Source organism: Lithobates pipiens, unplaced genomic scaffold (genome assembly GCF_037356315.1).
Source record: "Lithobates pipiens isolate NorthernLeopardFrog02 unplaced genomic scaffold, aLitPip1_a1.2 Scaffold_19, whole genome shotgun sequence".
Lineage (NCBI taxonomy): Eukaryota > Metazoa > Chordata > Amphibia > Anura > Ranidae > Lithobates > Lithobates pipiens.
Window position 1 is genome coordinate 5015432 of NW_027507764.1, and position 72089 is coordinate 5087520.

The following is a 72089-nucleotide window of genomic DNA, read 5'->3' on the forward strand; positions in this document are numbered from 1 at the left end:
TGCCATTTTGAACTTCCAGTGACCAGTATGAGAGAGTGAGAGCGATAACACCAAATTTAACACACCTGCTCCCCATTCACACCTGAGACCTTGTTACACTAATGAGTCACATGACACCGGGGAGGGAAAATGGCTAATTGGGCCCAATTTGGAGATTTTCACTTAGGGGTGTACTGACTTTTGTTGCCAGCGGTTTAGACATTAATGGCTGTGTGTTGAGTTATTTTGAGGGGACAGGAAATTTACACTGTTATACAAGCTGTACACTCACTACTTTACATTGTAGACAAGTGTCATTTCTTCAGTGTTGTCACATGAAAAGAGAGAAGAGAAGATTTACACAAATGTGACTGAGGGGTGTACTTACTTTTGTTAGATAATACATTTACAATTTACATACATCAATGTTTTTCTGTTTGTATCTTTATGGTAACATGAAGGTGGCTGTCAGTAGGATTCTGTCCATTTGATCATTTATTTTATTTTATTTGTATTTATGATCTAGGTAGTGGTATCAATCAGGATCATTCTCCAAAACAACCCTAAAAAAAAAATCATTCAGTCATGTGTTCATATTTGTCTAACTAGAGACCCTCATTCGCCCCCATGTATTCCCCCCATGTATCCCCCCCATGTATCCCCCCCCATGTATCCCCCCCATGTATCCCCCCATGTATCCCCCCATGTATTCCCCCCCCCATGTATCCCCCCATGTATTCCCCCCCATGTATCCCCCCCATGTATTTCCCCCCATGTATCCCCCCATGTATTCCCCCCCATGTATTCCCCCCATGTATTCCCCCCCATGTATCCCCCCATGTATCCCCCCCATGTATTCCCCCTCATGTATCCCCCCATGTATTCCCCCCCATGTATCCACCCCATGTATCCCCCCATGTATCCCCCCCATGTATCCCCCCATGTATCCCCCCATGTATTCCCCCCCATGTATCCCCCCATGTATTCCCCCCCATGTATTCCCCCATGTATCCCCCCCATGTATTCCCCCCCATGTATCCACCCCATGTATTCCCCCCCATGTATTCCACCCCATGTATTCCCCCCCATGTATTCCCCCCCCATGTATCCACCCCATGTATTCCCCCCCATGTATTCCACCCCATGTATTCCCCCCCATGTATTCCCCCCATGTATCCACCCCATGTATTCCCCCCCATGTATTCCCCCCCATGTATTCCCCCCCATGTATCCCCCCCATGTATTCCCCCCCATGTATCCCCCCCATGTATTCCCCCCATGTATCCCCCCCATGTATCCCCCCCATGTATTCCCCCCATGTATCCCCCCATGTATTCCCCCCCATGTATCCCCCCCCCATGTATTCCCCCCCATGTATCCCCCCATGTATTCCCCCCCCATGTATTCCCCCCATGTATCCCCCCCCCATGTATCCCCCCCCATGTATTCCCCCCATGTATCCCCCCATGTATTCCCCCCCATGTATCCCCCCATGTATTCCCCCCCATGTATCCCCCCATGTATTCCCCCCATGTATCCCCCCCCCATGTATCCCCCCCATGTATCCCCCCCATGTATTCCCCCCCATGTATCCCCCCATGTATTCCCCCCCATGTATTCCCCCCATGTATCCCCCCCCATGTATCCCCCCCATGTATTCCCCCATGTATCCCCCCCATGTATTCCCCCCCATGTATTCCCCCATGTATCCCCCCCCATGTATTCCCCCCCATGTATCCCCCCCCCATGTATTCCCCCCCATGTATTCCCCCTCTCCTCCTTGAACATTTAATACAGTATTTTAAAACATTTCAAGGATCCATACTAGAGATGTCTTCAGAAGAGTCATGTGACAAGTCAGGATCCTTCTTCATCAATGGTGGTGAGGATATATAGTGATGGGACCCGACACCACCTGATCATAGCAGAGGCAAACCTCCATCCCTAATATATGATAGACAACAAGAAAAGAGGAAGGACTTTGTATGAGGCATGTCACTGAATTAATACCTTGTTCATATTAATCACTGAATTATTTATTGATTACAAATCAATAGACATGTGCAATTCGTTTAGTTCCAAATTATTATTTTTTTATGAATTTTGATAAATTCGTTAATTTTAAAAATTTCCAAAATTACGTATTTCCGAATTTCTGAATTTTCTCATTTCCGAATTTCAAATTTCCAAATTTTAGAATTTCCGAATTTTTCAATTTCCGAAATTCCCAATTTCTGAATTTTAGAATTTCTGAAATACGAATTGCCAAATTTTCTAATTTTGCTCACAGACGGGGCTTGTATGGGCAAAAGATCCACATACGTTCGACTCGAACATTGGCTGTTCGTCCGTTCGGCGAAGTCCGAACATTTTGGTCCGTTCACGTCAAATTCGTGTGGCGCTCACGGCCCACAATGCACTGCGATGGCGCAGTGCATTGCTGGCTCATGATTGGCCAAGCATGCACTGTGACCCGCATGCTTGGCCAATCGCAGCGCCAGCAGCGAGGAGAGCCATGATTGGCCACAGGCAGGATCAAGCAGCCAATCATAGCTCAGGCTGTGTAGTGCACACCCCACACTATATAAGGCCGCCAGCGCGGCGGCCTTGTGTAGTGTGTTGGCGTCTGAAGCAGTGGGTGTTCTGTGTACCTTCAACACAGTACACACCGATCGTTTTCCGGACGATTTTCGATCTTGCTGTTGTGTAGTGGTTATTGTCTGTGTGCCCTGACCGCAGTATACACCGCTATATTCACCTCACCTATATAGCTAGTGATCTATCTTTTATAATAGAGCTTGCAGTCAGTAGTGTTAGGAGATAGTGCGTGCTGTCTGCGTGCTCTGTACCCAGTACATACCGCTATATCCACCTACATAGCTGTTCTCTATTTGAGCCCACTTGCCATCTGCAGGAGTTATTGGAAGTTGTGTGTGCCTCCAGCACAGCACAGTATACATCTGTATATACCCCTTTATCTCTGGTGTTCTATAATAAAGGCATCTGCAGGAGTTAGTGGGTGTTGTGTGCCTCCAGCACAATATACACTACCCAACTGCTTTTTACCCAACTCCCTTCAGGCCATTACCATGTCTGGAAGGCCAGCAAGGAGAGGCAGACAGGCGCAAGCCGATAAAAGAGGGCAAGCAGGCTCTGTGTCTAGAGACAACAGTGCTGGTCGTGGACGCGGTGCATTGTCATCAGCACGTGGCCATGGGACACGCTTGTCCTTCTTTTCGGCAGCTGGACATGTTGAACCGCAACATGCCAACGACTTGGTAGAGTGGATGACCAAGCCCTCTTCATCCTCCTCATCCTCCTCATCCTCTCTCACCCAGTCTCAGGGTAGTAGCAAAGCAGCTGCCAACGCATCGTCTTCCCTCCTCTCAATGTCATCATCAGTGACTCCTTCCCTAGACCCACCACGTCCTCCTGAGGAGTCTCCTGAACTCTTTGAGCACAGTGTTGGGTACATGCTCCAGGAGGATGCCCAGTGTTTTGTGGGCTCTGATGATGACACTCAGCTAGAGGAAGGCAGTAGTGTGAGCGCAGAGAGAGGGGATGCTCAAGAAGGATAACAATCTGGCAGTCATGTTCCACAAGCTGCAGCATACTGCCAGGTTTGCTACAGAGATGAAGAGGGAGGGGATGATGAAGGCACTGACTCCACGTGGGTGCCTGGAAGGAGAGAGGAGGAGCAGGAGGAGGAGGAGGAGGAGGCAAATGTCCAACGAGGCAGGATGCCCTCCGGGGGCCAGCTTAGGGGCAGCACACCGACTGAATCACACCGCAGAGCTCCACCTGTGCAGGGAGCTGCCTCTGTGCGTTATTCTAAAAGTTCTTTGGTGTGGGCCTTTTTTGAGACGAGTGCATCAGATTGCACCGCTGCTATTTGCAACATATGTCTCAAGCGTATCTCACGTGGCCAAAACATCAGCCGCTTGGGCACCACATGCTTGACCAGACATATGTTGACCTGCCATGCAGCTCGTTGGCAAGCGTACCTCAAAGACCCACACCAAAGAACAAAGTGGACCTCTCCTTGCTCCTCATCAGCTGGCATCTCCAACCCCACTAGACCTTCAGTCCTCTCTGAAACCTGCTCTGAGAGGAATGAAGGTGTAGAATTAGGTGTGTCACAGTCAAGTGCTTCCGGGAACTCTGCTAGCAGTACACCCACGTCCGATTATAGCAGGCAAATGTCCCTGCCCCAGCTGCTGGACCGGCGAAAGAAGTTCACTCCCAGCCATCCACATGCCCAGCGGTTGAATGCTAGCTTGGCTAAATTGCTAGCACTTCAACTGCTGCCTTTTCAGTTGGTAGACTCGGCCCCCTTCCGTGAGTTTGTACAATGTGCGGTTCCTCAGTGGCAGGTCCCCAAACGCCACTTTTTCTCACGGAAGGCGATTCCGGCTCTCTACCGGCATGTGGAAGGCAATGTCCTTGCCTCGCTGGACAGGGCGGTCAGCGGTAAGGTGCATATTACCGCTGACTCATGGTCCAGCAGGCATGGACAGGGACGTTACCTGTCTTTCACGGCCCATTGGGTCACTCTTCTGGCAGCTGGGAAGGATGCAGGACAAGGTGCAGTAGTGTTGAAGGTTGTTCCGCCACCACGCCTCCAAAATGCTACTATTGGTTGTGACACACCTCTCTCCTCGACCCCCTCCTCTTCTTCTTCCTCCATGGCCTCTTCCAGTGCTCTGTCCTCAGAACCAGCAGTGCTCCGTAGGCGTTCCAGGGGCTACGCAAGTACGCAGGCAAAACGATGCCATGCCGTGCTTGCGCTGGTTTGTTTGGGGGACAGGAGCCACACTGGGGCAGATGTTTTGTCAGCTCTGCAGGGGCAGGCCGAGAGGTGGTTGACGCCACGCCAGCTTAAGCCAGGAATGGTGGTTTGCGACAATGGCACCAACCTCCTCTCCGCCCTCCGACAGGGACAACTGACCCATGTGCCCTGTGTAGCTCACGTCCTTAACCTGGTGGTGCAGTGGTTCTTGGGCAGGTACCCCGGCTTACAGGATGTCCTGAAGCAGGCCAGGAAAGTCTGTGTGCATTTCCGCCGATCATTTAATGCCTGTGCCCGGCTGGCTGAGCTCCAAAAGGAGTTGAACCTGCCCAAGAACCGCCTTATATGTGACATGCCCACCAGATGGAACTCAACATTGGCCATGCTGCCATCAATGAGTACCTGTGCGACTACGGCACCAGGAGAGGGTCAGGGGAGCTCGGTTTTTTCTCACCACGCCAGTGGGGCATGATCAGGGATGCATGCACTGTCCTGTCACTGTTTGAGGAGGCCACAAGGATGGTGAGCAGTGACAGTGCATGCATCAGTGACACTGTACCTCTTGTCCACCTCTTGGAGCATACGCTGCGTGGAATAATGGACAGGGCACTTGAGGCAGAACAGAGGGAGGAAGAGGAGGACTTCCTTGCCTCTCAAGGCCCCCTTTATCCAGACAGTGTTCCTGCTGTGCCACCCATCACACAGGAAGAGGATGAGGAGGAGGAAGAGGAGGAGGAGGATGATTGTGTCAGCATGGAGGTGGAGGCTGGCACTCAGCATCAGCAGCAGCAGTCTTGTAGGGATGATTTACAGTCCCAAGAAACACGTGGACTTGTTTGTGGCTGGGAGGAGGTAGACCCAGAGGACTCCGGACCGAATGCCTCAGCTAACCTACGCTGCATGGCCTCCCTGATCCTGCAAAGCCTGCGGAAGGATCATCGTATTCTTCGGATCAAGGAGAGGGACCATTACTGGCTGGCCACTCTCCTTGATCCACGGTACAAGGGTAAGGTTGCCGACCTTATCTTGCCATCGCAGAGGGAGCAGAGGATGAGACATCTCCGGGAGGCCTTGCAGAAAGGTCTGTGCAACGCGTTCCCAGAGACTGGGAGGTCACAAACTCCTGGTCCTGGACAACGTGTTGCTGAGGCATCAGTCAGAAGGAGCGGTGGAGAAGGTGGCCGTCTGACTGATGCTTTCAGACAATTTTTTAGTCCGCAGCCCCAAGGTATGATTGGTTCCAGCACCCATCGCCAGCGTCCGATATACATGGTGCAAGAATACCTAGGGGCAAGGTCAGACTTGGACACCTTTCCCACCGAAAATCCTCTGGCTTACTGGGTCTTGAGGATGGATCACTGGCCAGAGCTTGCACAGTATGCAATTGAGCTACTGGCCTGTCCTGCATCCAGCGTTCTTTCGGAACGCACCTTCAGTGCTGCTGGTGGCTTTGTTACCGATCACAGGGTGCGCCTGTCCACCGAATCAGTTGATCGACTGACCTTCATCAAGATGAATCAGTCTTGGATCACCCACAGCTACCAAGCACCTGAAGCTGATGTAACCGAATAATTTTTTTTGAAATACCACATCCCTTCAAGACTGCCTATGCTGATGCTGAGTGACTGTCCTGTTATGTTGATTGTCTATCCTCTTCCTCCTTCGCTGATATGTTGGAAGAACATTTTTGGTTCTGGGTGATGCCAGCAGCCCAATTTTTCTGCCCCTGTTTAACAGGGGCGTTTAAGTACAATTTTTGATGCAATGCTTTGCAGCAGGGCTAATTCCTGCAATAAAACTAGAGTATATGGCAGAGGTTGCAGTGTGGTGGCACCAGCAGGAGTGCCTAAGGCCCAATTTTTCTGCCCCTGTTTAACAGGGACATGTAATTACAATTCTTGATATAATATTTCACAGGAGGGCCCCTTCCTGTGCCCACCCAGAGTAACGGTGAGGACTTATAGTGTTGTGGCACCAGCACCACAACCACCAAAGGTCAATTTTTCTACCACTGTTCAACAATGGCATGTAATTACAATTCTTGATATAATCGTTCACAGCAGGGGGCGCTCCAGCGCCCACCAAGAGTCACTTTGAGGGCTTACAATGTTGTGGCAAAACCAACACCTTGTTCCGCCATTTCTGCAGAGCATATAGGGCAGGCCCCTACTTTCAAACATCCAATTTACAAACATCTCCTACTTGCAAACGGAAGGAGACAGCAGCAAGTGAGATGAAAAAAGATGGACGACAAAACAAATTATACAGGGGTGATAACCCTTCCCCATGTTTTCCAAAAAGCTTAAAAATAGTTTTTTTGACTGGAGCTACACTTTAAAAATGTACCGGTTGAAAATTACAAACAGATTCAACTTAACACAACAAACCTACACAGTCCCTGTCTTGTTTGCACCGCCTGTATACTGCTGTTCTGAGTATATAGGGCCTGGGGGCCACACGCATTTCCTTTTTTTAATATGGGTGCGGGGTTCCCCTTAATATGCGTACAAGACCCAAATAGGCTGGTAATGGGCAGGGAGGGCTACCCATGCCATTTTTCTCAATGATTTTCAACCATATTGCAGGAACCAGATATAACATTAAAACCGCAAGCAGTTTTAAATGGTGTTATTTCCGTTTAATGTCATTTTGTGCAGGGACTGTTCTAAACACGGGAAACACGTGGCACTTCACAGGCATACTACAGACACCCCCCAGGCACCATATTTAAAGGAATATTTCACTTTTTTTTCACTTTAATCGTCATTAAAATCAGTGCTCCCGCCAAAACTGCCATTTTTAAAAACATTTTAGGCATTGACCCATGTCCCCTGGGGCAGGAGCCAGGTCCCCAAACCCTTTTTAGGACAGTATCTTGCATATTAGCCGTTAAAATTAGCACTTTTAATTTCGAACGTTCGGGTCCCATAGACTTCAATGGGGTTCTAAAGTTCGTACGAATTTGGGGTCCGTTCGAAAGTTCTGGTGCGAACCGAACCGGGGGGTGTTCGGCTCATCCCTACCCATCACCAGCCCCCGTACATCAGAGTGTCCCATCACCACCCCCTTACATCAGAGTGTCCCATCACCAGCCCCCTTACATCAGAGTGTCCCATCACCAGCCCCCTTACATCAGAGTGTCCCATCAGCCCCCTTGCATTAGAGTGTCCCATCACCAGCCCCCTTACATCAGAGTGTCCCATCACCAGCCCCCGTACATCAGAGTGTCCCATCACCACCCCCTTACATCAGAGTGTCCCATCACCAGCCCCCTTACATCAGAGTGTCCCATCAGCACCCCTTACATCAGAGTGTCCCATCACCAGCCCCCTTACATCAGAGTGTCCCATCACCAGCCCCTTACATCAGAGTGTCCCATCAGCCCCCTTGCATTAGAGTGTCCCATCAGAAGCCCCCTTACATCAGAGTGGCCCACTGAGCCATCGGCCCACCGGGAAACTCCCGGTAGTCCCAATGGCCAGTACATGCCTGGTGATCAGTGTGCATCCAAAGACTTTTGGGGGTCGCACACACATATTTCTAGCCTATAGCTACAAGGAAAATTCAGCAACCATTGGCCATCATGTAGGAGAAGGAGTACAAGGAGGGCGGCACCAACATCTACTGTATGTTCCCACGAGGGGTCACCATTCAGGCATCTCTGGTGGGAGGTCAATACTTGGCTACATCTCACTCACGCCTCGCTCTCCTCCAGGTGCCTTTTCCCTTTAAAGTATAAAGTAACTGTAAGGCCGCGTACACACGCGGGGACTGTTCGCCCAACTTTGTCCGTCAAACAGTTTCGGCAAACAGTCCGCTCAAACTTAGCATGGACGGACATGGCCACACACGACGGACGAACAGTTTGCTGAAACCGTGCGCGATGACGTGAACGGCACGTACGACGGGACGAAAAATACGACGTCCTATACACTGCATTATAGCTTTCGGCGTGAAAATCCTTTCTGAGCATGCGCGCAACTTTGTTTGACGAACAAGCCTACAAACGAGCGGACTGTTCGCTGAAACAAGGTTTCAGCGGACAGTTTTTCGGAAATTCCGAAAAACCTTGTCCGTCAAACTGTCCGCTGAAACTGTCCGCTGAAAGCCCACACACGAGCGGACTGTCCGCCGAAACACTGTTCAGCGGACAAAGTTGGGCGAACAGTCCGCCCGTGTGTACGCGGCCTCAAACTATTCATGTCCACCATGGAAAACGACACAACATTGTTTCCTCATAAAATACGCCTAAAAAAAAGCCACTTGCTCCTTATTCCCAGTGCGACTTCTCGGAACGTCCGGAGAGGAAGAGAAGACTAACTCTCCCACCAGCTTAGCCCTTCATGAGAGCCAAGGTCAGTGGTGCAGGGAAGGTAAGTACTCATTATTTTCTTTCCAGGGAGAAATTTTTAAAACATTTTTCTAATCCATTGACTGAGTCCCTTTAACCCTTCAATCCAAATGAACAAAAGGTTTTGGCTGAAGATTAAATTTACGTAAAGCCCCCCCCCCCCCCCCCCCCACACCCACCCCGCCATATCCTTCCGTAATAAAGGCACTTAGTGGCTCCATTATTTAGATGAAGCTTATCAAACTTCTACAAAAGCATTCGAAGGAAAAAAAAAGCCTCTCAATTGTGTTTTAGGCAGGAGGAGCCCGAGTACATCGCGCCGTAATATTCCCTGTGCCGCGCTCAGCGCATGCGACTCCCACAAGCGCGCGGTTCATTAACTGCGCATCATTATCTGTGCAGGTGGGAGAGATGTCTATCACCCGCATGTATGATGAGAAATCCATCCCAATATTTACTCTACACTTATATTTGATGTTCTTATTTACCCTAATGTTACCGCGCCCACTCTCATCACCGTGTAATGTGCACCGCCACTACAAGGTGACACACGTACAGGCTCTCGAAAGTCATACTTCCTCATAATAGAGGACTATCTGATATATTATTATTATTATTATTATTATCATCAATAATTTTAATAATAAGAATAAGAAGAATAAGAATAATGCAATGCTATTTGCATTATTATTAATAATAATTAGTATGATTATTATTATTATTATTATTATTAATATTATTATTAGTAGTAGTATTTATAAATTACTATTGTTTAATTATTATTATTATTATTATTTTTATTATTATTATTATTATTATCATTATGTAATTCCATGCCACATGTAAATCTGCTGTATTATTGCTAGTTACAAATTGGGCCATATAAGTCCTATTATTATTATTATTATTTTTATTATTATTTTTATTATTTATGAATTACTATTTATTATTATACTTATTGTTATTATTATTATTATTATTATTATTATTATTATTATGTAATTCCATGGCACATATAAATCTGCTGTATTATTGCTAGTTACAAATTGGGTCATATAAGTCCTATTATTATTATTATTATTATTATTGTTGTTATTATTTATGAATTACTATTTATTATTATAGTTATTGTTATTATTATTATTATTATTATTATTATTATTATTATTATTAGTGTTATTAATTATGAATTACTATTTATTAGTATAGTTATTATTATTATTATTATGTAATTCCATGGCACATGTAAATCTGCTGTATTATTGCTAGTTACAAATTGGGTCATATAAGTCCTATTATTATTATTATTATTGTTGTTGTTATTATTTATGAATTACTATTTATTATTATAGTTATTGTTATTATTATTATTATTATTGTTATTAATTATGAATTATTATTTATTATTATAATTATTATTATTATTATGTAATTCCATGCCACATGTAAATCTGCTGTATTATTGCTAGTTACAAATTGGGCCATATAAGTCCTATTATTATTATTATTTATGAATTATTATTTATTATTATAGTTATTGTTATTATTATTACTATTATTATTTTTATTATGTAATTCCATGCCACATGTAAATCTGCTGTATTATTGCTAGTTACAAATTGGGCCATATAAGTCCTATTATTATTTTTATAATTGTTATTATTTATGAATTACTATTTATTATTATACTTATTGTTATTATTATTATTATTATTATTATTATTATTATGTAATTCCATGCCACATGTAAATCTGCTGTATTATTGTTAGTTACAAATTGGGTCATATAAGTCCTATTATTATTATTATTATTGTTGTTATTATTTATGAATTACTATTTATTATTATAGTTATTGTTATTATAATAATAATAATAATAATAATTATTATTATTATTATTATTATTATTATTATTAATTATGAAATAATATTTATTATTATAGTTATTATTATTATTATTATTATTATGTAATTCCATGCCACATGTAAATATGCTGTATTATTGCTAGTTACAAATTGGGCCATATAAGTCATATTATTATTATTATTTTTATTATTATTGTTTTTATTATTTATGAATTACTATTTAATATTATTATTATTATTATTATTATTATTTTTTTTTTTTTATTTTTTTATATCATGAATATTACATAAGTTGGCCATAAAGGGACTTAACATTGCCAACATCCCTGAACATTCAATTCCATCTGCATTAGGATTTTATAGGCAAAAACCATGGTCAAATATCTTAGAATACATATAGTTACAGCTTTACATCATAAAAGAATTTACAGTTTAACACCACAAAGCGGCCCGACATCTTGTATTTCAAAACAACCTTCATTTTTTTGGGAAATCACACGGTGTGCCCAAGTTGTCCTGTAAAGTATCATTCATAAAATGCATTGTACTTGATGTTTCTGTACATATCCCAGAGTCGGGACAAGACTGACACGTTTCGACCTAATGTCTTCCTCAGGGTTTATGATATAGTTGTATAGTGATGTAAATATATATCAGCCAATTCTAAAACCAGAAGTTTTTTTATTCCACGTCTTATTATGATCTGTTATGTGACAACTTGGGTATACTGTATGATGTACAAAAAAAGTTAGGATGTACAAGTCAGCTGCTTTGTGGTTTTAAACTATGTTAATTCTTTTATGATGTAAAAATAGAAATATACATTTTATGAAATATTTGTTAATTGCATTTGCCTATAAATTCCCAATGGAGATAAAGTTTAATAATAATAATAATAATAATAATAATAAAAATAATAATACATTGCATATTATTATTATTATTATTATTGTATTATGTTTTTAAATTATTATTACTGTTATAAATAACAATATTGGTATTGTTATTAATAATAATATTTTATTATTATGTGATTCGCTGTCACATGCAATCTGCTGTATTAATGCTATTTACAGATTGCACCATATAAATCGTATTTTTATGATGATTATTATTATTATTATTTATGAAATTTATGTATGTCTTATTATTAATATTATTGTTATTAATATTATTGTTTTTATTATGTAATTCCATGCCACATGTATATCTGCTGTATTAATGCTAGTTACAAATATTATTATTATTTTTGAATTATTATAATTAATGAATTATTTGTAAATGACTAATTATTATAATTATTATTATTATTGAATTATAATTATTTGTAAATGACTAATTATTATCATTATTATTATTATTATTATTATTAAAATGTAACATGTAAATCTGCTGTAATAATTGGCAGTTACGGGTTGCATCATATAAGTATTATTATTATTATTATTATTATTATTATTATTATTCTGTAATTCCATTCCATTCTGTAATAATGCTAGTTACAAATTTCACCATGTAATCATTATTGTTATTGTTATTGTTGTTTGAGTTACTAATTAATATTATGTTTTATGAATTTGTATTTTTTTATTATTATTATTATTTAGAAATGAGTATTTCTGTATTATTATTATTATTATTTATGGATATGGATGGGTATTTTTTTTATTATTGTTATTATTATTATTTCTTTATTACATCTTTGCAGCGTTGGTACAGGGTTAATAATTACCATTTAACACTCTGTTTTGTAGGTGTTTGGCCTTAGTATTTTTATTATTATTATTATTATCATTATTTTTATTATTGTTTTTATTATTATTTTTATATATTATTTTATATATTATTATTGTTTTTATTATTATTTATGGATGAGTATTTTTTATTATTATTGTTATTATTATTATTTCTTTATTATATCTTTGCAGCGGAATTATTATTTTTATTATTATTATTATTGTTTTTATTATTATTTATGGATGAGTATTTTTAATTATTATTGTTATTATTATTATCTATTTATTAAATCTTTGCAGCATCGGTACAGGGTTAATAATTACCATTTAACACTCTGTTTTGTAAGTGTTTGGCCTTAGTATTTTTATTATTATTATTATTGTTTTTATTATTATTTTTATATATTATTTTATATATTATTATTGTTTTTATTATTATTTATGGATGAGTATTTTTTATTATTATTGTTATTATTATTATTTCTTTATTATATCTTTGCAGCGTAATTAGTATTTTTATTATTATTATTATTATTATTGTTTTTATTATTATTTATGGATGAGTATTTTTAATTATTATTGTTATTATTATTATTTCTTTATTATATCTTTGCAGCGTCAGTACAGGGTTAATAATTACCATTTAACACTCTGTTTTGTAGGTGTTTGGCCTTAGTATTTTTATTATTATTATTATTATTATTATTGTTTTTATTATTATTTTTATATATTATTTTATATATTATTATTGTTTTTATTATTATTTATGGATGAGTATTTTTAATTATTATTGTTATTATTATTATTATTTCTTTATTATATCTTTGCAGCGGAATTAGTATTTTTATTATTATTATTATTGTTATTATTATTATTTCTTTATTATATCTTTGCAGCGTTGGTACAGGGTTAATAATTACCATTTAACACTCTGTTTTGTAGGTGTTTGGCCTTAGTATTTTTATTATTATTATTATTATTATTGTTTTTATTATTATTTTTATATATTATTTTATATATTATTATTGTTTTTATTATTATTTATGGATGAGTATTTTTTATTATTATTGTTATTATTATTATTTCTTTATTATATCTTTGCAGCGGAATTAGTATTTTTATTATTATTATTATTATTGTTATTATTATTATTTCTTTATTATATCTTTGCAGCGTCGGTACGTGGTTAATAATTACCATTTAACACTCTGTTTTGTAGGTGTTTGGCCTTAGTATTTTTATTATTATTATTATTATTTTTATTATTGTTTTTATTATTATTTTTATATATTATTTTATATATTATTATTGTTTTTATTATTATTGTTATTATTAGTATTTCTTTATTATATCTTTGCAGCGGAATTAGTATTTTTATTATTATTATTGTTATTATTATTATTTCTTTATTATATCTTTGCAGCGTCAGTACAGGGTTAATAATTACCATTTAACACTCTGTTTTGTAAGTGTTTGGCCTTAGTATTTTTATTATTATTATTTTTATTATTGTTTTTATTATTATTTTTATATATTATTTTATATATTATTATTGTTTTTATTATTATTTATGGATGAGTATTTTTTATTATTATTGTTATTATTATTATTTGTTTATTATATCTTTGCAGCGGAATTAGTATTTTTATTATTATTATTATTGTTTTTATTATTATTTATGGATGAGTATTTTTAATTATTATTGTTATTATTATTATTTCTTTATTATATCTTTGCAGTGGAATTAGTATTTTTATTATTATTATTATTATTGTTTTTATTATTATTTATGGATGAGTATTTTTAATTATTATTGTTATTATTATTATTATTTCTTTATTATATCTTTGCAGCGGAATTAGTATTTTTATTATTATTATTATTGTTATTATTATTATTTCTTTATTATATCTTTGCAGCGTCAGTACAGGGTTAATAATTACCATTTAACACTCTGTTTTGTAAGTGTTTGGCCTTAGTATTTTTATTATTATTATTTTTATTATTGTTTTTATTATTATTTTTATATATTATTTTATATATTATTATTGTTTTTATTATTATTTATGGATGAGTATTTTTTATTATTATTGTTATTATTATTATTTGTTTATTATATCTTTGCAGCGGAATTAGTATTTTTATTATTATTATTATTGTTTTTATTATTATTTATGGATGAGTATTTTTAATTATTATTGTTATTATTATTATTTCTTTATTATATCTTTGCAGCGGAATTAGTATTTTTATTATTATTATTATTGTTTTTATTATTATTTATGGATGAGTATTTTTAATTATTATTGTTATTATTATTATTTCTTTATTATATCTTTGCAGTGGAATTAGTATTTTTATTATTATTATTATTATTGTTTTTATTATTATTTATGGATGAGTATTTTTAATTATTATTGTTATTATTATTATTATTTCTTTATTATATCTTTGCAGCGTCGGTACAGGGTTAATAATTACCATTTAACGCTCTGTTTTGTAGGTGTTTGGCCTCATATTATAAATAAAGGTGATATTTTTCTCCGCGTCTCTTCTTGTTAGGTCCGATGACTTGGATGGTGTTTGTTATACAACATCTTTTATGTAAGCACCGTCCTGTTCCCGAAAAGTGAGAAAGAGATTTAAAGTTAGAAAGCTAAAACTGCTTTGTTCAAGCAGCTGACACTCCGCATTATATTATTATGGGGGGGTTTTACCCCCCGTGGACGACCTTTAAATCACAGGATCAAATTCGGAGTTACATTTTTTATTTTATTTTTTTACGAGAAGGATTTCTAAATCCCCAGAAGAAAGATAAAAGAATATTCATTCAGGTAAGTCAACAAAATCTTCATAACGGGAATATAGACTGTTTTACTGGGAATGGGGCTCCAGCTCGCGGTGGCACTGGGTTTGCCGTGAACTCGCTGTTCATCATTGGCCAAGCTGGCAAACTGAAAGCTTTTCTTTTTTTTTTTTTTTTTTTTTTATTCTTTATTTCTTTACAGGAATATATTTGAGGTTGAAGTCAGGACTCTGTGCAGGCCAGTCAAGTTCCTCCAACCCAAACTCGCTCATAAATGTCTTTACGGACCTTGCTTTGGTTCATATCGTTGGGGGGGTTCCTGATGTCCCTGAAGGTGGGGAAAGGATCAGCCTAAATGGGCTTTCCACCCATCTGCCCGAACGGAACCTCTAGATTCTGGGAAGTAATTTTGTCCCATGGTGGCTTCAGTGGTGGGTCAAGTGTATAGTCCCAACATGCAAACCTTTTGTGAGCCTTCATGCACCTTCCCGGGAAAGCCCATGAACTCATACATGTTCAGCCATCAATGGTTAATGTATATGTGTCTCTGCTTGATGGTGGTCTACTTAACCTACACTATATTACCAAAAGTATTGGGACGCCTGCCTTTATACGCACATGAACTTTAATGGCATCCCAGTCTTAGTCCGGAGGGTTGAATATTGAGTTGGCCCTTTGCAGCTGTAACAGCTTCAACTCTTCTGGGAAGGCCGTCCACAAGGTTTAGGAGATGTGTCTATGGGAATGTTTGACCATTCTTCCAGAAGAGCATTTGTGAGGTCAGGCACTGATGTTGGACGAGAAGTCCTGGCTCGCAGTCTCCACTCTATTTCATCCCAAAGGTGTTCTATCGGGTTGAGGTCAGGACACTGAGCAGGCCAGTCAAGTTCCTCCAACCCAAATTCGCTCATAAATGTCTTTATGAACCTTGCTTTGTGCACTGGTCCAAATCATTTGGTGGAGGGGGGATTTTGGCAACATGACTGCCCACCAGTGCACAAAGCAAAGTCCATAAAGACACGGATGAGCGAGTTTGGGGTGGAGGAACTAAGGGACAGTGTTCAGAGGTGTATAGCAGGCAGAGATAAGGGGTGTTACTGGGGGGTGGGTAGGGGGTGGATCTAATGGACAGTGTTCAGAGGTGTGTAGCAGGCAGAGATAAGGGGTGTTACTGGGGGGTGGGTAGGGGGTGGATCTAAGGTACAGTGTTCAGAGGTGTGTAGCAGGTGGACATAAGGGGTGTTACTCGGGGTGGGTAGGGGGTGAAACTAAGGGTCATTGCTCAGAGGTGCGTAGCAGGCGGAGATAAGGGGTGATTCTGGGAGGGTGGGTGGTAGGGGGTGGAACTAAGGATCATTGCTCAGAGGTGTGTAGCAGGTGGAGATAAGGGGTGGTGCTCAGGGTTGGGTAGAGGGTGGAACCAAAGGTCATTGCTCAGAGGTGTGTAGCAGGTGGAGATAAGGGGTGGTACTGGGGGTTGGGTAGGGGGTGGAACCAAAGGGCATTGCTCAGAGGTGTGTAGCAGGTGTAGATAAGGGGTGGTTCTGGGGGTTGGGTAGGGGGTGGAACCAAAGGGCATTGCTCAGAGGTGTGTAGCAGGTGGAGATAAGGAGTGGTACTGGGGAGTTGGGTAGGGGGTGGAACTAAGGGTCATTGCTCAGAGGTGTGTAGCAGGTGGAGATAAGGGGTGATTCTGGGGGTTGGGTAGAGGGTGGAACCAAAGGTCATTGCTCAGAGGTGTGTAGCAGGTGGAGATAAGGGGTGGTACTGGGGGTTGGGTAGGGGGTGGAACCAAAGGGCATTGCTCAGAGGTGTGTAGCAGGTGGAGATAAGGGGTGGTTCTGGGGGTTGGGTAGGGGGTGGAACCAAAGGGCATTGCTCAGAGGTGTAGCAGGTGGAGATAAGGAGTGGTACTGGGGAGTTGGGTAGGGGGTGGAACTAAGGGTCATTGCTCAGAGGTGTGTAGCAGGTGGAGATAAGGGGTGGTTCTGGGGGTTGGGTAGGGGGTGGAACTAAGGGCCATAGCTCAGAGGTGTGTAGCAGGTGGAGATAAGGGGTGGTTCTGGGGGTTGGGTAGGGGGTGGAACCAAATGGCATTGCTCAGAGGTGTGTAGCAGGTGGAGATAAGGAGTGGAACTGGGGAGTTGGGTAGGGGGTGGAACTAAGGGCCATAGTTTAGAGGTGTGTAGCAAGTGGAGATAAGGGGAGATTCTGGGGGTTGGGTAGGGGGTGGAACTAAGGGTCATTGCTCAGAGGTGTGTAGCAAGTGGAGATAAGGGGTTTTACTGGGGGTAGGGTAGGGGGTGAAACTAAGGGTCATTGCTCAGAGGTGTGTAGCAGGTGGAGATAAGGAGTGGTACTGGGGAGTTGGGTAGGGGGTGAAACTAAGGGTCATTGCTCAGAGGTGTGTAGCAGGTGGAGATAAGGGGTGATTCTGTGGGTAGGGTAGGGGGTGGAACTAAGGGCCATAGCTCAGAGGTGTGTAGCAGGTGGAGATAAGGGTTGATTCTGGGGGTTGGGTAGGGGGTGGAACCAAAGGTCATTGCTCAGAGGTGTGTAGCAGGTGGAGATAAGGGTTGATTCTGGGGGTTGGGTAGGGGGTGGAACCAAAGGTCATTGCTCAGAGGTGTGTAGCAGGTGGAGATAAGGGGTGGTACTGGGGGTTGGGTAGGGGGTGGAACTAAGGGCCATAGCTCAGAGGTGTGTAGCAAGTGGAGATAAGAGGTGATTCTGGGGGTTGGGTAGGGGGTGGAACTAAGGGTCATTGCTCAGAGGTGTGTAGCAGGGGGAGATAAGGGGTGGTACTGGGGGTTGGGTAGGGGGTGGAACTAAGGGCCATAGCTCAGAGGTGTGTAGCAGGTGGAGATAAGGGGTGGTTCTGGGGGTTGGGTAGGGGGTGGAACCAAATGGCATTGCTCAGAGGTGTGTAGCAGGTGGAGATAAGGGGTGGTACTGGGGGTTGGGTAGGGGGTGGAACTAAGGGTCATAGCTCAGAGGTGTGTAGCAAGTGGAGATAAGGGGTGGTACTGGGGGTTGGGTAGGGGGTGGAACTAAGGGCCATAGCTCAGAGGTGTGTAGCAGCCGGTGGAGATAAGGGGTGGTACTGGGGGTTGGGTAGGGGGTGGAACTAAGGGTCATAGCTCAGAGGTGTGTAGCAAGTGGAGATAAGGGGTGGTACTGGGGGTTGGGTAGGGGGTGGAACTAAGGGCCATAGCTCAGAGGTGTGTAGCAGGTGGAGATAAGGGGTGGTTCTGGGGGTTGGGTAGGGGGTGGAACCAAATGGCATTGCTCAGAGGTGTGTAGCAAGTGGAGATAAGGGGTGGTACTGGGGGTTGGGTAGGGGGTGGAACTAAGGGCCATAGCTCAGAGGTGTGTAGCAAGTGGAGATAAGGGGTGGTACTGGGGGTTGGGTAGGGGGTGGAACTAAGGGTCATTGCTCAGAGGTGTGTAGCAAGTGGAGATAAGGGGTTTTACTGGGGGTAGGGTAGGGGGTGAAACTAAGGGTCATTGCTCAGAGGTGTGTAGCAAGTGGAGATAAGGGGTGGTACTGGGGGTTGGGTAGGGGGTGAAACTAAGGGTCATTGCTCAGAGGTGTGTAGCAGCCGGTGGAGATAAGGGGTGGTACTGGGGGTTGGGTAGGGGGTGGAACTAAGGGTCATAGCTCAGAGGTGTGTAGCAAGTGGAGATAAGGGGTGGTTCTGGGGGTTGGGTAGGGGGTGGAACCAAATGGCATTGCTCAGAGGTGTGTAGCAAGTGGAGATAAGGGGTGGTACTGGGGGTTGGGTAGGGGGTGGAACTAAGGGCCATAGCTCAGAGGTGTGTAGCAAGTGGAGATAAGGGGTGGTACTGGGGGTTGGGTAGGGGGTGGAACTAAGGGTCATTGCTCAGAGGTGTGTAGCAGCCGGTGGAGATAAGGGGTGGTACTGGGGGTTGGGTAGGGGGTGGAACTAAGGGTCATAGCTCAGAGGTGTGTAGCAAGTGGAGATAAGGGGTGGTACTGGGGGTTGGGTAGGGGGTGGAACTAAGGGCCATAGCTCAGAGGTGTGTAGCAGGTGGAGATAAGGGGTGGTTCTGGGGGTTGGGTAGGGGGTGGAACCAAATGGCATTGCTCAGAGGTGTGTAGCAAGTGGAGATAAGGGGTGGTACTGGGGGTTGGGTAGGGGGTGGAACTAAGGGCCATAGCTCAGAGGTGTGTAGCAAGTGGAGATAAGGGGTGGTACTGGGGGTTGGGTAGGGGGTGGAACTAAGGGTCATTGCTCAGAGGTGTGTAGCAAGTGGAGATAAGGGGTTTTACTGGGGGTAGGGTAGGGGGTGAAACTAAGGGTCATTGCTCAGAGGTGTGTAGCAGGTGGAGATAAGGAGTGGTACTGGGGAGTTGGGTAGGGGGTGGAACTAAGGGCCATAGCTCAGAGGTGTGTAGCAGGTGGAGATAAGGGTTGATTCTGGGGGTTGGGTAGGGGGTGGAACCAAAGGTCATTGCTCAGAGGTGTGTAGCAGGTGGAGATAAGGGTTGATTCTGGGGGTTGGGTAGGGGGTGGAACCAAAGGTCATTGCTCAGAGGTGTGTAGCAGGTGGAGATAAGGGGTGGTACTGGGGGTTGGGTAGGGGGTGGAACTAAGGGCCATAGCTCAGAGGTGTGTAGCAGGTGGAGATAAGGGGTGGTTCTGGGGGTTGGGTAGGGGGTGGAACCAAATGGCATTGCTCAGAGGTGTGTAGCAAGTGGAGATAAGGGGTGGTACTGGGGGTTGGGTAGGGGGTGGAACTAAGGGCCATAGCTCAGAGGTGTGTAGCAAGTGGAGATAAGGGGTGGTACTGGGGGTTGGGTAGGGGGTGGAACTAAGGGCCATAGCTCAGAGGTGTGTAGCAGGTGGAGATAAGGGGTGGTTCTGGGGGTTGGGTAGGGGGTGGAACCAAATGGCATTGCTCAGAGGTGTGTAGCAAGTGGAGATAAGGGGTGGTACTGGGGGTTGGGTAGGGGGTGGAACTAAGGGCCATAGCTCAGAGGTGTGTAGCAAGTGGAGATAAGGGGTGGTTCTGGGGGTTGGGTAGGGGGTGGAACCAAATGGCATTGCTCAGAGGTGTGTAGCAAGTGGAGATAAGGGGTGGTACTGGGGGTTGGGTAGGGGGTGGAACTAAGGGCCATAGCTCAGAGGTGTGTAGCAGGTGGAGATAAGGGGTGGTTCTGGGGGTTGGGTAGGGGGTGGAACCAAAGGTCATTGCTCAGAGGTGTGTAGCAGGTGGAGATAAGGGGTGGTACTGGGGGTTGGGTAGGGGGTGGAACTAAGGGCCATAGCTCAGAGGTGTGTAGCAGGTGGAGATAAGGGGTGGTTCTGGGGGTTGGGTAGGGGGTGGAACCAAATGCCATAGCTCAGAGGTGTGTAGCAAGTGGAGATAAGGGGTGGTACTGGGGGTTGGGTAGGGGGTGGAACTAAGGGTCATTGCTCAGAGGTGTGTAGCAGCCGGTGGAGATAAGGGGTGGTACTGGGGGTTGGGTAGGGGGTGGAACTAAGGGTCATAGCTCAGAGGTGTGTAGCAAGTGGAGATAAGGGGTGGTACTGGGGGTTGGGTAGGGGGTGGAACCAAATGGCATTGCTCAGAGGTGTGTAGCAAGTGGAGATAAGGGGTGGTACTGGGGGTTGGGTAGGGGGTGGAACTAAGGGCCATAGCTCAGAGGTGTGTAGCAAGTGGAGATAAGGGGTGGTACTGGGGGTTGGGTAGGGGGTGGAACTAAGGGCCATAGCTCAGAGGTGTGTAGCAAGTGGAGATAAGGGGTGGTACTGGGGGTTGGGTAGGGGGTGGAACTAAGGGTCATAGCTCAGAGGTGTGTAGCAAGTGGAGATAAGGGGTGGTACTGGGGGTTGGGTAGGGGGTGGAACTAAGGGCCATAGCTCAGAGGTGTGTAGCAGGTGGAGATAAGGGGTGGTTCTGGGGGTTGGGTAGGGGGTGGAACCAAATGGCATTGCTCAGAGGTGTGTAGCAAGTGGAGATAAGGGGTGGTACTGGGGGTTGGGTAGGGGGTGGAACTAAGGGCCATAGCTCAGAGGTGTGTAGCAAGTGGAGATAAGGGGTGGTACTGGGGGTTGGGTAGGGGGTGGAACTAAGGGTCATTGCTCAGAGGTGTGTAGCAGGGGGAGATAAGGGGTGGTTCTGGGGGTTGGGTAGGGGGTGGAACTAAGGGTCATTGCTCAGAGGTGTGTAGCAGGTGGAGATAAGGGGTGGGTTGGAAGTTGGGAGCACCTGTACCTACATCTACCATAGATATCAATGAACTCTCTTCACTTTGCTCGGCTCGGTTCCGGTAACTCATTTATCATCCCCACAATCTCTGACATTGGCGGAGAGCGAGAAGTCTAATTTCTGCCAATCAGCAGAGCCGGGCATTGGACGGTTCATTGTAATCAGGAAAATAGTTTGTGGCTTTCCCTTTCATTGGGCTGAGGCGGATATCGCTCCTTGTCCTGTTATTTGCTCGCAGCTTTTCAAAGGATTGATTTAAAAATCACATTTTGCTTTAAAGTCAAATTAATGATTTTTGACACCTCCAGGCTGTGTGAAAGCGAAGTGTCTCATACCCAATTTAATATATATTTTTTTTCAAAGCTGTTACATTCACGTGTAAATAGTCGTGTCACGTAGAGAGCGCAGAAGTTGTCTGCGGGGTTGGGTGTGGATTTTAAGAGAACCGGTCACCAGTGGTCTGACGCAGCAATACTGAATATTTGGTCTTAGGAGATACATTGTATAAACCCTTCTTTTGGTACATTATTATTATTATTATACAGGATTTTTATAGCGCCAAAAGTTTGTACAGCGCTTTACAACATGAGGGCATACACTAGAATTACAATACAATTCAATACAGGAGGAATCAGAGGGCTCTCTGCTCGTTGGAGCTTACAATCTAGAAGGGGAGGTTAAGTGATACAAAAGGTAATAACTGTGGGGGATGGGCTGATGGAGAAAATAAAAGTACAGATGTTAGGTGTAGGTGGGGTAGGCTTCTCTGAAGAGAAACGTATTCAGGGCTCGCCTAAGAAAGGACAGAGTAGGAGACAGTCAGACAGATTGGGGAAGGGAACTCCAGAGGATGGGAGAAGCTCTGGAGAAGTCTTGGGGGTGAGCGTGGGAGGAGGTGAGGAGGGAGCTAGAGAGCGGTAGGTCCTGGGAGGAACAGAGAGGATGATTAGGTTGGTATTTTGAGACTAGGTTGGTGATGTAGCTGGGGGGCAGAGCTGTAGATGGCTTTGTAAGTTATTGTTAGTATTTTGAATTTAATTCTTTGAGTGAATGGAGGCCAATGGAGGAATTGGCACAGAGGGATGGAGGACACTGACTGAAGACCAGGGAAGGGATTGTTAGCGAGGGGTGGAGGACACTCAGTGGAACCCAGTGGGGGAATTGACAGAGAGGGCTGGAGGACACTGAATGAAGACCAGTGGAGGGAATGGCAGTGAGGGGTGGAGGACATTGAATGGAGACCAGTGGAGGTATTAGCAGTGAGGGGTGGAGGACATTGAATGGAGACCAGTGGAGGGATTGGCAGTAAGGGGTGGAGGACACTGAATGGAGGTCAGTGGAGGGATTGGCAGAGAGGGGTGGAGGACACTGAATGAAGACCAGTGGAGGGATTGGCAGTGAGGGGTGGAGGACATTGAATCGAGACCAGCGGAGGGATTAGCAGTGAGGGGTGGAGGACATTGAATGGAGACCAGTGGAGGGATTGGCAGTAAGGGGTGGAGGACACTGAATGGAGGTCAGTGGAGGGATTGGCAGAGAGGGGTGGAGGACACTGAATGAAGACCAGTGGAGGGATTGGCAGTGAGGGGTGGAGGACATTGAATCGAGACCAGCGGAGGGATTAGCAGTGAGGGGTGGAGGACATTGAATGGAGACCAGTGGAAGGATTGGCAGAGAGGAGTAGCAAACGCTGAATGGAGACCAGTGAAGGGATTGGCAGTGAGGGGTGGAGGACACTGAATAGAGACCAGTGGAAGGATTGGCAGTGAGGGGTGACGGAAGCAGAATGGAAACCAGTGGAGGGATTGGCAGTGAGGGGTGACGGAAGCAGAATGGAAACCAGTGGAGGGATTGGCAGTGAGGGGTGGAGGACACTGAATAGAGACCAGTGGAAGGATTGGCAGTGAGGGGTGGAGGAAGCAGAATGGAAACCAGTGGAGGGATTGGCAGTGAGGAGTAGCAGACGCTGAGCGGTTGGTGGGGTGGATGAGTCTGGCGGCATTATTCGAAGGGGGGATAGCCTATGTAAAGGTAAGCCAGGGAGTTTCAGTAGTCAAGGTGAGAGATAACCAGGAAGTAAATTCAGAGCTTTGCTGTGTCATTGGTTAGGAAGATGGAGATGTTTGGAGATGTTGAGGAGGTTGAGGCAGCAAGTTTTGGAAAGTGATTGCATTTGGGGCTGAAAGGAGAGTTCAGGGTCCACCTTGGCATGTGGGGATGGGTTGATGGTTGCACCATTGATCTCGACATGTAAGCCTTCCTCTTGGGGGGGGGGGGCAGAATTCAATTGCACCCCTCATTGGGGAGAAAAATGGGGTATTACACCAAGGTTTGAGTTCTACAGTCATTGAGTACTGCAGCGCCCCTCCTGTAGCACCCAACAATGGGACAAACTATGTATGATTGAAAACAACCTTTCAGAACTGTACCGTATCTTTGGAGCCATACTATGTAAAAATCGGACTATTTTTGATGTATCATGCTAGTACACATTTAAAATCAGTGATACCTCCTTGGTGTGTGAGATGGGGGGTGACCAGCATGTACAGAACAAAATGGGACTGCTATGGGCCAGGCTAAGAAGACACAGAATGGCCAATACCTGAAAGCATGGGAATAGACCTCCACGGCAGGTGTCTGTGATGGTGGGCCCTTGTAGATCACCAACTCTGAGTTCTCCAGGGCGCGGAGTCTTATTCCCCGTACACCGTTTCTGATGTAAAATGTTCGATGAGAGCCTTTTGTTGGAAATTCCGACCGTGTGTAGGCTCCATCAGACATTTTCCATCGGAATTTCCGTCGCGGCAAAATTTGAGAGCTGGTTCTCAAATTTTCCGACAACAAAATCCGTTCGCATAAATTCCGATCGTGTGTACCAAGCCCAGTTGCAAGTGACCTGCTAGTTCCGCCACTTGCGTCAGTCGTTTTTTTGTTTTATTTTTTACCATTTTACCCTATTTTATATTTATTTTTTACAATTATATTTTTTATTTTAGGACCTTTTATGGGGTGGGGGGCTTTGGTGAAATATCAGGGGTCTAAACAGACCCCTGATGTCCCACTTTTGAGACAGAGAAAGGGACGGATCCGATCACTGACTATTTATTAAGAGAAAGAAGGAGCCAGTAAATGACCCCCTCTCCATCCTGACAGATCCCCCAAAGCAGCTGGCGGGAGGTGGGAGGGGAAAACCTGCCAGCGCTGCGGGGGGGGCGGGGCAGGAGAGCACACAGGAGCCCGGGGCAGCTGGACAGTGACAGAGGGATGGCAGGAGCAGCATGTGGAGGAACTGATGTCCTCCATTTCTTTCCTGCAGACCCGCTGAATGTCTGCGGGAGGGAGAGGAGGAGAAACGGGCATTCATCAGATGCATGGAGGGATCCGCTCCTGTACATGCCACCATCCCCGCCGCCCTCCTATCCAGGCATGCAAGGGGGCCTCACGGGCCTCCTGGACCATGGGGCCCCCTGTGAATACAATGGTCACCAGCACAGATAGAAAAAAATATACGCTTTAACATACAATGTTTAACCACTTACGGACCGCCCGCCCGCAATGTACTGCAGATGGGGGGGAGGGGCCCGCACCAGGACAAGCACAGCACAAGTGCTCTAGAATTTCCTGCTAGAGGGCTGCTCTGACTTTGGACTTGATAAAACACAGGAGGACCAACACCAGCAGATGACACGGTTCTCCAAATCATCACCGCTGTGGAAAATGTTGCATTTCATTTGGAAATCGCAGTCCCAGAGTCTGGAAAGGGAGGAAAGAGGCACAGAATACAAGTTGCGTGTGAAGTTTCCACAGTCGGTGATGATTTGGTGGAGCCGTGCCATATGCTGGTGTTTGTCCGTTGTGTTTTATCAAGTCCAAAGTCAGCGCAGACCTCTACCAGGAAATTCTAGAGGACTTTGTGCTTCCCTCTGCTGACCAGATTCATGGAGATGCTGATTTTCCAGCAGGACTTGGCACCTCCCACACTGCCAAAACTACCAATATCGGGTCACATGATCATGGTATCTCTGTGCTTGATTGGCCAGCAAACTCACCTGACCTAAACCCCATAGAGAATCTGTGGGGCATTGTCAAGAGGAAGATGAGATACACCAGACCCAACGATGCCGATGGCCTCAAGAACGCTATAAAAGCAACCTGGGCTTCCATAACACCTCAGCAGTGCCACAGGCTGAGCTCCTCCATGCCACGCTGCATTGATGCCGTAATTCGTGCAAAAGGAGCCCTGCCCAAGTATTGGGTTCATACTATACTGCACATGGACAGACTTTTCACTAATGCCGCGTACACACGATCAGACTATCCGGCGGACTTGGTCCGGCAGACCAGAGTCCGCCGGACAATCCGCCCGTGTGTGGGCTCCGGCTGACTTTTTTTCCCCAAAAGTCCAGCGGAATTAGAAAGAAGTTTTGACTCAAAAATTGTCGGACAATCCGGCCGTGTATGTGCTAGTCCGCCGGACTTTTGAAAATGAACAGATTTGCCCGCACACGGAGGAAAGTCTGTTCATTTTGAACGTGGCTCCAGGTAGCCGGGACTAGCGAAGGAAGTCAATGTCACCGCTTTTGACGGCGAGATTAGCACGTCGCTGGCCCAGTCACCTGGTATGGACTTAAAGCGGAAGCCCTACGCAGAAAAAACGGCATGGGGGTCCCCCCAAAGTCCATATCAGACCCTTATCCGAGCACACAGCCCGGCCGGTCAGGAAAGGGGGTGGGGACAAGCGAGAATCCCCCCTCCTGAGACGTACCAGGCCGCGTGCCCTCAACATGGGGGGTGTTTTGGGTAAGGGGGGGGCCGTGCGGCTCCCCACCCCAACGCACCTTGTCCCCATGTTGATGAGGACAAGGGCCTCTTCCCGACAACCCCGGCCGTTGGTTGTCGGGGTCTGCGGGCGGGGGGCTTATCGGAATCTGGAAGACCACTTTAATAAGGGGGCCCCCAGATACCGGCCCCTACCCTATGTGAATGAGTATGGGGTACAATCTACCCCTACCCATTCACCTGGTGAAAAAAAAATTAAATAAAACACAACACAAGGTTTTAAAATAAATTATTGCACAACTCCGGGGGTCTTCTTCCGTCTTGGGGGGTCTTCTCACCGGACTCCTCCGCTATCTTCTGCTAGCTCTTTTGTTAGCGGAGGAGCCCGGCTTTCTTCTTCATCGTCGCCTCCGTCCAGGGGTCTTCTTGTCCCCCTTAACATTCAAATTTTCTGAGATACTGAGTTTTAGGGTGTCACTCGCTGTGAGCCATAATTATCAAATTTAAAGCGAAAGAAATGCATCACTCTGTGTATAACGCATCTATATATATATATAAAATATATGAGTTTCACTTTTTGAATTGAATTATTGAAATAAATTAACTTTTTGATGATATTCAAATTTTATGAGAAGCACCTGTCTAATGTTTATTTATTTATTTATTTTTAATATTCTCACACTTCTCCCTTTAACTTACTTCTCTCTCATCCGATTGCTTAGCCTGAGCTTTCAATCAGGCAAAGGGAGCTGGAAAGCAAGCTTTATCTTGCTGAGTGGCATCTGGCTGAGTTGTATCTTTAGCTAACCCATAGTACTCTGGGAATCTTTTATCATGTGCATAATGTACAAGCAAAGATCCAATATATATATATATAAATATATATATATAAATATAAATATATATATATATATATATATATATATATATATATATATATATATATATAAATATATATATATATATATATATATATATATATATATATATATATATATATATATATATATATATAAATATATAAATATATATATATATATATAAATATATATATATATATATATATAAATATAAATATATATATATATATATATATATATATATATATATATATATATATATATATATATTTTATGTATATATATATATATATTGTATATATATATATATATATATATATATATATATATATATATATATATATATATATATATATATATATATATATATATATATATATATATATATATATATATATATATATATATATATATATATATATATATATATATATATATATATATATATATATTATGTATATATATATATATATATATATATATATATATATATATATATATATTATATATATATATATATATATATATATTTTATATATATATATATATATATATATATATATATATATATTTTTTTTTTTTTTATTTATTTTTATTTATTATAAATATAAAATATATAAAACCACATTTCAAAAGCATATCTACTTGAGAAGTAGGCAACAATTATAAGTTCCCTCTAAGCCTGGGCAATGGTAATCACTCTAATTCTTTCTGAAGAGTGGGAATAGAGAGGAGTCTTCTTATTAATAGACGTGTATAGGTATACATTAATAATGTCCTCGCTGTATGGATCGCACTCCCGCAGCAATGCATTATGGATACTCTTGTAATACAAGCATGGTTCCCGTGCTGAGCAATCCTCAGTAACGGCATAATATCCCAGAGCAAGATGGGATAGAATCTCATTATTTAATGTCAAGGTTTAATGCCGGCATCCATAGCATAAGCGTTTTCCTGAGGAATTACAAACGGTGTGTTTCGGAAAATACTGTAATTATGGAAATCTTTCATTACAGGGGACTTTACAGGCTAAATAAATTCCTTACGATTTCTTTTTTTTATTTATTTCTGACCGTGAGCACCAGTCAGGAGCAAATTGGAATATATAATAAGTCTATCGCGGGAACAAGTCATAAACTGGCCTCCTCTCCTGTATAATGCTACATTTTTCTGAAGTGCCCTCTACAAGAGGCAAGCAAAGATTGCAACTGGCCTGCATGGAAGCCGAGGGTATCAAGTTTGGGGGGGAAGACAGCCCTGGACTGGTGCCACTGGAAGATATAGAAGGTATGGATTCCGATGGGTTGTATCCCAATTGTAGGTGGTGGGTGATAGACTCCGTTGGGGTCTAGGGCTGCTACCTTTCTAATAACGACAATGGGGCCGCTACCCCTACCCTATACATAGGTGATTGGAGAGGAGCGCCCGGGGTCCAGAAAAACATCTCACTTGATGATTTTTATGGTCAATTATTGAAGTTTAAAGTATACAAGTGGAGTCACACGCGTTTCGGGGGAATTGCCCCTTCTTCAGGGCTGTAGTTCTTGAAGAATGGTTAAGCTCTAAGAGGATTAAATACAGGGCTGACACTGAGTCAAGAAATGAAATGCTGCCCCTCCCCCAAAAAAATCACGCCCATCAAAATGCCCCCACATCCATTATTTTATATCATGATAATCAAAACTAAAATTACATTTGTCAGGAAGTCAGATTTACATGCAATAGCATCTGTCTATATGAAAAATTATATGACATACCATTATGTTCATTTCCAAGGGGTGGGCTAGGGCAGTATATAGACAGGCTAGGTTAGTATATAGACAGGCTAGGGTAGTATATAGATAGGCTATGGTAGTATATGGACAGGCTAGGGTAGTCTATAGACAGGCTAGGGTAGTATACGGACAGGCTAGGGTAGTCTATAGACAGGCTAGGGTAGTCTATAGACAGGCTTGGGTAGTATATAGACAGGCTAGGGTAGTATATAGACAGGCTAGGGTAGTATACGGACAGGCTAGGGTAGTATATAGACAGGCTAGGGTAGTATACGGACAGGCTTGGGTAGTATATAGACAGGCTAGGGTAGTATATAGACAGGCTAGGGTAGTATATAGACAGGCTAGGGTAGTATACGGACAGGCTAGGGTAGTATACCCACAGGCTAGGGTAGTATATGGACAGGTTAGGGTAGTCTATAGACAGGCTAGGGTAGTATACGGACAGGCTTGGGTAGTATATAGACAGGCTAGGGTAGTATATAGACAGGCTAGGGTAGTATAGAGACATGCTAGGGTAGTATACGGACAGGCTAGGGTAGTATACCCACAGGCTAGGGTAGTATATGGACAGGTTAGGGTAGTCTATAGACAGGCTAGGGTAGTATACGGACAGGCTTGGGTAGTATATAGACAGGCTAGGGTAGTATATAGACAGGCTAGGGTAGTATACGGACAGGCTAGGGTAGTATACGGACAGGCTAGGGTAGTATACGGACAGGCTAGGGTTTTATATCGACAGGCCAGGGTAGTATATAGACAGGCTAGGGCAGTGTATAGACAGGCTAGGGTTGTATACGGACAGGCTAGGGTAGTATATAGACAGGCTAGGGTTTTATATAGACAGGCCAGAGTAGTATATAGACAGGCTAGGGCAGTGTATAGACAGGCTAGGGTAGTATATAGACAGGCTAGGGTAGTATATAGACAGGCTAGGGTAGTATATAGACAGGCTAGGGTAGTATATAGACAGGCTAGGGCAGTGTATAGACAGGCTAGGGTAGTATATAGACAGGCTAGGGTAGTATATAGACAGGCTAGGGTAGTATATAGACAGGCTAGGGTAGTATATAGACAGGCTAGGGTACTATTGATGTTTTTTATGGACACCGGATGCTCCTCACCCAAGTGGATATAAGCTGAAGAAGTTTTGAGGAATAAAAAGATTTTTCCATATAGATATAAAAAACACTTTGCATTTGGGGCGGGGTCTTTATCATTATATAAATCGAATGGAGCGTTCTTCTCCAGAAAACGACACTGTAAAGTGTGTAGTAAAGACGTTTTATCTTTTACCTCAGGCTAAGCCTATAATAAGGAAACTGTAAATATCTCCTCCTCGGGGTTCTGAAGGGACGGGGTACCTGCGCTGTTTTTTCAGCAGTCCGGGAAGGAAGATTTGGGTGAAGATGGAAGACTTGTCGCGGTGACATCACGCCGCTGGAGGGATTCATTTTTAGGTAAGTTTCACATAATGTGCTAGTATGGGGTGCACATCATAACACTGCCTTGCAGTTTATTACTACCACCACATACCGCAAAATCACCTGCCTCCATGTCATTGGCTTAGCGCAGTGTTTCTCAAATCCAGTCCTCAGGCCCCCCCAACAGGTCATGTTTTCAGGATTTCCCTCAGATGAAACGGCTGTGGTAATTGCTAAGGCAGTGAAAACTGATCAAATCACCTGTGAAAAATAATGGAAAACCTGAAAACATGACCTGTTGGGGGGGGGGCCTTGAGGACTGGATTTGAGAAACACTGGCTTAGCGGGATGATATGCAGCGGCAGGCATTAGACATGTGCACTGCCGAAAAAAACAAAATAGTTTTCGTTTTAATTTGTTTTTTTGTTTTTGTGTTTTTCAGGTTATTCATTATAATCGAAATCTGTGAATCCGAAAAATTTGTAAATTCATGGATTTTCGTAAATTAGTAACTTCGAAAATTCAAAAATTCGTAAATTTGTCAATTCAAAAGTTCGCAAATTCGTAAATGAAAACGTTTTTTCAAAAATTCTAAAATCCGAAAATAAGAAAGAAATTCCAAAAATTCAAAAGAACGAAAATCCAAAAACTCTAAATAATAACTAACTATTAAATGACAGGTATTGGAATTTCTTTTCAAATTTGGCGGTTGGTGAACGTAACGAATACGAATTTATCCGAAGTTACCAATTATCTGAAATAACGACTGCCGCGTCTGAACAAATGTAATGGAAACTAATTAATAACAAAAGTAATAATAACAATAATAATAATAGCAAATAGTTTATTATTATTGTTATTTATTATTATTAATTTGTTATGTTACATTCGTTTGGATACGACATTCGTTATTTCCAATAATTTGTAACTTCGGATAAATTTGTATTCGTTATGTTCTCTAACAGACAAATTTGAAAAGAAATTCCAATACTATATTCCAAACCTGTAATTTAATAGTTAGTAATAGTTAAGTTATTATTAGGACTCGGCGCTGACGCGATCGGCTGTGTCCAATCACAGCTGGTCACATGTAAACAAGGAAGTGCCGGTAATTGGCTCTCCTCGCTTCACATTGACAGAGTGTGTGGCGAGGAGAGCCGATCAGCGCCATTAGGAAAGGGTTAAGCTAGAGATTGTATACAGATAGAAGGCCATCCCTTTGATTGGTGGATGAATGAAACAGAGGGAATACAAAAGTAATGATGTCACTTTGTATCTCTCTACCGCCCCCCTCTGATCAACGTTTATAAACAATGTAACTTTGTATCTCTCTCTCTCTCTCCTGTCTGATCAATGTTTATAAACAATTTAACTTTGTATCTCTCTCTCTCTCTCCTGTCTGATCAACGTTTATAAACAATGTAACTTTGTATCTCTCTCTCTCTCTCTCCTGTCTGATCAATGTTTATAAACAATGTTACTTTGTATCTCTCTATCTCCCGTCTGATCAATGTTTGTAATAAAGTTACTTTGTATCTCTCTATCTCCCATCTGATAAATGTTAATAAACAATGTTACTTTGTATCTCTCTATATCTCCTGTCTGATAAATGTTAATAAACAATGTTACTTTGTATCTCTCTATCTCCTGTCTGATCAATGTTTATAAACAATGTTACTTTATATCTATCTCCCATCTGATCAATGTTTATAAACAAAGTTACTTTGTATCTCTCTATCTCCTGTCTGATCAATGTTTATAAACAATTTTACTTTGTATCTATCTCCCGTCTGATCAATGTTTATAAACAAAGTTACTTTGTATCTCTCTATCTCCTGTCTGATCAATGTTTATAAACAATGTTACTTTGTATCTCTCTATCTCCTGTCTGATAAATGTTAATAAACAATGTTACTTTGTATCTCTCTATCTCCTGTCTGATCAATGTTTATAAACAATGTTACTTTATATCTATCTCCCATCTGATCAATGTTTATAAACAAAGTTACTTTGTATCTCTCTATCTCCTGTCTGATCAATGTTTATAAACAATTTTACTTTGTATCTATCTCCCGTCTGATCAATGTTTATAAACAAAGTTACTTTGTATCTCTCTATCTCCTGTCTGATCAATGTTTATAAACAATGTTACTTTGTATCCATCTCCTGTGTGATCAATGTTTATAAACAATGTTACTTTGTATCTATCTCCCGTCTGATCAATGTTTGTAATAAAGTTACTTTGTATCTCTCTATCTCCCATCTGATAAATGTTATTAAACAATGTTACTTTGTATCTCTCTATCTCCTGTCTGATCAATGTTTATAAACAATGTTACTTTATATCTATCTCCCATCAGATCAATGTTTATAAACAAAGTTACTTTGTATCTCTCTATCTCCTGTCTGATCAATGTTTATAAACAATTTTACTTTGTATCTATCTCCCGTCTGATCAATGTTTATAAACAAAGTTACTTTGTATCTCTCTATCTCCTGTCTGATCAATGTTTATAAACAATGTTACTTTGTATCTCTCTATCTCCTGTCTGATAAATGTTAATAAACAATGTTACTTTGTATCTCTCTATCTCCTGTCTGATCAATGTTTATAAACAATGTTACTTTATATCTATCTCCCATCTGATCAATGTTTATAAACAATGTTACTTTGTATCTCTCTATCTCCTGTCTGATCAATGTTTATAAACAATGTTACTTTATATCTATCTCCCATCAGATCAATGTTTATAAACAAAGTTACTTTGTATCTCTCTATCTCCTGTCTGATCAATGTTTATAAACAATTTTACTTTGTATCTATCTCCCGTCTGATCAATGTTTATAAACAAAGTTACTTTGTATCTCTCTATCTCCTGTCTGATCAATGTTTATAAACAATGTTACTTTGTATCTCTCTATCTCCTGTCTGATCAATGTTTATAAACAATGTTACTTTGTATCTCTCTATCTCCTGTCTGATCAATGTTTATAAACAATGTTACTTTGTATCTCTCTATCTCCTGTCTGATCAATGTTTATAAACAATGTTACTTTGTATCTCTCTATCTCCTGTCTGATCAATGTTTATAAACAATGTTACTTTATATCTATCTCCCATCTGATCAATGTTTATAAACAAAGTTACTTTGTATCTCTCTATCTGTGGTCTGATCAATGTTTGTAAACAATGTTACTTTGTATCTCTCTATCTCCTGTCTGATCAATGTTTATAAACAATGTTACTTTGTATCTCTCTATCTGCGGTCTGATCAATGTTTGTAAATAATGTTACTTTGTATCTCTCTATCTGCGGTCTGATCAATGTTTATAAACAAAGTTACTTTGTTTCTCTTTATCTCCTGCCTGATCAATGTTTATAAACAATGTTACTTTGTGTCTCTCTATCTCCCATCTGATCAATGTTTATAAACAATGTCACTTTGTATCTCTCTATCTCCCATCTGATCAATGTTTATAAACAATGTTACTTTGTATTTCTCTCAATATTATAAACAATGTGTCACATGATCTGTTTTTTTTTTTTGTTGACAGCAATTTTTAGCAAACAGGAGGGAGGAATTGGCAGCGGAGAAGACAGGCGGGGTACATTGCTTGAGTAAACCTAAAAGCATTTTTGGGGTACATGTAGCATATTTAAGGTCCACAACTTAAAAAAAAAAAAAAAAACAACAAAAAAAAACCTTAAAGCAGTTTTAACTTTAAAAGAAAAAGAAAAAAGAAAAATCGGATCCCTTGCAGGTTTCTGCAGCTCACATTATTACATGATGGCAGACAGGCCGAGCCCCCCAGTGCTGCGCTGTCACAGATGCTGGCGCCGCCATCTTTGGTCTTCCTTTCCGGGTTCTTGCTCTGCTGCTGTTTTGATTGGCCGAGCATGCGATGATGTCATGCATGCACACCGGAGTCATCACCGCTCCCCAGCCCTCTGTACCGATGGCCTCCTAAATGGTGCCAGTTCAGGAGATGCCCGCTGTGCCCATTGACTTACTATAAACTGACCTGTAGGCTATGACTCCAATGCATTTCGCCGAAATGTCAAGATTTAATAAACCTTATATTTGCTGAGATTTGGGGGGGGGGGGGGGGGGAAGCGGGAACGTTTCATTTTGCTCGTCCCCGCAGAGTACGCAGCGATCCGCGTTTTGCCTGAAGTTGTAGCAATAAAGTATATATCAAGAACAATTAAAAATTAAAAAAAAAAAAACGACTCCAATAACATTGCAATGTAAAGTAGAGTAAAAGAACGATCGCTAAAAACCAGCCCAAAATCTCTCCAGTAGAAGTCTGAGAGCCCCCCCCCCGTTGATTGTTCTTTATTATAATTCTAGAGTCTTCTAACTCCTAATCACTGCGCATTCCGCCGTCCCTTACAGCGATCGTTGTGTTAGCGAGTCGATAGAGCAGCTGTGACTGTTCCCCAGGTGGATGTAAAACAAACTTTCACAAATTTTAATGAAGAAGGAATTTTACTGCTCGATGCAAGCTTTCCGCCCAGGCACATTTCACATATAAACGACGTGGCTGTAATAATGGCGGGGGGGGGAGGGGGGAGGTTACTTGTATCTAAAGCAGACCTTCCAGTCTCCGCCAATTGTGACTTTTCTGTCATGCATGTAAAAAAAAAATCAGCATTTTATTGCTAGAATATTTCTTAGAACCCCCAAACATTATATATATATATATATATATATATATATATATATATATATATATATATATATATATATATATATATATATATATATATATATATATATATATTAGACATGGGCGCCGTCAATAAATTAGTTTCGTTCTGTTCCATTTCGATTCGTAATAAAATGAATTCGTACTTCGTATTTCGTGTCCGAAATTCCGTTCTGTGTCGTACGAAATACGAATTGTCGTTAGGTTAGTTTATTATGACTTGCAAAAGACTTCTGTGATAGAAGTCAATGTAAGTTGCCTGAAGACATCGGTGAAGGACTTTCCTCCTCTCTGGGCTGCCAAGAAAAGATCAAAGTGATACAATGTTTCTTCTTCAATGGGCTGAACTCCCTGTGTAGAAGTTCTCAGTTTAACCATTTAAAGACTAAATCTTTTTTGACACTTGTTGCTTACAAGTAAAAATCCAGTATTTTCTGCTAGAAAATCACTCAGAAGCCCCAAAAATTATATATATATTTTTTAGCAGAGACCCTAGGGAATAAAATAGCGGTTGTTGCAATATTTTATGTGACGCGGTATTTGCGCAGAGGTCTTTCAAACGCAAGTTAGCCCTTTTTTTTTTCCGGTCGACCTCTAGAGAGCACTGACATTAGCAGCGTGACATACAGCAATGACACCTGCACCGTGATAGAGTGATCTGACACCAGCACCGTGACATACAGCAATGACACCTTCACCGTGATAGAGTGATCTGACACCAGCACCGTGACATACAGCAATGACACCTGCACCGTGATAGAGTGATCTGACACCAGCACCGTGACATACAGCAATGACACCTGCACCGTGATAGAGTGATCTGACACCAGCACCGTGATAGAGAGCACTGACATCAGCAGCGTGACATAAAGCACCGACACCAGCACCGTTATATACAGCACTGACACCAGCACCGTGATATACAGCACTGACACCTGCACCGTAAGCAGCCCCAGGAGGAAGTCAGCTTAGCACAGGGATGGCGGGAGCCCCTCATAATAAACAGCCCCAGGAGGAAGTCAGCACATCACAGGGATGGTGAACTTTACAAACCTACAGGTCAATTTGCAGCCACAAAATAATTAATAGCTGTGCACACATAGTCCCACCACATGGCCAATGACATAACACATGTATGAGGTGAATCTGGGATCAACAACTACAAGCATTCTTTTTTTATATGTGAAATTCTGAAAATTCAGGACTCTTGAGACAATGGGGGTGAGGGAAGGTCAGGGTAGGCAAAGAAGAGGGTGCAGGAGATGATCACCAGCACCAGCACTGTGATATAGAGCACTGACATCAGCAGCGTGACATAAAGCACTGACACCAGCACCGTGATATACAGCACTGACACCTGCACCGTAAGCAGCCCCAGGAGGAAGTCAGCATAGCACAGGGATGGTGGGAGCCCCTCATAATGAGCATAGCACAGGGATGGTGGGAGCCCCTCATAATAAGCAGCCCCAGGAGGAAGTCAGCACAGCACAGGGATGGTGGGAGCCCCTCATAATGAGCATAGCACAGGGATGGTGGGAGCCCCTCATAATATGCACAGCAGAGGACGGTACAGCCCCAGGACTAAGTCAGCATAGCACAGGGATGGTGGGAGCCCCTCATAATAAGCAGCCCCAGGAGGAAGTCAGCACAGCACAGGGATGGTGGGAGCCCCTCATAATGGGCATGATCACGGTGCAGGTGTCAGTGCTGTATATCACGGTGCTGGTGATCATCTCCTGCACCCTCTTCTTTGCCTACCCTCACCTTCCCTCGCCTCCATTGTCTCAAGATTCCTGAATTTTCAGAATTTCACATATATATATACATAATTTGAGATTCGTACGAAACAAATCGCACATGTCTAATATATATATATATATATATATATATATATATATATATATATATATATATATATATATATTTTAAAGCAGAGACCCTGTACCTGACCTTATCTTTGTTTCTGACCACGCTTCTGTACCTCGTTGCCTGCCCATTTCTGACCTCAGATTTGTTCCTGACCACACTTCTGTACTTTGTTGCCTGCCCATTTCTGACCTGGGCTTTGTTCCTGGCCATGCTTCTGTACTTTGTTGCCTGCCCATTCCTGACCTCGGCTTTGTTGCTGACCACGCTTCTTTACCTCATCACCTGCCCATTCCTGAGCTCAGCTTTGTTCCTGACCATGCTTCTGTACTTCGTTGCCTGCATATTCCTGACCTTGGCTTTGTTGCTGACCACGCTTCTTTACCTCATTGCCTGCCCATTCCTGACCTCAGCTCTGTTCCTGACCACGCTTCTTTACCTCATTGCCTGCCCATTCCTGACCTCAGCTCTGTTCCTGACCATGCTTCTGTACTTTGTTGCCTGCCCATTCCTGACCTTGGCTTTGTTGCTGACCACGCTTCTTTACCTCATCACCTGCCCATTCCTGAGCTCAGCTTTGTTCCTGACCATGCTTCTGTACTTCGTTGCCTGCATATTCCTGACCTCGGCTTTGTTGCTGACCACGCTTCTTTACCTCATCGCCTGCCCATTCCTGAGCTCAGCTTTGTTCCTGACCATGCTTCTGTACTTCGTTGCCTGTATATTCCTGACCTTGGCTTTGTTGCTGACCACGCTTCTTTACCTCATTGCCTGCCCATTCCTGACCTCAGCTCTGTTCCTGACCATGCTTCTGTACTTCGTTGCCTGCCCATTCCTGACCTTGGCTTTGTTGCTGACCACGCTTCTTTACCTCATTGCCTGCCCATTCCTGACCTCAGCTCTGTTCCTGACCATGCTTCTGTACTTCGTTGCCTGCCCATTCCTGACCTTGGCTTTGTTGCTGACCACGCTTCTTTACCTCATTGCCTGCCCATTCCTGACCTCGGCTTTGTTCCTGACCATGCTTCTGTACTTCATTGCCAGCCCATTCCTGACCTCGGCTTTGTTCCTGACCGTAGCTACCACTGTGACCTCGCTTCTGTCTCCATCTTGGCTTCATACTACCTTCAAGTCTTCCGTCATTGCAGCCTGTTTCTGCCTAAAGCCTGCTGAGAGCTTCGACAAGCCCCACATCTAGAACCTGCAGTACATGCGGAGTGCCCCTTTAACCTTGGCTGGTCCAGCGTGCATCGTATCTGCTCCCAGGCCTGACGTCCTGGCTGACTTCTCAAGCCTGCATCTCCTGCTGCAAGTTCTGCTGTCAAACCTGCGGGTACTCATGTTCCTCCTGTTCCTCAGCACCATCAATTCCACTCTTGGTGGGGCCACTGGCTGGATATAGAAGAGAGGCCAACCTCGCCATTTCAGCCTCCTATCAGGTACGTGAGACCCAAGAATTTTTTTTTAAAATCCCTTTTTTTTTTCCTCTGACGCCCCTCCCACCCCGTGACTCCATAATGAGAAGCACAAATCCTGTTCAGCAGAGGCCTTCCATTCATCTTCAAAGGACTTTTTAGCAATGCAATGGAGACTTTTGATAGCATCATAACAAAACTTAGAGGTCTGCAAAGTCTCCTAGCAGAAGTCTGCCAATCAGAGCACTGCTGATTAACAACATCCGAGACTTGTAATTAATCTCTAAAACCTCCAGAAGAGCTGAACAGTCTGATCACTGGGGGAGGGGAGACTGAGGAAATGTTCCCCCCTCCTTCTACAAAGTTACAACGTACAGTCTGATCACTGGGGGAGGGGAGACTGACAAAATGTTCCCCCCTCCTTCTACAAAGTTACAACGTACAGTCTGATCACTGGGGGAGGGGAGACTGACAAAATGTTCCCCCCTCCTTCTACAAAGTTACAATGTACAGTCTGATCACTGGGGGAGGGGAGACTGAGGAAATGTTTCCCCCTCCTTCTACAAAGTTACAATGTACAGTCTGATCACTGGGGGAGGGGAGACTAAGGAAATGCTTCCTCCTTCTTCTACAAAGTTACAATGTACAGTTTGATCACTGGGGGAGGGGAGACTGAGGAAATGCCTCCTCCTCCTTCTACAAAGTTACAATGTACAGTCTGATCACTGGAGGAGGGGAGACTGAGGAAATGCTTCCTCCTTCTTCTACAAAGTTACAATGTCCAGTCTGATCACTGGGGGAGGGGAGACTGAGGAAATGACTCCTCCTTCTTCTACAAAGTTACAATGTACAGTCTGATCACTGGGGGAGGGGAGACTGAGGAAATGACTCCTCCTCCTTCTACAAAGTTACAATCTACAGTCTGATCACTGGGGGAGGGGAGACTGAGGAAATGACTCTTCCTCCTTCAAAAAAGTTACAATCTACAGTCTGATCACTGGGGGAGGGGAGACTGAGGAAATGCTTCCTCCTTCTTCTACAAAGTTACAATGTACAGCCTGATCACTGGGGGAGATGAGACTGAGGAAATGACTCCTCCTCCTTCTACAAAGTTACAATCTACAGTCTGATCACTGGGGGGAGGGGAGACTGAGGAAATGCTCCCTCCCAACTGCAGCAGAAAAGTTGCCGTATATGCGGGATATATGTCAGAAATTTGTTTTATGAAAACTCCTCTTGGATTATAAGAAGATACAAAATTGCAGTAATTCTCTAGAAGTGAAATAAGGAAAGTTTTCAGCAGTCAATCACTTTGTAACGGGGCGGCCCGTAAAACTCCGAAACTGAATTGAGCCGTTCCCATCGGCCATATTACATCCGCGGCGTTTCTGCGGAATTTACAGCCGCAGGAAAAGCGTTTGTCACGTCCCGGGGATGGAACTCCTCCCTCGTGCGCGTGACTTCCTTCGTTAAAATTTGGCAAAAGTTTTCTTTACATCCGGCTGGGGAATCGTCACACAGATGTTCGATCGGCTCAGTAAAATAGCGATCGCTGCAAGGCGGGGGGGGCGGGGGGCGGACCACTTCCGACAGAAGCCTCCAATGGTTGCGGAGAACAGTGGGGGGGGGGGGGGGAGGAGGGGCAGTTATTTCACTGGAAGGGTTGTAGCGATTTTTTGCTCACAGCTCCTCTTTTTTCTATTTTTTGGATTTTCCGGGATCTTTCTGCCGACTTTTCTTCCACTTTTTGTTTACAGGTAAAAATTATTATTTTTTACTAGAAAATGACTTGGAACTCCCAAACTTTATATTTATTTTTATAAATTTTTTTTGGAGCCCCTCAGAGAATAAGATGGTGATGGTTGGAATTTTTTATGTCACACGGTATTCGGGCAGAGGTTTTTTAAATGCATTTTTGGGGGGGAAAAATACACTTTAACCACTTCAATACCGGGGGGGGGGGGGGGGGGCACTTAAACACCTTCCTGCCCAGACCAATTTTGAGCTTTCAGCGCTGTCGCACTTTGAATGACAATTGCGCGGTCGTGCTACACTGTACCCAAATGAAATTTTTATCATTTTTTTCCCACAAATAGAGCTTTCTTTTGGTGGTATTTGATCTCCTCTACGGTTTTTATTTTTTGCGCTACAAATAAAAAAATACCGAAAATTTTGAAAAAAAAAATTGTTTTTTTTTTGGTTTCAGTTTCAAAACTTTGCAAATAAGTACGTTTTCTCCTTCACTGATGGGCACTGATGGGGCTACACTGATGGGCACTGATGGGGCTACACTGATGGGCACTGATGGGCAATGATAAGGCGGCACTGATGGGCACCGATGAGGTGGCACCAATGAAGTGGCACTGATGAGGTAGCATTGATGGACACCGATATGTGGCACTGATAGGCAGCACTGATGGGTGGCACTGATGGGCGACACGGATGGGCACTGATAGGTGGCACAAATTGGCACGGATTGGCATGGATGGGCATGGATAAGTGGCACAGGTGGGCATGGGTTAGGCGGCACAGGTGGGCATGGGTAGGCGGCACAGGTGGGCATGGGTAGGCGGCACAGGTGGGCATGGGTAGGCGGCACAGGTGGGCATGGGTAGGCACTGATAGGCGGCACAGATGGGAACTGATAGGCGGCATTGTATTATAATATATTGCACTAATGGATGCCAATCAGTGCCAATCAATAATGCATGCCAATCAGTGATGCCCATTGTGGGCACTGATTGGCATCCATTATGGGCACTGATTGGCATCCATTGTGGCACTGACTAGAATCCCTGGTGGTCTAGGGTGGCATACCTTGTCCTTGGCATCCCTGGTGGTCTGGTGGCGTCCCTGGTGGTCCAGTGTGGGCATCCTCGGGGGGGGGCTGTGCTGATAATCGATCAGCACAGACCCCCCCCCTGTCAGAGGAGCAGCCGATCGGCTCTCCTCTACTCACATCTGACAGACGCGAGTGAGGGAAAGCCGATCACCGGCTTTTCCTATTTACACTGTGATCAGCCGTGATTGGACACGGCTGATCACGTGGTAAAGAGTCTCCGTCGGAGACTCTTTACTGAGATCGTAGTTGCCGGGTGTCAGACTGACACCCCGCAACAACGATCGCCGCGATGCACGCCCCCGGGGGCGCGCAGCGGCTCATAATCCTAATCACGTCATATGACGTCCGGTCAGGATTATGCAACCACTTTGCCGCCGTCTATTTGCTATAGGGCGGGCGGCAAGGGGTTAAATAAATTGAATGCAAAAAAAAAAAAAAAAACACACAATATACAACCCAATTTTCTGGTAAAAAAAAAAAAAAAAACAATGTTACATGGAGTAAATAGATACTAGACATGTGCAGAACGAAAAAAATTTGCTTCATATCAATTTGATTCGTTATTTACATAAATTAGTTAGTTCAATGTGTTTAATACGTTTAATTATTTTTCGGAATTCATTTATTTTATTCGTATTCGAAACTTATTAGAATTTTGGGAATTAGAATTTCGAATAGTTTTAAAATCCGAATAGTTTTCCTTTTTTTTCCAAAAAAGAATAGAACAGAAAATAGAGGAGTAGAACAGAAATAAAATTGAATACAACAGAAAAAAATATAACCATCTTCTGATTTTCGAATAGAAAAGAATAGAATAGAAAAGAATATAATTCAAATAACAATAGAGTAAAAATGAAAATAATGTAACCATTTCCCAAAATTCAAATAGAATCAATATGAATTTGAATAGAATAGAAAAGAATAGAATAACAAATAACAGAATAGTATAGGAAAAAAAACATAGAAAAGAATAGAGTAGAAAGTATATTACCATCTTCCTATTCTAATCTTTTCTATTCAAATTTGAATTGATTCTATTTGAATTTTGGGAAATGGTTATATCCTTTCTATTCGCTTCTATGTGTTTATTTTATTCTATTCTATTTTGTTCTGTTCCAAGTTATTCTATTTGAATTTCGAAAGATTTCTATTCTATTCTGCTGTTTTTTTCTATACTAGTCTGTTATATTCTATTCTATTTTATTCTTTTCGATTCTATTCAAATTCAAATTGATTCTATTTGAAGTTTGGGAAATGGTTATATCCTTTCTATTCTGTTGTTTTTTATTATTATTATTATTATTATTATTTTCTCTTCTATTATAGTCTATTCTATTCTTTTTTTCTATTCTTTTCTTTTCTTATGTATTCGAATTTGAGTTTATTCTATTTGAAATTCGAATTTCAGAAGATGGTTACATTCTCTTTTATTCTATTCTTTTTCATTCTATTCTATTTGTTTCTATTCTATCATTTTCTTTTATTTTGTTCTGTTTTATTATATTATATTATATTCTTTTATTTTCTGTTATATTCTTTTCTTTTCTATTCTGTTTTTTTTCCCCATTTTATTCCTTTATTTTCTATCCTATTTTATTCTCTTTGGAAATTGCAAAACTTTTTGAATTCGAAAACGATTCGAAATTGATTTGAAAACTATTCAAATCAATTTGAATTTCATAAAAAAATTTTTTTTTATTGTTATTTTAGATTCTTTAAATCCGGTACTATTGTAATTCAGAAATTCAGATACATCGGAATTTCTGAAAATTCGTCCGAGTTTCAATTCGGAACGAACCGAGCCGCACACGTCTGATAGATACCGAACACGTCACGCTTCAAAATCGCGCACGCTCGTGGACAAACTACGGTACTTAAAAACCTCCATAGTTAACATTTGACATTTTCTTACAGGTTACCAGTTTAGAGTTACAGAGAAGGTCTAACGCTAGAATTATTGCTCTCGCTCAGACGTCCGTTGTGATATCTCACATGTGTGGTCCGAACGCGGTTTACATACGTGTGCGTGTCTGCGCTCGCCGGCTTTCGTGGGGTTTCCCTGCTCTCCGCCTTCCGAGGGATAATCTCCATCTGTGGTGGTGACGGGATCCCTGCTCAGGTTCTGTCCAGAGACGGCCTTTCATCTTGTCACTTGCTACGAAATTGCAACGTACAGTCTGATCACTGCAGAGGAAAGACTCAGGAAATGCTGCTTCTTGCCTGCAGCAGACTGATGACATCATCTCAGGCTAGGCAAAAGTCACTGGGGGAAGGAAGACTGATAAATTGCTTCCTCTTGCCTGCAGCAGACCGATGACATCATCTCAGGCTAGGCAACATCAACGGCAGAGGGGAGACTGAGGAAATGATTCCTCTTTCCTGCAGCAGACTGGTGACATCATCTTTGCCATAATCAAAGTCACTGGAAGAGGAAAAAAGACTAAGGAAATGCTTCCTCTTGCCTGCAGCAGACTGGTGACATCATCTCAGCCTAGGAAAAGTCAGCGGGAGAGGAGAGACTGAGGAAATGCTTCTGTCTTCCTACAGTAGACTAGTGACATAATCTTAGCTTAGGCAAAGTCACTGGGGGAGAGAAGACTGAGGAAATCCTGCAGCAGACTGGTGACATCATCTCAGCCATAATCAAAGTCACTGGAGTGGGGGGTGAGGGGACTGAGGAAAAGATTCCTCTCCCCTGCAGCATGCTCGTGACATCATCTTTGCCATAATCAAAGTCACTGGGAGAGGAAAAAAGACTGAGGAAATGCTTCCTCTTGCCTGCAGCAGACTGGTGACATAATTACAGCATAGGCAAAGTCAGTGGGAGAGGGGAGACGGAGGAAATGCTTCTGTCTTCCTATAGTAGACTGGTGACATCTTCTTAGCTTAGGCAACATCACTGGGGGAGAGAAGACTGAGGAAATGCTTCCTCTTGCCTGCAGCAGACTGGTGACATCATCTCAGCCTAGGCAAAGTCAACTGTATACCCCATACCCATTCACACGGGGGGGAATCTAGGGGCCCCTTGTTAAAGGGGGCTTCCAGATCTTGATAATCTCCCCTGCCTGCAAACCTCCACAACCACTTGCCGTGGGGAAGAGGCCCTTGTCCTCATTAACAGGGTGCTTTGGGGGGCAGGGTATTTTAGGGGGACAGGATTCTTTAGGGGGGACAGGGTGCTTAAGGGGGACAGAGTTCTTTAGGGGGGACAGGGTCCTTAAGGGGGACAGGGTTCTTTAGGGGGGACAGGGTACTTTAGGGGGACAGGGTGCTTTAGGGGGTAGGTTTCTTTAGAGGGGACAGGGTGCTTTAGGGGTGGCAGGGTTCATTGGGGGGACAGGGTACTTTAGGGGGACAGGGTAGTTAGGGGGACATGGTGATTTAGGGGCAACAGGGTGCTTAGGGGGACAGGGTAGTTAGGGGGACAGGTTGTTATAGGGGGGACAGGGTGCTTTAGGGGCAGGGTAGTTAGGGGGACAGGGTGCTTTAGGGGGGACAGGGTACTTTAGGGGGACAGGGTGCTTTAGGGGGGTAGGTTTCTTTAGAGGGGACAGGGTGCTTTAGGGGTGGCAGGGTTCATTGGGGGGACAGGGTACTTTAGGGGAACAGGGTACTTTAGGGGGACAGGGTAGTTAGGGGGACATGGTGATTTAGGGGCAACAGGGTGCTTAGGGGGGACAGGGTAGTTAGGGGGACAGGTTGTTATAGGGGGGGCAGGGTGCTTTAGGGGCAGGGTAGTTAGGGGGACAGGGTGCTTTAGGGGGGACAGGGTAGTTAGAGGGGACAGGGTACTTTAGGGGGACCCTGAACTTTTCCACCGGATTGTTTGATCGTGTGTACGCGGCATTAGGCACACATTTAACCCATTGTTCCCCCCTCCAATGTTAACCCCTTAACAGCCGGTGTCATTAGTACAGTGACAGTGTATAGTTTTATCACTGATCACTGTATTAGTATCACTGGGGATAAGACATGTTCGGAAATTTCGAAAATGAGAAAATTTGAACATTTGGAAATACGAAAAAGAAAATCCGAAAATTCTAAATAATAACTAACTATTAAATCGTAGGTATTGATAACAATAATTCTTTCAAATTGCGCTGTTAGTACGAATACGAATTTATCCGAAGTTACGAATTATCCAATATAACGAATGCCGTACCTAAAGAAATGGAACGGAAAAAAATAAAAAAAGAATAATAATAAAACTTTATTATTATTATTGTTATTTATGATTATTGATTCGTTACCATTTGTTTAGATGCGGCATTCGTTATTTTGGAAATTTCGCAACTTCGGATAAATTCGTATTTGTTGCGTTCACTGACAGCAAAATTTGAAAGGAAATTCCAATACCTATCATTTAATAGTTATTATTGCAGATTTTCAAATTTTCGGGTTTTCAGATATTCACATTTCAAATTTTACGATATTTTTTTGTGAATTTTCAAATTTTAGAATATTCGAATTTACGAATATTCAGAAAAATGTGTTAAAGGAAGCCATGTGTCCGGCGCATGTACATTAGACACGTGCGGAATGAAAACATTTGTTTAATTTCACTAATTCATTCATTTCGTTTAGTTAAATTTGTTTACCAAATTTATTTAATTTATTTGTTATCAAATTCGATTCAAATTCAATTTGATCGAAATTCGAGCCTGTGATACTTATGTACATGGGAGGAGCCTGTGATACTTATGTACATGGGAGGAGTCTGTGATACTTATGTACATGGGAGGAGTCTGTGATACTTATGTACATGGGAGGAGTCTGTGATACTTATGTACATGGGAGGAGTCTGTGATACTTATGTACATGGGAGGAGTCTGTGATACTTATGTACATGGGAGGAGCCTGTGATACTTATGTACATGGGAGGAGTCTGTGATACTTATGTACATGGGAGGAGTCTGTGATACTTATGTAAATGGGAGGAGGAGTCTGTGATACTTATGTACATGGGAGGAGTCTGTGATACTTATGTACATGGGAGGAGTCTGTGATACTTATGTACATGGGAGGAGTCTGTGATACTTATGTACATGGGAGGAGTCTGTGATACTTATGTACATGGGAGGAGTCTGTGATACTTATGTACATGGGAGGAGTCTGTGATACTTATGTACATGGGAGGAGCCTGTGATACTTATGTACATGGGAGGAGTCTGTGATACTTATGTACATGGGAGGAGTCTGTGATACTTATGTACATGGGAGGAGGAGTCTGTGATACTTATGTACATGGGAGGAGTCTGTGATACTTATGTACATGGGAGGAGTCTGTGATACTTATGTACATGGGAGGAGTCTGTGATACTTATGTACATGGGAGGAGGAGTCTGTGATACTTATGTACATGGGAGGAGTCTGTGATACTTATGTACATGGGAGGAGTCTGTGATACTTATGTACATGGGAGGAGGAGTCTGTGATACTTATGTACATGGGAGGGGGAGTCTGTGATACTTATGTACAAGGTAAGGAGGAGTCTGTAATACTTATGTACATGGGAGGAGCCTGTGATGCTTATGTAAATGGGAGGAGTCTGTGATACTTATGTACATGGGAGGAGTCTGTGATAATTATGTACATGGGAGGAGGAGTCTGTAATACTTATGTACATGGGAGGAGGAGTCTGTGATACTTAAGTACATGGGAGAAGTCTGTGATACTTGTGTATGTGGGAGGAGCCTGTGATACTTATGTACAAGGGAGGAGTCTGTGATACTTATATACATAGGAGGATCCTTCTGTATGTGGGAGGATCCTGTGATACTTATGTACATGGGAGGAGCCTGTGATACTTATATACATAGGAGGAGCCTTCTGTATGTGGGAGGATCCTGTGATACTTATGTACATGGGAGGAGCCTGTGATACTCATGTACATGGGAGGAGTCTGTGCTACTTATGTACATGGGAAGAGTCTTCTGTACATGGGAGGAGCCTGTGATACTTATGTACATGGGAGGAGGAGTCTGGGATACTTATGTACATGGGAGGAGGAGTATGTGATACTTATGTACATGGGAGGAGGAGTCTGTAATACTTATGTACATGGGAGGAGCCTGTGATGCTTATGTAAATGGGAGGAGTCTGTGATACTTATGTACATGGGAGGAGGAGTCTGTGATACTTATGTACATGGGAGGAAGAGTCTGTGATACTTATATACATGGGAGGAGCCTGTGATGCTTATGTAAATGGGAGGAGTCTGTGATACTTATGTACATGGGAGGAGTCTGTGATACTTATGTACATGGGAGGAGGAGTCTGTGATACTTATGTACATGGGAGGAGCCTGTGATGCTTATGTAAATGGGAGGAGTCTGTGATACTTATGTACATGGGAGGAGTCTGTGATACTTATGTACATGGGAGGAGGAGTCTGTGATACTTATGTACATGGGAGGAGGAGTCTGTAATACTTATGTACATGGGAGAAGTATGTGATACTTGTGTATGTGGGAGGAGCCTGTGATACTTATGTACAAGGGAGGAGTCTGTGATACTTATATACATAGGAGGAGCCTTCTGTATGTGGGAGGATCCTGTGAGAGTTATGTACATGGGAGGAGTCTGTGCTACTTATGTACATGGGAGGAGTCTTCTGTACATGGGAGGAGTCTGTGATATTTATGTACATGGGAGGAGTCTTCTGTACATGGGAGGAGTCTGTGATACTTATGTACATGGGAGGAGGAGTCTGTGATACTTATGTACATGGGAGGAGCCTGTGATGCTTATGTAAATGGGAGGAGTCTGTGATACTTATGTGCATGGGAGGAGTCTGTGATACTTATGTACATGGGAGGAGGAGTCTGTGATACTTATGTACATGGGAGGAGGAGTCTGTAATACTTATGTACATGGGAGAAGTCTGTGATACTTGTGTATGTGGGAGGAGCCTGTGATACTTATGTACAAGGGAGGAGTCTGTGATACTTATATACATAGGAGGAGCCTTCTGTATGTGGGAGGATCCTGTGAGAGTTATGTACATGGGAGGAGTCTGTTCTACTTATGTACATGGGAGGAGTCTGTGCTACTTATGTACATGGGAGGAGTCTTCTGTACATGGGAGGAGTCTGTGATATTTATGTACATGGGAGGAGTCTTCTGTACATGGGAGGAGTCTGTGATACTTATGTACATGGGAGGAGGAGTCTGTGATACTTATGTACATGGGAGGAGCCTGTGATGCTTATGTAAATGGGAGGAGTCTGTGATACTTATGTACATGGGAGGAGTCTGTGATACTTATGTACATGGGAGGAGGAGTCTGTGATACTTATGTACATGGGAGGAGGAGTCTGTAATACTTATGTACATGGGAGAAGTCTGTGATACTTGTGTATGTGGGAGGATCCTGTGATACATATGTACATGGGAGGAGCCTGTGATACTTATATACATAGGAGGAGCCTTCTGTATGTGGGAGGATCCTGTGATACTTATGTACATGGGAGGAGCCTGTGATACTCATGTACATGGGAGGAGTCTGTGCTACTTATGTACAAGGGAGGAGTCTTCTGTACATGGGAGGAGCCTGTGATACTTATGTACATGGGAGGAGGAGTCTGGGATACTTATGTACATGGGAGGAGGAGTATGTGATACTTATGTACATGGGAGGAGGAGTCTGTAATACTTATGTACATGGGAGGAGCCTGTGATGCTTATGTAAATGGGAGGAGTCTGTGATACTTATGTACATGGGAGGAGGAGTCTGTGATACTTATGTACATGGGAGGAAGAGTCTGTGATACTTATATACATGGGAGGAGCCTGTGATGCTTATGTAAATGGGAGGAGTCTGTGATACTTATGTACATGGGAGGAGTCTGTGATACTTATGTACATGGGAGGAGGAGTCTGTGATACTTATGTACATGGGAGGAGCCTGTGATGCTTATGTAAATGGGAGGAGTCTGTGATACTTATGTACATGGGAGGAGTCTGTGATACTTATGTACATGGGAGGAGGAGTCTGTGATACTTATGTACATGGGAGGAGGAGTCTGTAATACTTATGTACATGGGAGAAGTCTGTGATACTTGTGTATGTGGGAGGAGCCTGTGATACTTATGTACAAGGGAGGAGTCTGTGATACTTATATACATAGGAGGAGCCTTCTGTATGTGGGAGGATCCTGTGAGAGTTATGTACATGGGAGGAGTCTGTGCTACTTATGTACATGGGAGGAGTTTGTGCTACTTATGTACATGGGAGGAGTCTTCTGTACATGGGAGGAGTCTGTGATATTTATGTACATGGGAGGAGTCTTCTGTACATGGGAGGAGTCTGTGATACTTATGTACATGGGAGGAGGAGTCTGTGATACTTATGTACATGGGAGGAGCCTGTGATGCTTATGTAAATGGGAGGAGTCTGTGATACTTATGTACATGGGAGGAGTCTGTGATACTTATGTACATGGGAGGAGGAGTCTGTGATACTTATGTACATGGGAGGAGGAGTCTGTAATACTTATGTACATGGGAGAAGTCTGTGATACTTGTGTATGTGGGAGGAGCCTGTGATACTTATGTACAAGGGAGGAGTCTGTGATACTTATATACATAGGAGGAGCCTTCTGTATGTGGGAGGATCCTGTGATAGTTATGTACATGGGAGGAGTCTGTGCTACTTATGTACATGGGAGGAGTCTGTGCTACTTATGTACATGGGAGGAGTCTTCTGTACATGGGAGGAGTCTGTGATATTTATGTACATGGGAGGAGTCTTCTGTACATGGGAGGAGTCTGTGATACTTATGTACATGGGAGGAGGAGTCTGTAATACTTATGTACATGGGAGAAGTCTGTGATACTTGTGTATGTGGGAGGAGCCTGTGATACTTATGTACAAGGGAGGAGTCTGTGATACTTATATACATAGGAGGAGCCTTCTGTATGTGGGAGGATCCTGTGATAGTTATGTACATGGGAGGAGTCTGTGCTACTTATGTACATGGGAGGAGTCTGTGCTATTTATGTGCATGGGAGGAGTCTTCTGTACATGGGAGGAGTCTGTGATATTTATGTACATGGGGGGAGTCTTCTGTACATGGGAGGAGTCTGTGATACTTATGTACATGGGATTTCTTTTCCTTTTTTTATTTTTAATAAATTTGCAAAGATTTCAAACAAACTCCCGTTGTCATTATGAGGGATGTTTGTAGAATTTTGAGGAAAATAATGTATTTATTTGATTTTGGAATAAGGCTGCAATATAATAAAACGTGGAGAAAGTGAAGCACTGTGAATACTTTCCGGATGAACTGTATGGCAGAAAACAAAAACAAAATATATATATATATATATATATATATATATATATATATATATATATATATATATTTTTTTTTTTTTTTTTTTTTTCAAAATTGTTGATTTTTTTTGTTTGTATAATAAAAATTAAAAATCAAAACCCCCGGCTGCGATCAAATACCACCAAAATAAATCTCTATTTGAGGGGAATGAAATGATATAAATGTCATTTGGATACAGCGTTGCACGATCGCGCAATTACCAGTTAAAGTAGCGCAGAGCTGAATACGCTCCTGGTCATGGAAGGTGGGGGGGTGGTGGTAAAACCTTCCGGAAGCGAAGGGGTTAAAGGTTAGAATCACAATAAGAGCCCGCAGGATATAAATGTCCGTCTCCCTTGACGGGGGGGGGGGGGGTTTCCAGTTTTACGAACGTCTCTTTGATGGCGGTTTTTGCTGAAGGTGAGGTTTGACTGACGCGCGGCCGATCGCGGCGTGCCATTGCTCCATTCGCCCGCAGCCTCGTTCCCTCGTCCGGATGAGGCTGGAGGGGTTTGGTGGGGGGGGGGGGAGGAGATAACGCATAATGAAGCAGCAGCAGGGGGGGGGGGCACACAGGTTGTAGCCGTTACAGAAAGTTGAGAATTTTGCAGAGGATTTTCGGAAGTGAACACCCCCCCCCCCCCCCCCACGCACAGCGGCGCACGTCTAATATTATGGATGAATACAGCAGACAGGATATTAAATGCATGTTTTATTTAAATGTGTTTGTTTGTTGGGAGCGCGCGGTTGATGAATGAAGCCTCCTCGGTGAAGGCTCCCCGCCGCTATATGCAAACGTATGTATACGGGATGCATGCTCAAGCAGCGCGTCTGTCATCTCCTGCATATCTACCCAACATTAATGTGCAAATTCCCCACCGTCCTCCCAGACATTCATCACCCAAACCACAGAATCGCCAATATTTATTGACAGGATTTTTACACATTTAATGAGTTTCCTCGATATGGCCATCAATCTTTCCATTGTTATGGTGTCAGTCTTCTGTCTGCACCTGCCAGGTGCTTCATATACATTAACACATAATTCAGCTCAATAAAAGTCAAACTCGGAAGAAACGGATGTTGTTTTATGAGGTGTCCTCCCGGCCACCGATGCGACTGGTGAGATAAGGAAACCCACGAGAGCTTGCAATCAATGGATTCAATGATACTGAAGTCACTTGGAAGCAAACTGTACAGGCTGATGGCGGGACGGGCGGGTCTTGGTTTTCTTGGGCACGGGAAGGGTTGGTCTTTGGTTCCACCAAGACAACCTACCTGGATGAGACTTTTCAGGCATTCCCCCGTCTCTTCCGGCATGACAGTGACCCCAAAATATTTCCCGCCAAGGCAACAAAGGAGCGGCTCAAGAAGAAGCACGTTGAGGCCGTGGCGTGGCCTAGCCAGTCCCCAGACCTTAATCCTATAGAAAAATGTATGGAGGGAGCTGAAACTTCGAGTTGCCAGGAGACAGCCAAGAAACCTTAAGGATTAAGAGAAGATCTGTAGAGAAGAGAGGACCAAAATCCCTCCTGAGATGTGTGCAAACCTGATCACCACCTACAAGAAACGTCTGATCTCTGTGCGCTTGCTAGGGATGAGCCGAATCCCCTCCCCACCCCCCCCCCCCCCCCTAGGGTTCGGTTCGAACTTGATGAGACTTTTCAGGCATTCCCCCGTCTCTTCCGGCATGACAGTGACCCAAAATATTTCCCGCCAAGGCAACAAAGGAGCAGCTCAAGAAGAAGCACGTTGAGGTCGTGGCGTGGCCTAGCCAGTCCCCAGACCTTAATCCTATAGAAAAATGTATGGAGGGAGCTGAAACTTCGAGTTGCCAGGAGACAACCAAGATATGACCCCGAGATATGTGGCCCCAAAATCGGGTCGCAAAATGTTATTCTCTGCTCTAATAACTAATAACATTTTGCGACCCAATTTTGGGGCCACATATCTCGGGGTCACTTATAGCTAGAAACCCCAAACACAATAATACTAGCACTACAACATATCCAAATTTGAAGTGTCTAGCACCAAGTGACCCCGAGATACATGGCCCTAAAGTCGGGTCACAAAATATTTTCGAATGTGGTTGAAATAATGTTGAATGCAGTTGAAATCATTTCGAATCATGTCGAATTAATTTGAATTCATTAGTTATATTTCTTTCGTATTCGTTGTAATTTGTTATTTTTTTATTCGGACATTCGGATGCATCCGAATGTCCGAAAGATGCAAAATTCGTCCGAATTTCGATTCGTTACGAAACGAATTGCACAAGCCTAGCTGAGGACGAAACATGTACGTTCTTGTGTACACCCGCAGGCCCAGCCAATGTTTGTACAGAGGTATGAGCCTGCTTCTGAGCCAGCCGGCTGATAGGAATGCCCTGATACTATGACACAAAGGTTCCCGAACTATGACATCACAATGCCCCCAGAATGGAGTCCTGAATGGAACCCATGACTAACATGGCCAAACCCGAGCTCACCCACGGAATCTATGAATGAATGTTGAGCAGGCACACCTGAACCATGGGAGGCAGCCTGACTGGAAAACGATTGCACTGCATTAAGCTCCAGAAGTCATAATTGTAAAATAAAATAATTAAAAAAAAAAAAAGAAGAAGATCCCGGCATGACAAGTTGAAGAGGGAAGAGAGATTGCCGAAATAGAGGAAGCCTTTCAGGTGCGAGACTTGGAAATGTCATAACATTTTAAACGAAGGCTACACATTAAAATTCTAATTAAAATCAGTGCTAGATAAGTTAGTAAATGTAACCGTAATTAAGCCGTATTCCAGGAGACTAAATAAGGAGTGCGGCAGACGTACGCGGTGATAATGTGCTGATATATATACCCGATATGTGCCGCCATCCGGGCGAGGAGATCTTTATTGCAGAGCCGTACATCTAACGTTTGTCAGAAAGCAGAGCTGGAAATATTCCTGCTGTATAATCCATAGACTGGTCTCCAAACTGCAGCCCCGGGGGCCGGAGGTGACTATTTCCCCCCTTGATACAAAGAACTATTCCTTCTACACCAACAATGGGGCATCATGCCTGTTGCTGATACCAACAATAGGGGAACTATTCCTACCACTTTCCCCAACAATGGGGCACTATTCCTCCCACTGACACCAATGATGGGGCACTATTCCTCCCACTGACACCAATGATGGGACACTATTCCTCCCACTGACACCAATGATGGGACACTATTCCTCCCACTGACACCAATGATGGGACACTATTCCTCCCACTGACACCAATGATGGGGCACTATTCCTCCCACTGACACCAATGATGGGACACTATTCCTCCCACTGACACCAATGATGGGACACTATTCCTCCCACTTACACCAATGATGGGACACTATTCCTCCCACTGACACCAATGATGGGGCACTATTCCTCCCACTGACACCAATGATGGGACACTATTCCTCCCACTGACACCAATGATGGGACACTATTCCTCCCACTGACACCAATGATGGGACACTATTCCTCCCACTGACACCAATGATTGGGCACTATTCCTCCCACTGACACCAATGATGGGGCACTATTCCTCCCATTGATACCAATGATGGGGCACTATTCCTCCCACTGACACCAATGATGGGGCACTATTCCTCCCACTGACACCAATGATTGGGCACTATTCCTCCCACTGACACCAATGATGGGGCACTATTCCTCCCACTGACACCAATGATGGGGCACTATTCCTCCCACTGGCACCAATGATGGAGCACTATTCCTCCCATTGATACCAATGATGGGGCACTATTTCTCCCACTGACACCAATGATGGGGCACTATTCCTCCCACTGATACCAATGATGAGGCACTATTCCCCCCACGGATACCAATGATGGGGCACTATTCCTCCCACTGATACCAATGATGAGGCACTATTCCCCCCGCGGATACCAATGATGGGGCATTGTTTACTTCCACTGATGCCAGGACATTTTCTACACACAGTCCACCCCCCTCAAAGTGTGAAGGACAGGAAACTGGCTCTTTATTCATAAAACATAATATATCTGCTCTATAATGTAAAGCCCATACATAATACCATACTGTACATATGCTCTATAATCTATAGCAGACAATATAACATATCTGTTCTATATTCTGTATCACACGGTATACATATAATACAAGATACCTACTCTATAATATATAGCTGACAATATAAGATAATATATCTCCTCTATAAGCTATACTTTTGTAGCACCCTCCTAGGTAGGTGCTAGGCAGGGGCGGACTGACCATTGGGCCACTCGGGCACTGCCCGAGGGCCCCATGCCACTAGGGGGCCCCATCAGGGTTGTCAGCCTAAGTAAAACCAGGGACAGTATGTAAAAATGTGTGTTTTTTTTTTTTTTACATCTGTCTCTGAAATCTCCCTTACCGACATCCTTTTGGTCTAAAATTCCAGAGATTATAGTTGCCCCGCCTCTCCAGTACCTTCTCAGCCAATAGAAACATGTCTGTGTATACTGTGTGATTGTATACTGTATGTTTGTGTATACTGTGTGGCCCCATAATCTCTGATTGCCTAAGGGCCCCATAATCTTCTATTGCCCGGGGCCCCATGAGTTGTCAGTCCGCCCCTGGTGCTAGGATAGGGTAAGTACATTGATAGTGTTTGGTTTTGCAGTCAGGGTGGCTGCAGTCATTTGGTGGGCACAGGAATATTCTGCTCACTGTATCCAGTGAAGCTGTAATCTTCTAGTTAGGTCTGCTAAGTGTGTTCAGCTGCTGCCAGCCTGGCCTATAGCTTCATCTGTATCCAGGAGACTTGAGAAGTTTCTGGATGATAGGTGTGGAGCTATGCAGCTGGCAGAACGAATAAGGATACAGCCTAATGCCGCGTACACACGATCGGACTTTCCGGCATACTAGGTCCGACGGTCTTCCCGACTGACTTTTAGGCGGACTTTCCGACTGACTTTCTGAATGAACGGACTTGGCCCACACACAATCACACCAAAGTCTGACGGATTAGACGGTGATGACGTATGACCGGACTAGAATAAGGAAGTTCATAGCCAGTAGCCAATAGCTGCCCTAGCGCCAGTTCCATCAGACTAGCATACAGACGACGGGATTTTTCGGCTGGACTCGAGTCCGTCGGAAAGATTTGAAACATGTTCTAAATCTAAAGTCCATCAGATTTTTTGACAGCAAAGGTCCGATGAAGCGCCCCACACACGGTCAAATTGTCCGACGGATTTGTTCTGTCGGCCCTTGGCTGTCGAAAAGTTTGGCTGTGTGTACACGCCATTAGCCTATTCCAGAGAGGCAGGCTCTGGAGGCTGTATTTATTCTTAGAGCAAACAGAGCTTCGGGTCTTGTCTCAGAGTGGTGGAGTCCAGCCCGGGGGGGGGGTGGGGGGGGGCACGCTGCCCTCTCAGGCATAGGCTGCCATTAGGAGGCCTCAGATAGGCAACCTGAGGGGAGGAAAGCAGAGACCCAGGAACAGGGCTGGTGCAAGGATTTTTGACACCCTAGGCAAAACCTAATTTGGCTGCCCCCCCCCCTTGGATCCACCCCTGATTCCACCCCCTTTGCCCTGCCCATGTATACCCCACCTTTTTAATGAAGCGCCCATCAAATGCAGCCTCCCCAGCGCCCATCAGATGCAGCCTGACCAGCGCACATCAGATGCAGCCTCACCAGCGCCCATCAGATGCAGCCCCACCAACGCCCATCAGATGAAGCCTCCCAAGCGCCCATCAGATGCAGCCTGACCAGCGCCCATCAGATGCAGCCTGACCGGAGCCCATCAGATGCAGCCTGACCGGCGCCCATCAGATGCAGCCTGACCGGAGCCCATCAGATGCAGCCTGACCGGCGCCCATCAGATGCAGCGTGACCAGCGCCCATCAGATGCAGCGTGACCAGCGCCCATCAGATGCAGCCCCACCAACGCCCATCAGATGCAGCCTCCCAAGCGCCCATCAGATGCAGCCTGACCAGCGCCCATCAGATGCAGCCTGACCGGAGCCCATCAGATGCAGCCTGACCGGCGCCCATCAGATGCAGCGTGACCAGCGCCCATCAGATGCAGCGTGACCAGCGCCCATCAGATGCAGCGTGACCAGCGCCCATCAGATGCAGCCCCACCAATGCCCATCAGATGCAGCCTCCCAAGCGCCCATCAGATGCAGCCTCCCCAGCGCCCATCAGATGCAGCCTGACCAGCGCCCATCAGATGCAGCCTGACCAGCGCCCATCAGATGCAGCCTGACCAGCGCCCATCAGATGCAGCCTGACCAGCGCCCATCAAATGCAGCCTGACCGGCGCCCATCAGATGCAGCCTGACCAGCGCCCATCAGATGCAGCCTGACCAGCGCCCATCAAATGTAGCCTGACCAGCGCCCATCAGATGCAGTGTGACCAGCGCCCATCAGATGCAGTGTCCCCAGCGCCCATCAGATGCAGCCTCCCCAGTGCCCATCAGATGCAGCCTCCCTAGTGTCCATCAATGAATGTTTGCTTGCTTCTATATATTCGGAAGTGGGGACACACGGTCCTCCACCGCTTCTGACACTATGTGCGAGCTGCCTTCTGATGCTGAGACTTAGTTGCTTGCTGCAGAGAGAAAAGAGTAGAAACACCAGTGGCCGGACGCCCCCTAGACAGCAGTGCACCCTAGGCGGCTACCTAGTTTGCCTAGTGGTAGCACAAGCCCTGCCCAGGAGCTTGGAAGAGGCTGACTGAGGGGAGCTGTGTGCCACAGATCTATGTGTTATCACTGGAGGGCATCACTTGGAAGATTGGAAGGAGGCATCCATCTGTCTTTGGTCCAGCTGTGTGCACAGAAACTGCAAAGATCTTGGGGACCCCTCTGGTGCTTAGTTATAGTCAGCTGTGGGTCTGTTAAAGGGGACACCGGCCGGTGCCCTGAAGAGTTCTGTCCAGATACTGTCAGAAACCATGAATCAGACTGAGACAGAAGTACAGTTAAATCTCGCTTGTTTAATAATAATAAAAAAAAAATGTAAACAGAGTAAACGTAGTCAAAACATAGCCAGGGTTCAGGAACCGGAAAGTATAGTCAGACAAGCCAAAACGTCAGGGAGCTGGAGATGAGCGTAGTAGAACAGCAAGCAGGATCTGGAGCCAGAAGGAATGTCAGCCAAGCAAGTCTTTAACAGGAACACAGTGAGAGCGTCTCTAGTGATGTCATGTATGACGAAACGCGTATGGGGGGGCACGCTGTGATGTCACCACGTGGTACGAGAGGAGGACGGGCTCCCGATTTGCCGGCCGGCTTGTTTTTTTTTATGCGATCTAGCTCTGTTTTTATGTAAGTGTATTTCTGTTACAATTAAACAAGTATTGAAGTTTTTTACACTATGGGAAGCGTCTCTCTCTCTCTTTGTATTCTGAGCATATGCATTGGGTGTAAATGGAAATGTGGAGCATCATAAGGATCTTCAGCACTTGGATCGTTTGTCCCTGATTTGCAAGGCATCTGGTGGAGGCGGGGGGCTATGATTGGCTTGATACCATAACACTCCTTACACTCTACCGTCTGGTAAGCGCATCTACAGTGGTGTGAAAAAGTGTTTGCCCCCTTCCTCATTTCCTGTTCCTTTGCATGTTTGTCACACTTAAGTGTTTCGGAACATCAAACCAATTTAAACAATAGTCAAGGACAACACAAGTAAACACAAAATGCAATTTGTAAATGAAGGTGTTTATTATTAAAGGTGAAAAAAAATCCAAACCATCATGGCCCTGTGTGAAAAAGTGATTGCCCCCTAAACCTAATAACTGGTTGGGCCACCCTTAGCAGCAACAACTGCAACCAAGCGTTTGCGATAACGTGCAATGAGGCTTTTACAGCGTCCTGGAGGAATTTTGGCCCACTCATCTTTGCAGAATTGTCCTAATTCAGTTACATTAGAGGGTTTTCGAGCATGAACGGCCGTTTTAAGGTCATACCACAACATCTCAATAGGATTCAGGTCAGGACTTTGGCTAGGCCACTCCAAAGTCTTCATTTTGTTTTTCTTCAGCCATTCGGTGGTGGACTTGCTGGTGTGTTTAGGATCATTGTCCTGCTGCAGAACCCAAGTTGGTTTCAGCTTGAGTACACGAACAGATGGTCGGACATTCTCCTTCAGGATCTCTTGGTAGACAGCAGAATTCATAGTTCCTTTTATCACGGCAAGTCTTCCAGGTCCTGAAGCAGCAAAACAGCCCCAGACCATCACACTACCACCACCATATTTTACTGTTGGTATAATGTTCTTTTTATGAAATGCAGTGTTCCTTCTACGCCAGATATACTTGGACACACACCTTCCAAAGAGTTCCACTTTTGTCTCATCGCTCCACAGAATGTTGTCCCAAAAGTCTTGGGGATCATCAAGATGTGTTGTGGAGAAGTTGAGACGAGCTTTGATGTTCTTTTTGCTCAGCAGTGGTTTTCTCCTTGGAACTCTGCCATGCAGGCCATTTTTGCCCAGTCTTTTCCTGATGGTGGAGGCATGAACGCTGACCTTAACTGAGGCAAGTGAGGCCTGCAGTTCCTTGGACGTTGTTGTGGGGTCTTTTGTGACCTCTTGGATGAGTCGTCGCTGCGCTCTTGGGGTAATTCTGGGCGGCCGGCCACTCCTGGGAAGGTTCACCACTGTTCCATGTCTTCGCCATTTGTGGATAATGGCTCTCACTGTGGTTCGCTGGATTCCCAAAGCTTTGGAAATGGCTTTATAACCCTTTCCAGACTGATAGATCTCAATTACTTTCTTTCTCAATTGTTCCTGAATTTCTTTGGGTCTCGGCATGATGTGTAGCTTTTAAGGATCTTCAGGTGGACCTTACTGTGTCAAGCAGCTCCTATTTAAGTGATGCCTTGATTGTGAACAGGTGTGGCAATAATCAGGCCTGGGTGTGGCTAGAGAAATTGAACTCAGGTGTGGACAACCACAGTTATAGTATGTTTTAACAAGGGGGGCAATCACTTTTTCACACAGGGCCATGATGGTTTGGATTTTTTTTCACCTTTAATAATAAACACCTTCATTTACAAATTGCATTTTGTGTTTACTTGTGTTGTCCTTGACTATTGTTTAAATTGGTTTGATGTTCCGAAACACTTAAGTGTGACAAACATGCAAAGGAACAGGAAATGAGGAAGGGGGCAAACACTTTTTCACACCACTGTATTTGTCGGTGGCTGGGCACAGTAGTGATAAGAAAGTTTGGAATCACTGTGGTGCGATCGTTTTTTCTCTTCAATATATAATTTTTTTTCTGGTTATGGACTTTTATTTATTTTACGATTCAGGGACTTTATAGTATCGGTTGTCATTTATCTTTTTTTTTTTGGCGCAGCTCTTTTTCTATTTGTTTTTGTCTCTAGAGATGTGACCAAGGCGCAGGCTGGACGGCTTAAGTAGGCAGGACTGACGAGCAGGATCATCAACAAGCCAGTAAGTGTGGAGAAGAGATGGGAGCTGGCAATTTGAGGACACCTGAGCGACCAGCTCAGAGAAGGAAGGGCTGAGCCCAGCCCTGACAGATACTTTGCTGTTTAAAGGGACTTTGCTCTACCGCGACTACTACTACTACTACTTAAAGTGGTTGTATACCCTTTTTTTTTATATTTTTACCTACAGGAAAGCCTATAATAAGGCTTACCTGTAGGTAAAATGAATATCTCCTAAACCTGTATTTCTCCAACCACTCACACGCCGAGGGGGGGAATGTCAGCTCCCTCGGCGGTGACCGGGATGCGATGCTGACACCTTGTTCTAAGGTAAGTATTTCTTAATGAGCTAGTATGCGGTGCATACTAGCTCATTATGCCTTTGCCTTGCAGGTTTGTGTTTTCTTTTGTGCGGGTATGCAACCGATTTAAGCTACAGGTAGACTAAGTCCTCCTTTGTAATGAGACTATTGTGTGCCTGGCTGCGGGGGGCAGAAGACCTGGACAAGTAGTTCCTGCTCCTATGGGAGTAGCACTATAATTTTATTACAAATAGGGCTCCAAGATTCAATCATAGGTCCTCCTACATTCCCCAACCTCCTTTTTTTTTTGGGGGGGGGCAGAGAGAAGGAGAGGAAGAGGCACTTGTCCCTCAATATTGGGATTAGGGTACTTTGCAAGGTATCCCCCAATGTTAAAAAGAATGTGGCCTGGGGCGGTACAGGAGGGGGGCTGGGGGCTGATTCTCACTGTCCTGTCCTTTTCCTGGTCACCCAGGCTGCATGCCTTGATAAGGGTCTGGTTGGAATAATAAAGAGAACCCCATATAAATTGTCCCTTTACCTATACAAGAAGACCCTTATCAAGACATGCAGCCTGGGTAGCCATAAAAGGAAAAGCAATGAGAATGTGCCCCCCCTCCCCCCAGTCCCCCTACTGTACCGTACCAGGCCATGGAGAAGGCAAACACCCCCACCCCCACCCTCCTTATCACAATTTTGAGGAACGAGGCCCAGTTTCTAATTTCTGTGTCCCCCAAAATGGAGGTGGGGGGGGGTAATAGAAGGGGATTTACGGTGGAATCTGGAAACCCCTTTATAATAAGGGGTGATTAGACATCCAACACTCCCAGGGATATGAATACAGGGGTACGTTGGTACTTTCTCATAAAGTATTCATTGTCATAAAGAAAAAAAAATACATATACGGCCCCCCCCCTCCCCCCGACATTCTTCCTAGTCAAGCCAGCAGAGTTGACTTCAGCTACTATGACTCTACGCGTTTCGGCACGATGCCTATAAAAAGATAAAACAAAAGAAAAAAGCCGCACACATACACAAATACTGTAAATAAAATTAAATATAAACACCTATGAGTGATTAATTGATTGCAATAGTAGCGAAAAAAGTTGATCTACCCCTCTAATAAATCAAACATACCATCATTTATAAAAAAGAATTATAAATAACAAGTGTTAACAATGAAATTCGAAAAAAAATCCCAGTGAAGTGATAAAAAAAGTCCAATAAATGAAAAATAGTCCAGTGAAAACTTAATAAATACCTAAATTTCATAAGAATTCATGGAAAAATAAAAAAAATATTAGATTAATAGTAGCAATATATACATGAAATGTAAAAAAATATATATTAGTGATAATGATAAAAAAAATTGTGATAATATGAGTGTAATAATAATGTAAAAAACGTAATAAATACCTAAATTTCATAAGAATTCATGGAAAAATAAAAAATATTAGATTAATAGTAGCAATATAAAAATGAAATGTAAAAAATATATATTAGTGATAATAATAAAAAAATTGTAATAATATGAGTGTAATAATAATGTAAAAAACTTAATAAATATAAATATAAATATAAACACCTATGAGTGATTAATTGATTGCAATAGTAGCGAAAAAAGTTGATCTACCCCTCTAATAAATCAAACATACCATCATTTATAAAAAAGAATTATAAATAACAAGTGTTAACAATGAAATGCGAAAAAAAATCCCAGTGAAGTGATAAAAAAAAAGTCCAATAAATGAAAAATAGTCCAGTGAAAACTTAATAAATACCTAAATTTCATAAGAATTCATGGAAAAATAAAAAAAATATTAGATTAATAGTAGCAATATAAAAATGAAATGTAAAAAAATATATATTAGTGATAATGATAAAAAAAATTGTGATAATATGAGTGTAATAATAATGTAAAAAACTTAATAAATACCTAAATTTCATAAGAATTCATGGAAAAATAAAAAAAATATTAGATTAATAGTAGCAATATATAAATGAAATGTAAAAAATATATATTAGTGATAATAATAAAAAAATGGTGATAATATGAGTGTAATAATAATGTAAAAAACTTAATAAATACCTAAATTTCATAAGAATTCATGGAAAAATAAAAAAAATATTAGATTAATAGTAACAATATATAAATGAAATGTAAAAAATATATATTAGTGATAATAATAAAAAAAATGGTGATAATATGAGTGTAATAATAATGTAAAAAATAAAATAAAAAAAAATAAAAATAAAAAATAAAAAGTGTTCAATCTTCTGTGCAACCAAAACACACCAAGGATCGTGACCACCACCACCACACAAAATATGCGCTTATCAAAAGGCAAGCGATTTCATGCCCATAGTCAATCTCCACCGCACCTCCTCAGACCATGATCACGGTAAGGCTCCCTTATTGAATGAAACAGGCCGGGACCATCAATAGCAGCACGTGAAGCAGAAAGTCAGTACTCGAGATTCCAGGGAAATGGAAAGAAGACTCACCATAGCATAATTCCGTATAATAAATTTTATAAAAGTAAAGAAATACACTTACATAGAAAGCAGTAAAAACGCCCATAAAAATATGCCGGCCGGCATGCAATCGCCCTTCCAACCTACGCTGCATCGTGACGAAACGTACGTCGGGTGGCAGGGGTGCTGACGTCATCATGATACAGTTTCTGCTTTGAATGTTTGGGGACTGAAGCTCATAAAGCTATCCATCTGCTAAAATGTGAAATCTATGTTTTGGTTGGATATTTAGAAATATATCCAAGTGGCTTGTTATGACCAATAGTTAGATGGTTGTTTAGGGGTCATTCTGACTATTTCATATCCAGGTCCATAGCCCATGTTGACCTGCAGTGTCTCCTCCTGTGTGTGCAGATGGTGGTCCAATGCAGCACTGGCCCGTCTGTTTATCTGGGAGCTACTTACATCGCAGGGCCCTGCATTGTCCACATGGCTCCAGGTTAAGGCTTCTAAGGTCCAACCATACAGGTCACCTGATGTGTGTTCCATTGATGGCTCCTCTTATCTTTGCCAGTCTGGCGACATCTTCTCTTGACCACCAGCAGCCCCTGACCTGAATACACTTACGCTTGTTATTCTGGATTCTGTTCTTCTGCAGCACTTCAGCATACTATGAGTCAGCTACTACCTGCTCAGTCACCTGAGACCTAACTGTGTAAAGAGACCCATTTTGCATGCTGTCCCTCCGAGTACACAGGCATTCCTCTTCCAGACAGAAACCAAATTTTTCTTCTTTTTTTTTAAAGTCACACCAATTTAGTAAATCACCTTGCAACACTTGAGGCACTTAACACAGAAACTCATATTCCTTGGTATAACACATTATAACTGCTCAGATCAGGAGTTAGCCTCAGATGCAGGGGAGCCCATTATATGGCAAGTCCACGTGGGTGAAGAGAGGATATGGTTCCACTACCTCAGTGGGCCATACTGCCTGTCCAGCCTACACCCCCTCCCAACCACACCTCCTAAGCACCACCCTCTGTAATGGAAGTCTGTCTGAAGAGGCAGAGGTGGTGCATGACTTCATAGGAGGAGGGAACCATAATAAAGGAGACTAAGGTAACCTTTTCCTACATACTTACAGTCAGGTCCATATATATTGGCACATCGACACAATTCTAATCTTTTTGGCTCTATACACCACCACAATGGATTTGAAATGAAACGAACAAGACGTGTTTTAACTGAAGACTTTCAGCTTTAATTTGAGGGTATTTACATCCAAATCAGGTGAACAGTGCAGGAAGTACAAGCGTTTGTATATGTGCCTCCCACTTTTTAAAGGGACCAAAAGTAATGGGACAGATTAACAATCATCCATCAAACTTTCACTTTTTAATACTTGGTTGCCAATCCTGTGCAGTCCATTACAGCCTGAGGTCTGGAACGTATAGACATCACCAGATGCTGGGTTTCATCCCTGGTGATGCTCTGCCAGGCCTTTACTGCAACGGTCTTCAGTTCCTGCTTGTTCTTGTGGCATTTTCCCTTCAGTTTTGTCTTCAGAAAGTGAAATGCATGCTCAATCGGATTCAGGTCATGTGATTGACTTGGCCATTGCATAACATTCCACTGCTTTCCCTTAAAAAAACTCTTTGGTTGCTTTTGCAGTATGCTTCGGGTCATTGTCCATCTGCACTGTGAAGCGCCGTCCAATGAGTTCTGAAGCATTTTGCTGAATATGAGCAGATAATATTCCCCGAAACACTTCAGAATTCATCCTGCTGCTTTTGTCAGAAGTCACATCATCAATAAATACAAGAGAACCAGTACTCTTCTCTTCCCATCACTCTGGTACAAGTTGATCTTGGTCTCATCTGTCCATAGGATGTTGTTCTAGAACAGTGAAGGCTTTTTTAGATGTTGTTTGGCAAACTCTAATCTGGCCTTCCTGTTTTTGAGTCTCACCAATGGTTTACACCTTGTGGTGAACCCTCTGTATTCACTCTGGTGAAGTCTTCTTTTGATTGTTGACTTTGACATACATACACCTACCTCCTGGAGAGTGTTCTTGATCTAGCCAACTGTTGTGAAGGGTGTTTTCTTCACCAGGGAAAGAATACTTCGGTCATCCGCCACAGTTGTTTTCCATGATCTTCCGGGTCTTTTGGTGTTGCCAAGTTCATCAGTGTGTTCTTTATTTTTAAAGATGTTCCAAACAGTTGAGTTGGCCACACCTAATGTTTTTGCTATCTCTCTGATGGGTTTGTTTTTTGTTTTTTTCAGCCTAATGATGGCTTGCTTCACTGATAGTGACAGCTCGTATACTGAAATGGCCATGTCACCAAGTGGGTGGTTACACAGTTTAGTTTTTTTGGATCATCTGTTTAATTAATAAAATGTTATTTATAATGTATGTATTAAATTAAATAATTGATTTATTCACATTCAAGCACTGCAATTTTTTAAATTGTGTATACACCCCTTAGAGGCTGTTTTGGGCTCCCAGTGGTTTAGTTGCCTTGCATTTTACCTTAGGGTTGAACTCTTGACTTTTAGCGGGGTGTGAAGAACTAGGCACCAGTCACTTCTGAAAGGGTTAACAGAGTTTATTCAATTTAAAAGACCCTTGGGAGAGCAGGATTAAGACATAGGATACCTGAGAGATGCAGATTCCGGATCTGCTTATGGCCATATAGAATAGGGGATTCAGGCTGGCACCCTCTTTGTTTCCGGCAACAAGCAGTTGTAGCACATGAAGTCTCTGGATGAGCCACCAAACATCCTGCGCTGCTCAAGCATTCCCCTTGCTCTCTTTGTCAAAGTTTCTCCCTGGTGTTCCAATTCATGTTTCACACCTCCCCCCCCCCCCCAGCAAGGCAGCACAAGCAGCACAAGCTTGTAGGCACCTAAGGTCAGGCCTAGTTTATACTCAAACCACATAGTCTTCCCAAGCAACTGATCACACCTCCTCCCTAAGCCAAGCCAGAGAAACAAGAGAACTTCCCCAAATATGTATACCCTCCTCGGCATGCAACACTGACTGTAAACTTCCCAATGGTGGGCCAGGAGGATATACATATTAAAAACTCAATTAGTTGTGTTTAGTCCCATGTAACTGGACTTGTTCTGTAACATTAAAGATCTTTCATAGCTTACTAAGCCACTTCTTCAACTGGACTTGTTCTGTCACCTTGAATATATTTCATAGCTTAGCAAGCTGGTTCTTCAACTGACATTTTCTGCAACCTTGAAGATGTTTCCAAGCTAATTCTTCAGCTGGACTTGTTCTGTAATCCTGAAGATATTTTGTAGCTTACCAGGCTACTTCTTCAACTGAACTTGCTCTGCAACCTTGAAGATGTTTCATAACTTACCAGGCTACTTTTTCAACGGGCCTTGTTCTGCAACCCTTAAGATGTTTCCAAGCTACTCCAAGCTACTTCTTCAGCTGGACTTGCTCTGTAACCTTGAAAATGTTTTGTAGCTTACCAAGCTACTTCTTCAACTAAACTTGCTCTGCAATCTTGAAGACATTTCATAGCCTACCAAGCTAGTTCTTCAACTGGCGTTGTTCTGTAACTTGGACGATGTTTTCAAGTTTCTCCAAGCCACTGCTTCAGCTGGACTTGCTCTGTAACCTTGAAGATGCTTCATAACTTACCAAGCTACATCTTCAACTGACCTTGTTCTATAACCTTGAAGATGTTTCCAAGCTTCTCCAAACTACTTCTTCATCTGGACATGTTCTATAACCTTGAAGATTTTTCCTAGCTTACTAAGCTACTTCTTCAACTGGCCTTGTTCTATAACCTTGAAGATGTTTCCAAGCATCTCCAAGTCACTTCTTCAACTGAACTTGCTCTGTAACCTTCAAGATGCTTCATAACTTACCAAACTACGTCTTCAACTGGCCTTGTTCTGTAACCTTGAAGATGTTTCCAAGCATCTGCAAACTACTTCTTCATCTGGACATGTTCTGTAACCTTGAAGATTTTTCCTAGCTTACTAAGCTACTTCTTCAACTGCTCTTGTTCTGTAACCTTGAAGATGTTTCCTAGCCTCTCCAAGCCACTTCTTCACCTGGACTTGTTTTGCAACCTTGATGATGTTTCCTAGCTTCTCCAAGCTACTTCTTCAACTGGCCTTGTTCTGTAACCTTGAGGATGTTTCCAAGCGTCTCCAAGTCACTTCCGCAACTGAACTTTCTCTGTAACCTTGAAGATGCTTCATAACTTACCAAGCTACGTCTTCAACTGGCCTTGTTCTGTAACCTTGAAGATGTTTCCAAGCTTCTCCAAACTACTTCTTCATCTGGACATGTTCTGTAACCTTGAAGATTTTTCCTAGCTTACTAAGCTACTTCTTCAACTGCTCTTGCTCTGTAACCTTGAAGATTTTTCCTAGCTTACTAAGCTACTTCTTCAACTGCGCTTGTTCTGTAACCTTGAAGATGTTTCCTAGCCTCTCCAAGCCACTTCTTCACCTGGACTTGTTTTGAAACCTTGATGATGTTTCCTAGCTTCTCCAAGCTACTTCTTCAACTGGCCTTGTTCTGTAACCTTGAAGATGTTTCGTAGCTCCTCCAATCCACTTCTTCCCCTCTTTGTTCTGTAATGTTGAAGATGCTCTGTACCTTGCCAAGCCAGAAGGGGGTTTAGAAAACAACGAAACATCTCCAACATTACAGAACAATCCAGCTGAATGAGACTATCTACTAGTAGATATGCCATGGCCTGGAGAAATGAAAACCTTCACAGACATTTATCACTCAGCTTATCGGATCTTCTTACACTATTGCCAACAGCAGGTAGAAGTAGACAATAAACTCCCTTATTGAATGAAACAGGCCGGGACCATCAATAGCAGCACGTGAAGCAGAAAGTCAGTACTCGAGATTCCAGGGAAATGGAAAGAAGGCTCACCATAGCATAATTCCGTATAATAAATTTTATAAAAGTAAAGAAATACACTTACATAGAAAGCAGTAAAAACGCCCATAAAAATATGCCGGCCGGCATGCAATTGCCCTTCCAACTTACGCTGCATCGTGACGAAACGTACGTCGGGTGGCAGGAGTGCTGACGTCATCGTGATACAGTTTCTGCTTTGAATGTTTGGGGACTGAAGCTCATAAAGCTATCCATCTGCTAAAATGTGAAATCTATGTTTTGGTTGGCCACTTCTTCACCTGGACTTGTTTTGCAACCTTGATGATGTTTCCTAGCTTCTCCAAGCTACTTCTTCAACTGGCCTTGTTCTGTAACCTTGAGGATGTTTCCAAGCGTCTCCAAGTCACTTCCGCAACTGAACTTTCTATGTAACCTTGAAGATGCTTCATAACTTACCAAGCTACGTCTTCAACTGGCCTTGTTCTGTAACCTTGAAGATGTTTCCAAGCTTCTCCAAACTACTTCTTCATCTGGACATGTTCTGTAACCTTGAAGATTTTTCCTAGCTTACTAAGCTACTTCTTCAACTGCTCTTGCTCTGTAACCTTGAAGATTTTTCCTAGCTTACTAAGCTACTTCTTCAACTGCGCTTGTTCTGTAACCTTGAAGATGTTTCCTAGCCTCTCCAAGCCACTTCTTCACCTGGACTTGTTTTGAAACCTTGATGATGTTTCCTAGCTTCTCCAAGCTACTTCTTCAACTGGCCTTGTTCTGTAACCTTGAAGATGTTTCGTAGCTCCTCCAAGCCACTTCTTCCCCTCTTTGTTCTGTAATGTTGAAGATGCTCTGTACCTTGCCAAGCCAGAAGGGGGTTTGGAAAACAACGAAACATCTCCAACATTACAGAACAATCCAGCTGAATGAGACTAACTACTAGTAGATATGCCATGGCCTGGAGAAATGAAAACCTTCACAGACATTTATCACTCAGCTTATCGGATCTTCTTACACTATTGCCAACAGCAGGTAGAAGTAGACAATAAACTCTTAGACAGAAAACCCGTAGAAATCTATCAATCCAGGCTTAGGTTGACTGCAGCCAGACAGCATTAAATGTAGAATTTACTTCTGCTTAGAGCTGGCTCCTTACATTCACAGCCCCTTAAATTACCATAAACTCTGGACTGTCACGCTGACCTTATTTATATACATTCCCCAGAAGGTTATTTGCATGCATTTCCCACAGAGGATTTTCTGAATTCTCCTTACCTGTACTTTGTTTTGCGAAGGTCGTCATGTGTGACATATGAAGGGCAAGTGTTCAGATTCTGAACTTCGGCCCTGTCACTATTATCTATACCTCTGGGGTAGGTCCTAGACTTTTTTGCTAAATAAAGAATGCCAGCAGGCAATGCTTAATCCAGAAATGTCAGTGAATTATAGATAGCCTCATTTCTGCCACTAAAAAAGCCTATAATTTTCCCAGTCGCGCGCCTCTTCTAAGTGGGCTGTGTTTCCCTCCCAGTCCAAGAGCTCTGTCAATATTTCTGTAAGTTAAATTGCCTCTAATAATATTTTTATGATGGCTATTATCCCTTCGTAGACAGAGATGTCCACAGCCGAAGTAGGCAGAATATAAGAATTAACCCAAGTTGGACAACCTTTTGCCTTTTCTTCTTATAAATCTGCCCCAGCAGCACAGACGAGATGCACTGACAGGAAGTGACAGTGTGCCGAAATTGTATTTTGCTTTGTTCTAGTCTTGACTTACCATTTTATTTGGCCGCTCTCTTGCAGGGGGAATGCAATGTTACATCCCTTCCCAGTAGTGGGACAAGCGGCCCGAAAACAATGCCCCAGCGGCTGAAAATTAAATTTACTCTTTTCAACTCTGAAAATATGTAATGCAAAAAAAAATGCATTGTATATGATGGGATACGGAAGCTGAACATTTTAAAAGTTGAATGGCTTTAATAGCTGAAAGTATGCAGAATTTACGCAGAGCCAAAAAATGTACGTAATAATAATAATAATAATACTAAAAAGATGATTAATAAATAAAAACCAGTAACAATAGTGGGACTGCTAAAGCATTCCCACTAACTAGAAAATGCATTTCTTGGAGAAAATGCGTGGGAATGCTGAATAGCATCAAAACTGCCCCCATCATATTGCCCCATCGTATTGCCCCCATCAAAACTGCCCCATCATATTGCCCCCATCAAAACGGCCCCCATCAAAACTACCCCATCATATTCCATACCAGGTATGCAGGAGAGTGCAAGGGCTGGCTCTATGGGGGTTATTTACTAAAGGCAAATTCACTTCCCACTACAAGTGCAAACTACAAGTGCAAAGTGCACCTAAAATTGCACTGAAAGTGCACTTGGAAGTGCAGTCTCTGTAGTTCCAAGGGGGACATGCAAAGTAAAAAAATATTAAAAACATAATTTTAGCTTGCACATGATTGGATGATAAAATCAGCAGAGCTTCCCCTCATTTCAGAACTTCCCTTCAGATTTAGAGCGACTGCACTTCCAAGTGCAATTTCAGTGCAATTTCAAGTGCACTTTGCACTTGTAGTTTGCACTTGTAGTGTAAAGTGGATTTTCCTTTTCGTAAATAACCCCCTATGTGTCCTTGCTGTGAAGTGCATTTTTTAATTAGTGGGAATGCTTCAGCAGTCCCACTATTGTTATTCGTTTTTTTATTTATTAATCATCATCATCATCATATTTTAAATTTATTATTCTGTATGTTTTTTTTGGCTCTGCGTAACTTCTGCATACTTTCAGCTATTAAAACCATTCAACTTTTAAAACGTTCAGCTCTTTCAACTAATGATGGGACTTCTTCGATTTTTTTTCTGCTATTTATACTTTTTCAAATATTAAGCTTTTTTAACACTTTTTTTTTAACATTGAAGTGAATGAGAGCATGCTTCAGATCCTTAAAATCTTCTTCCGCTCCCAAAAGTTTCAGCTCCTTCATACTTTCACCTACAGACACCAAACAAACTTTAAAATGTTCACAAAATATTCAGCTATCTGGCTATATCTTTTCAGTTTGATATCTTTTACAGTTTTTGTGAAAAAGCTGTTTAAGTTTAGTGATCATTTCAGAAAATGTCATTAAACTTAGGGCATCCAGGCTTTTGTTGTCTGTTTTGTTTCCATGGTTACCAAAGCTTCTTATACACAGTGATGGGCAGTGGGGGGAGAGCACAGACACACCATGTACTGATTTATAAAAGAGGAATATGATGGGGCAGTTTTTATGGGGCAATTCTGATGGGGCAGTTTTGATGCCATTCAGCATTCCCATGCATTTTCTCCAGGAAATGCATTTTTTGGTTTATTCATTTAAATTTTTATTATTATTCTGTACGTTTTTTTTTGGCTCTCTGTAACTTCTGCATACTTTCAGCTATTAAAACTATTCGACTTTTAAAATGTTCAGCTCTTTCAGCTAATGATGGTACTTCTTCAACTTTTTTTTCTACTATTTATACTTTTTAAAATTATTTTAACATTTTAAAGTATTTTAACATAATATTTTTTTTAACATTGAAGTCAATGAGAGCATGCTTCAGATCCTTAAAATCTTCTTCCGCTCCCAAAGGTTTCAGCTCCTTCATACTTTCACCTACAGACGCCAAAAACAAACTTTAAAATGTTCACAAAATATTCAGCTATCTGGCTATATCTTTTAGGTTTGATATCTTTTACAGTTTTCGTGAAAAAGCTGTTTAAGTTTAGTGATCATTTCAGAAAATTTCATTAAATTTAGGGCATCCAGGCTTTTGTTGTCTGTTTTGTTTCCATGGTTACCAAAGCTTCTTATACATAGTGATGGGCAGTGGGGGGGAGGCGGCTGGAGCATCTCAAATTACAGAGCCCGGGGGAGAGCACAGACACACCATGTGCTGATTTATAATAGAGGAATATGATGGGGTAGTTTTGATGGGGGCAGTTTTGATGGTGGCAATATGATGGGGCAGTTTTGATGGGAGCAATATGATGGGGCAGTTTTGATGGGAGCAATATGATGGGGCACTTTTGATGGGGGCAATATGATGGGGCAATTTTGATGCTATTCAGCATTCCCACGCATTATCTCCAAGAAATGCATTTTCTAGTAAGGCCTCTTTCACACGGGGCGGATCAGTAAAGATCCACCCCGTGAAGATCCGCTCGCTCAGCGGGG